Genomic DNA, 72,089 nt, shown 5'->3' with positions numbered 1-72,089 from the left:
GAAGACAGATGCTCGATTGAAAAAAAGTCATCATTCGGGATGGTCACATCATTAGAAACTTCTCTCAGTCAGGCCAACAACATTAGCCTACATCATAACATGAGTATCTGGCAGGCCTGAGTCATGGAAACGCCGTTGAAATAGAAAAAACCAACCACCGGCCCAGCTGACAGGCCCAGCTGACAGGCCCAGCTGACAGGCCCAGGCCGATAGTGGTCAAGTTCCTGAGGTTCAAAGGGCAACGTAACTGTTCTGGAAAGAGACAAGAACTTCAGAGAAACGTACATCTTCCTCAACAAGGACTGTGCTGAAGCTGTGCGCCTGAAGAAGAAAAAATAACTTATCCCAGCAATGAAAGTTACCAGCACGTGTGGGGACGTTACTTACATCCGCTATGACAGGCTCATTGTCCAAAAAGCCTGGAAGGGATGAGAGAGCCAAGCCTATGGGTTCGTAGCCTCAACCCCACAGCACGCACGCGCACGCGCACACACACACACACACACACACACACACACACACACACACACACACACACACACACACACACACACACACACACACACACACACACACACACACACACTGATTAATGGACTGCTGTATGTTATTTTTTTGTGTTCTTTTCCATATTAAGTCTCTCTGATAAGCTACCCAAGAAAGGGATGAAAATATCCCATTTTAATATATTTAGTCTTAGAAATAAGGTTCATGAAATCCATAACTTGCTAACATCAGATAACTTGCTAACATCAGATAACATTCATATATTAGAGACTCACATAGATAACTAATTTGATGATACATCAGTAGCAATACAAGGATATAACATCTACAGAAGAGACAGAAATGCTCATGGGGGAGGTGTTGCTGTATATATTCAGAGCCACGTCCCTGTAATGTTTAGAGGAGATCTTATGTCAAGTGTTATTGAAGTGTTGTGGTTGCAGGTTCACTTGGCACATCTAAAGCCTTTTCTTTAGGGGTGTTGCTATGGGCCACCAAGTGCTAACAGTCAGTATCTAAATAATATGTGTGAAATGCTTGATAGTGTATGTGATGTAAACAGAGAGGTCTACTTTCTTGACAACCTGAATATTGACTGGTTTTCATCAAGCTGTCCACTCAAGAGGAAGCTTCTTACTGTAACCAGTGCCTGTAATCTGGTTCAGGTTATTAATCAACCTACCAGGGTGTTTACAAACACTACAGGAACAAGATCATCCACATGTATCGATCACATGTTTACTAATACTGTAGACCTTTGTTCTAAACCTGTATCTGAACCCATTGGATGCAGTGATCACAATATAGTGGCTTTATACAGGAAAGACAAAGTTCCAACAGCTGGGCCTAAAATAGTGTATAAGAGATCATACAAAAGACTCTGCTGTGACTCTTATGTGGATGATGTTAAAAATATTTTTTTGGTCTGATGTGACTAATGAGGAGCATCCAGACGCTGGTCTGATGTGATTAATGAGGAGCATCCAGATGCTGCACTTGATGACTTTATGAAATTGCTTCTTCCAATTATTGATAAACATGTACCTGTTAAGAAACTGACTGTTAGAACTGTTAAGGCTACATGGATTGATGAGGAATTGAAGAACTGTATGGTTGAAAGAGATGAGGCAAAAGGAGTGGCTAATAAGTCTGGCTGCACATCTGACTGTCTGACTTACTGCAAATTGAGAAATTATGTGACTAAACTCAACAACAAGAAGAAGAAACTGTATTATGAAGCCAAGATCAATGATATAAAGAATGATGGAAAAAAACTTTGGAGTAATTTAAATGAAATTATTGGCAGAAAAAACAATTATTCATAAGCAAACCATTTGATGTTGCAAATTATTTTAATGAATACTTCAGGCCTGGAGGGAAGCCAAAGTCATTCCTTTACCCAAGAGTCATAAAGCGGTCTTTTACTGGTTCTAACAGCAGACCTATCAGCTCACTGCCAGCTATTAGCAAACTGTTAGACAAAATTGTGTTTGACCAAATACAATTAAATTTTTCTGTAAACAAATTGACAACAGACTTTCAGCATGCTTATAGAGAAGGGCACTGAAAATGTACTGCACTGGCACAAACGACTGATGATTGGCTGAAAGAAATTGATAATAAGATGATTGTGGGAGCTGTACCTGTTAGATTTCAGACGACTGATGATTGGTTGAAAGAAATTGATAATAAGATGATTGTGGGAGCTGTACTGTTAATTCCAGTGCTGCTTTTCATATAATTGACCTATAAATAACCTGTTGTTGAGACAACGTACTGTATGTTTTATGGATGTTCAACCTCTGCCATATCGCGGATTCAGAGCTATCATGGATTCAGAGCTGGTTCTCAATTAGAGGCAGATGTTCATCGTTGTCTCTGATTGGGAACCATATTTAGGCAGCCATGTTCTTTGGGTATTTTGTGGGTGGTTGTCTTCTGTCTTTGTGTCACTGCACCAGATAGGACTGTTTCGGTTTTCACATTTATTGTTTTGTATTTTGTAGTGTTCTCGTTTATCGTCTATATTAAAGATGTTGAACACTAACCACGCTGCATTTTGCTCCTCCTCTCCTTCAACGGAAGAAAACCGTTACAGCAACACCACAAAGCAAGGGGCACCACCAAGCAAGCGGCACCATGAAGACCAAGGAGCTCTCCAAACAGGTCAGGGACAAAATTGTGGAGAAGTACAGATCAGGGTTGGGTTATACAAAAATATCTGAAACTTTGAACATCCCACAGAGCTCCATTAAATCCATTATTAAAAATGGAAAGAACATGGCACCACAACAAACCTGCCAAGAGAAGGCCGCCCACCAAAACTCACAGACCAGGCAAGGAGGGCATTAATCAGATGCAACAAAAAGACCAAAGTTAACCCTGAAGGAGCTGTAAAGCTCCACAGCGGAGATTGGAGTATCTGTCCATAGGACTACTTTAAGCCGTACACTCCACAGAGCTGGGCTTTACGGAAGAGTGGCCAGAAAAAAAGCCATCGCTTAAAAAAGAAAATCGCAAACATGTTTGGTGTTCGCCAAAAGGCATGTGGGAGACTCCCCAAACATATGGAAGAAGGTACTCTGGTTAGATGAGACTAAAATTGAGCTTTTTGGTCATCAAGGAAAACGCTATGTCTGGCACAAACCCAACACCTCTCATTACCCCGAGAACATTTTTTTTGTCTTATTTCTTGTTTGTTTCACAAGGAAAATCATTTGGATCTTCAAAGTGGTAGGCATGTTGTGTAAATCAAATGATACAAATCTCCCCCTAAAAAACTATTTTAATTGAAGGTTGTAGGGCAACAAAATAGGAAAAATGCCAAGAGGGGTGAATACTTTCGCCCTCTCATAGAGAGACACCGTACTCCACAAAGCAAGTCCTGCAGGCTCTAGTTTTATCTTATCTTGATTACTGTCCAGCAGTGTGGTCGAGGGCTATAAGGAAAGACAGTTCAGCTGCAGCTGGTCCAGAACAGAGCAGCACATCTTGCTCTTCAGTTTAATCAAAGGGCTGATATTAATACTATGCTGCCAGTCTCTCTTGTCTAAGAGTTGAGGAGAGACTGACTGCATCACATTTTCTTTTCATAAGAAACATTGTGTTGAAAATCCCTAAATGTTTACATAGTCAACTTATACACAGCTCTGACACACACACACTTATCCCGCCAGACATGCCACCAGGGGTTTTTTCACAGTCCCCAAATCCAGAACAAATTCAAGAAAGCGTACAGTATTATATAGAGCCATTATTGCATGGGACTCCCTTCCATCTCATGTTGATCAAATGAACAGCCAAACCTGGATTCAAAAAACTAATAAAGCAACACCTCACCCCTATTTGACCCAGATATGTTGTGTGTATGTTTTAATATGTAGGCTATGTAGTTCTGTCCTTGAGCTGTTCCTGTCTATTAAATGTTCTGTATGATGTCATGTTTTGTATTCTGTGTTCTGTGTTCTGTGCTCTGTGTTCTGTATTCTGTATTCTGTATTCTGTATTCTGTGCTCTGTGTTCTGTGCTCTGTGTTCTGTGTTCTGTGTTCTGTGCTCTGTGTGGACCCCAGGAAGAGTAGCTGCTGCTTTCGCAACAACTAATGGGGATGCTAATAAAATACCAATAACCAAGTTTTACATGTTATTAGTCGTATGTGTGGGATACGCAGGGTGGTAAACGCCGTCCAACGAAATGCTGACTTGCAGGTTCCTTCTGGACAATGCAACAACAATAAGAAATAATAAAATATAACAATACTAACATAAAGTAAATGGCTCAGTAGAAGATAATAAAACATTTTATCATAAGTATAATACAGGAATAATAATAACAATAATAACTGGCATATGGGTGGACTGGACAGTGCTCTCTCCCTCTCTCTCTCACAGGAAAAAACAGAGAGTACAGGATGTTATATTGTCATCCACCAACAATCCTACTCTGTCTGGTTTCTAAAGATCACGTTGGATTTGAAAGGTCTAGGCTAGGGAGTAGTCAGGCAAACTTTTTAATCAAACAATATTTATTTCCAAGAACTGGAAGGCCGGGAGAGCGAAGGCGAGCTGAGCAACATAATGTATATTATATTAACCAATAAACTTTATACTACAGTCATATTATCAGCAGCTAATGTCCATGTAGGTAGACCTATCATGTGAGGTTTACGTAGTATAATTTACATGCATTGTATTACACACACACACACATGATGTGTAAACACTGTCGGTGGAAACATCTTTGTCCTCACATGACCCAGGTTTAACACAGCCTGAGGAAATAAGGAGTGGCTCCTAGATCGAGATAGAACAACATTATGTATGAGTTGCAAACGCCAATCCCCGCACGCACGCACGCACGCACACACACACACACACACACACACATACACACACAAACATACACACGAATCGACTACTTACCTACTGATCCACCTTTGTAATACACACACACACACACACACACACACACACACACACACACACGCAGACACACACACGCAGACACACATACACACACATCGACTACTTACCTACTGATCCACCTTTGTAATACACACACACACACACACACACACACTGTTCCACCTTTGAAATCTGTCTTTGTATCTTCATGCACAGTGATTCAATACATTTTGTTAAAATTATTATTTAACTAGGCACGTCAGTTAAGAACAAATTCTTATTTAACATGACTGCCTACATCGGACGAACCCGGACAACGTGATACAGCCTGGATTCGAACCAGGGTCGGTAGAGACACCTCTAGGACTGAGATGCAGAGCCTTAGACCGCTGCGCGACTCAGGAGCCCCTACTACAACAAGCTACTTCGGTTTTAGTTATCATCATATAACATCATCATCACCACTCGGGAGCCCCTACTACAACAAGCTAATCATCACCACTCGGGAGCCCCTACTACAACAAGCTAATCATCACCACTCGGGAGCCCCTACTACAACAAGCTACTCATCACCACTCGGGAGCCCCTACTACAACAAGCTACTCATCACCACTCGGGAGCCACTACTACAACAAGCTAATCATCACCACTCAGGAACCACTACTACAACAAGCTACTCATCACCACTCGGGAGCCCCTACTACAACAAGCTACTCATCACCACTCGGGAGCCACTACTACAACAAGCTAATCATCACCACTCGGGAGCCCCTACTACAACAAGCTAATCATCACCACTCGGGAGCCCCTACTACAACAAGCTACTCATCACCACTCGGGAGCCACTACTACAACAAGCTAATCATCACCACTCAGGAACCACTACTACAACAAGCTAATCATCACACTACTGTGTGAGAACCAAAGGAACAAGTTGCAAGAAAACACTGTTGTCCTTATTACAGTGAAATAACTTCTGTACGATAACAATATAGTATAGTTTACATATTACACTGTACTTACATGGTAATAACTATGGTATTACAAAGGTATTACAACATGGTGCCTCTCAGGAACCTGTAGGGCCCAGACACCATCAACACAACATGGTGCCACTCAGGAACCTGTAGGGCCCAGACACCATCAACACAACATGGTGCCACTCAGGAACATGTAGGGCCCAGACACCATCAACACAACATGGTGCCACTCAGGAACCTGTAGGGCCCAGACACCATCAACACAACACGGTGCCACTCAGGAACCTGTAGGGCCCAGACACCATCAACACAACATGGTGCACTCAGGAACCTGTAGGGCCCAGACACCATCAACACAACACGGTGCCACTCAGGAACCTGTAGGGCCCAGACACCATCAACACAACATGGTGCCACTCAGGAACCTGTAGGGCCCAGACACCATCAACACAACATGGTGCCACTCAGGAACCTGTAGGGCCCAGACACCATCAACACAACATGGTGCCACACAGGAACCTGTAGGACCCAGACACCATCAACACGGTGGCACTCAGGAACCTGTAGGGCCCAGACACCATCAACATGGTGCCACTCAGGAACCTGTAGGACCCAGACACCATCAACATGGTGCCACTCAGGAACCTGTAGGGCCTAGACACCATCAACATGGTGCCACTCAGAACCTGTAGGGCCCAGACACCATCAACATGGTGCCACTCAGGAACCTGTAGGGCCCAGACACCATCAACATGGTGCCACTCAGGAACCTGTAGGGCCCAGACACCATCAACATGGTGCCACTCAGGAACCTGTAGGGCCCAGACACCATCAACACGGTGCCACTCAGGAACCTGTAGGGCCCAGGCACCATCAACAAGGTGCTACTCAGGAACCTGTTGAACCCAGACACCATCAACATGGTGCTACTCAGGAACCTGTAGGGCCCAGACATCATCAACATGGTGCTACTCAGGAACCTGTTGAACCCAGACACCATCAACATGGTGCCACTCAGGAACCTGTAGGGCCCAGACACCATCAACACAACATGGTGGCACTCAGGAACCTGTAGGACCCAGACACCATCAACACGGTGCTACTCAGGAACCTGTAGGGCCTAGACACCATCAACATGGTGCCACTCAGGAACCTGTAGGGCCCAGACACCATCAACACAACATGGTGGCACTCAGGAACCTGTAGGACCCAGACACCATCAACAAGGTGCTACTCAGGAACCTGTTGGGCCCAGACACCATCAACATGGTGCCACTCAGGAACCTGTAGGGCCCAGACACCATCAACATGGTGCTACTCAGGAACCTGTTGAGCCCAGACACCATCAACATGGTGCTACTCAGGAACCTGTAGGGCCCAGACACCATCAACATGGTGCCACTCAGGAACCTGTAGCGCCCAGACACCATCAACATGATGTCACTCAGGAACCTGTAGGGCCCAGACACCATCAACATGGTGCTACTCAGGAACCTGTTGAGCCCAGACACCATCAACATGGTGCCACTCAGGAACCTGTAGGGCCCAGACACCATCAACACAACATGGTGCCACACAGGAACCTGTAGGGCCCAGACACCATCAACATGATGCTACTCAGGAACCTGTAGGGCCCAGACACCATCAACATGGTGCCACTCAGGAACCTGTAGGGCCCAGACACCATCAACACAACATGGTGCCACTCAGGAAACTGTAGGGCCCAGACACCATCAACACAACATGGTGCCACTCAAGAACCTGTAGGGCCCAGACACCATCAACACAACATGGTGCTACTCAGGAACCTGTAGGGCCCAGACACCATCAACATGGTGCCACTCAGGAACCTGTAGGGCCCAGACACCATCAACATGGTGCCACTCAGGAACCTGTAGGGCCCAGACACCATCAACATGGTGCCACTCAGGAACCTGTAGGGCCCAGACACCATCAACACGGTGCCACTCAGGAACCTGTGATCAAGTGGTGGCTTTGTCTTCGTGCACCAGAATGCCCTTTTCATTCCATTGACCATGAGCACTACACAGCACCACCTTTTCCCTATGTAGTGGCACTACTTTTCAACAGAGCTCTATGGGTCCTGTTTAAAAAAAGGTGTGTAAAGAATAAGGTGTCGTTTGGGATTACAGTCCATGTGTATTACAGAAGTATTCATATGTGGGCTTTTCCCATTACTTCCAATTGTTAGTTTTGAATGTACCAGCGTACAGGGCTAAATATACTACAGGCTGGCCATTGGTGTCACTGAACACAATACAGTCACCAGTCTATAGAAATACCAATGAGAAGCAGTTTCCCTTGCACTGTTATGAGATGGGAGTTTAAGATTATAGGTGATATATATGTCACTTAGCAGAGGCCTTTATCCAAAACAACTTAAAAATGACTCACTACTGTAAGTGACTCTGGATCAGAGAGTCTGCTAAATGACTCCCTACTGTAGTGGATCAGAGAGTCTGCTGAATGAGTCCCTACTGTAGTGGATCAGAGAGTCTGCTAAACGACTCACTACTGGAAGTCTCTCTGGATCAGAGAGTCTGCTAAATGACTCACTACTGTAGTGGCTCTGGATCAGAGAGTCTGCTAAATGACTCACTACTGTAGTGGATCAGAGAGTCTGCTAAACGACTCACTACTGGAAGTCTCTCTCGATCAGAGAGTCTGCTAAATGACTCACTACTGTAAGTGTCTCTGGATCAGAGAGTCTGCTAAATGACTCACTACTGTAGTGGATCAGAGAGTCTGCTAAATGACTCACTACTGTAAGTGTCTCTGGGTAAGAGAGTCTGCTAAATGACTCACTACTGTAAGTGTCTCTGGGTAAGAGATTCTGCTAAATGACTCACTACTGTAAGTGTCTCCAGATAAGAGAGTCTGCTAAATGACTCACTACTGTAAGTGTCTCTGGATCAGAGAGTCTGCTGAATGACTCACTACTGTAGTGGATCAGAGAGTCTGCTAAACGACTCACTACTGGAAGTCTCTCTGGATCAGAGAGTCTGCTAAATGACTCACTACTGTAAGTGTCTCTGGATCAGAGAGTCTGCTGAATGACTCACTACTGTAGTGGATCAGAGAGTCTGCTAAACGACTCACTACTGGAAGTCTCTCTCGATCAGAGAGTCTGCTAAATGACTCACTACTGTAAGTGTCTCTGGATCAGAGAGTCTGCTAAATGACTCACTACTGTAGTGGATCAGAGAGTCTGCTAAATGACTCACTACTGTAAGTGTCTCTGGGTAAGAGAGTCTGCTAAATGACTCACTACTGTAGTGGATCAGAGAGTCTGCTAAACGACTCACTACTGGAAGTCTCTCTGGATCAGAGAGTCTGCTAAATGACTCACTACTGTAAGTGTCTCTGGATCAGAGAGTCTGCTAAATGACTCACTACTGTAGTGGATCAGAGAGTCTGCTAAATGACTCACTACTGTAAGTGTCTCTGGGTAAGAGAGTCTGCTAAATTACTCACTACTGTAGTGGATCAGAGAGTCTGCTAAATGACTCACTACTGTAAGTCTCTCTGGATAAGAGAGTCTGCTAAATGACTCACTACTGTAGTGGCTCTGGATCAGAGAGTCTGCTAAATGACTCACTACTGTAAGTGTCTCTGGATAAGAGAGTCTGCTAAATGACTCACTACTGTAGTGTCTCTGGATCAGAGTCTGCTAAATGACTCACTACTGTAGTGGCTCTGTATCAGAGAGTCTGCTAAATGACTCACTGCTCTAAGTGGCTCTGGATCAGAGAGTCTGCTAAATGACTCACTACTGTCGTGGCTCTGGATCAGAGAGTCTGCTAAATGACTCACTACTGTCGTGGCTCTGGATCAGAGAGTCTGCTAAATGACTCACTACTGTAAGTGTCTCTGGATCAGAGTCTGCTAAATGACTCACTACTGTAAGTGTCTCTGGATCAGAGAGTCTGCTAAATGACTCACTACTGTCGTGGCTCTGGATCAGAGAGTCTGCTAAATGACTCACTACTGTAAGTGTCTCTGGGTAAGAGAGTCTGCTAAATTACTCACTACTGTAGTGGATCAGAGAGTCTGCTAAATGACTCACTACTGTAAGTCTCTCTGGATAAGAGAGTCTGCTAAATGACTCACTACTGTAGTGGCTCTGGATCAGAGAGTCTGCTAAATGACTCACTACTGTAAGTGTCTCTGGATAAGAGAGTCTGCTAAATGACTCACTACTGTAGTGTCTCTGGATCAGAGTCTGCTAAATGACTCACTACTGTAGTGGCTCTGTATCAGAGAGTCTGCTAAATGACTCACTGCTCTAAGTGGCTCTGGATCAGAGAGTCTGCTAAATGACTCACTACTGTCGTGGCTCTGGATCAGAGAGTCTGCTAAACGACTCACTACTGGAAGTCTCTCTCGATCAGAGAGTCTGCTAAATGACTCACTACTGTAAGTGTCTCTGGATCAGAGAGTCTGCTAAATGACTCACTACTGTAGTGGATCAGAGAGTCTGCTAAATGACTCACTACTGTAAGTGTCTCTGGGTAAGAGAGTCTGCTAAATGACTCACTACTGTAAGTGTCTCCGGATAAGAGAGTCTGCTAAATGACTCACTACTGTAAGTGTCTCTGGATCAGAGAGTCTGCTGAATGACTCACTACTGTAGTGGATCAGAGACTCTGCTAAACGACTCACTACTGGAAGTCTCTCTCGATCAGAGAGTCTGCTAAATGACTCACTACTGTAAGTGTCTCTGGATCAGAGAGTTTGCTAAATGACTCACTACTGTAGTGGATCAGAGAGTCTGCTAAATGACTCACTACTGTAAGTGTCTCTGGGTAAGAGAGTCTGCTAAATGACTCACTACTGTAGTGGATTAGAGAGTCTGCTAAATGACTCACTACTGTAAGTATCTCTGGATAAGAGAGTCTGCTAAATGACTCACTACTGTAAGTGTCTCTGGGTAAGAGAGTCTGCTAAATGACTCGCTACTGTAAGTCTCTCTGGATAAGAGAGTCTGCTAAATGACTCACTACTGTAAGTCTCTCTGGATAAGAGAGTCTGCTAAATGACTCACTACTGTAGTGGCTCTGGATCAGAGAGTCTGCTAAATGACTCACTACTGTAAGTGTCTCTGGATAAGAGAGTCTGCTAAATGACTCACTACTGTAGTGTCTCTGGATCAGAGTCTGCTAAATGACTCACTACTGTAGTGGCTCTGTATCAGAGAGTCTGCTAAATGACTCACTGCTCTAAGTGGCTCTGGATCAGAGAGTCTGCTAAATGACTCACTACTGTCGTGGCTCTGGATCAGAGAGTCTGCTAAATGACTCACTACTGTCGTGGCTCTGGATCAGAGAGTCTGCTAAATGACTCACTACTGTAAGTGTCTCTGGATAAGAGAGTCTGCTAAATGACTCACTACTGTAGTGTCTCTGGATCAGAGTCTGCTAAATGACTCACTACTGTAGTGGCTCTGTATCAGAGAGTCTGCTAAATGACTCACTGCTCTAAGTGGCTCTGGATCAGAGAGTCTGCTAAATGACTCACTACTGTCGTGGCTCTGGATCAGAGAGTCTGCTAAATGACTCAAATGTCAATGTAAAATGTACAGTAAGGGAGAAATGGTCATAGGTATTTAGTATGTGTACGTGTGATCCCTGCGGGAGTTGAACCCGTGACCTTGGCGTTGCTAACGCCATGCTTTAGGCCTAGATGAACACACTGATAATGAATGGCGGCAGGACAAGGATGGAATGTATAAGCTTGATTAGCATTCAGACAATGTACCTAGAATGCATCACAGAGACAGAGAGCGGTAATGTAGGGTGGGGTGGGGGAGGGAGGGGGGGGCTTGCATCTTGTTACGACAATCCAATAGAATGGACATGGATGGGTCTTCTGAAAGCATAAAACCAAGAGGATGTAGGCCTACTGTATACAAGGAAAAAGCAGAACTAGCTACTACCCACAATTGTTTTGTTTTTTTAACCTTTATTTAACTAGGCAAGTCAGTTTAAGAACAAATGATTACAAGTAGCTAGTCTACTAAAACTACTCAACTAGTCATTAGGCCTACTAGTGATTACATTCATTTGCCCAGCTCTCATGGCAGAGCACTGCTCAATGCTTCTCAATAACAATGGCACAGTACGCAAATAGACTCTACGCTAGTCCTGGAAAGAAAAGAATGTTTGATTACTGTACCTACAGTGTAGGAACAGTCCCATAGTAGGTGAACAAATACCAAGTTTATAATAGAACATGGTGAGGTGTGGCATATCCTTTCACTCAAACAAATGGAAAAAAAAAAAACTGAATCGTAAAATTAGTTGATTGACGAGGCTGGATCGAGCAACTAATCTAAATGGGATACTGTCTGTAGATAAAAAGTTAATAAGAATAACTGTTATGATAAAACAAAAAAATGGTCTGTTTGGAAAAGCCAACACAAAACACCACGCACCTGTTGATAAGCAAGGCTACACGAGGAGAAGCCCTTGGAGACGTCATTGAAATTCAATTTGAAAACATAATAGTCGACACACTCACTACGCACACAGGCAAAAATACCTTACACACACATGAAACTGGATGGAAGGGCTTTGCGTGTAGCCAGAGGAAAGCATTTAACTCCACAAAAAAAGGCTGTTATATTGATTGATATCCATAATGAAGTTAAGAGACCTCATGGGCACCCTTAAAGGGGGGAATTCGCATCGTATCCCAGCTTGTCGAGTTTATTCTGTTTTGTCGACATTGGAACGTTTAGCGACACATTAGCCGTTTCCATCAGGCATGTTGTCAAACGTTTTATCACACATGTACATTTTACTAGCATAAAACGTTTGGATTGAAACCCGGGTGGTACCCACCTTTCCATTCACTGTTTTTATGCGAGTAAAGCCATACCGAATATAAAAACAAAACACGACAGCTGTAATGGAAACAAATCGTTTCAGTACAATTGTATAAATTCCGACATAATTTGTTAGTTCGACATAGTGGGAGATTTTTGTATCGGTAAAATTAATTATGCGCGAAATGGCGGTGGAAATGTCTTTACGCGTAAATATTGATATAATAACAATAACAACAAACTAAGTACATGTGGAGTCACGCGGTGATATGGTATGTGGTCGTCCCACTACAACTTGGCAAACCATGAAGTTTATTAGGATACAGATGAAATAAATGATGATGAATTTGAAGTGGTTGTGAAAGTATAGGGTGTTGAGTCTGACGCTGCTTTCCGATAAATATTGAGGGACTTATTCTGGTGACGTGATTATCAACACTTGACTGCAGTTTGACAAATTCTAATATTCTCGCTCTTATCCATAATAATCATCTCATCACGTGGACTTGCGCATAATACATTTTACCGACACAAACAGATCCCACCATGACGAACGAACAAATGATCTGTTTATAAAATTGTACAGTAACGTCTTGTTTCCATCAGGGCTGTCATGATTTGTCTTTATAGGGTATGGATTTACTCGCATAAAAACTCTGGATGAAAACGTGGCGTTATGAATGATTTTGTAGGCTACACTGCAAAATTGACCGCAAGAATCCCAAACAGATACAGAAAACATCATATTTTCAAACCTTGATTACATATGCCTCTCTGTTGATTGATTTATCGATTTTATGTTTGTCCGTTGACAGAAAATACATCGGCCTACACACAGTATAAATATGTATTTATGCGTCGAAATACTGAATTAAAATATATTTGATCTGATATTCCTGATGAATTTTACATACTTTTAATTTGGGGGCGTCAGAAAGCTTGAGGGGGGGGGGGGGGGGGGGGGGGCAAATAAAGGGTTGCCTATTGGGGAACCATGCCCTAGGACCGTGGTTCCCAACCTTTTCCAGTTACTGTACCACCAACTGAATTTTGCTTTGCCCGACGTACCCCAGAAGTACCCCCTTATGTACATTTTAACATTAGGCCTATGGTCTCACGAGTCTTCTCAAGCTCCCCCGTTCATATGCCAAGTACCCCTGGTTGGGAACCACTGCACTAGGAGATGTCCAAATGTCCACTTTAACTTTCTTGTAGTAAATTACAACAACAAAAAACGAAACTCACCAAGCTGTTCGTCATCCTTCTCGTCCATACCCTGTTTTGTTTATTTCAAACTATCTAAACACACTTAGGCAGGCTATACTGCATAAGAAGCACGACGGACTTTCTCTAAACCTGACCCTATTCCAGCCCCTTTTAATGTACTGTTTAAATTAATCCTCGGTCACATGACATGTATCAAGGAATGCTGAGTGCAAACCACGCCCGGGGAAAAAATAGATTTTGTTTTTACAAAACTGGCATATAATTACTTTGCTCCAACATTCGATGGGGTTCATAAAAAAAAACATTTGCTATCTTCCATAGAGTACATTTTCTGAGTTGAAGAGTTTTGGTTTCTCTATTCTATCCTCTTCGCAGTGTGCTCTCACGCACTCCGGACGAGCATGTTCAGTGTAGTGGTGGGCGTTCCGGTACTGTACTCCAGATCAGACCGAGGAGAGGCTATACCAGATACAGGGAGTTCCTGTACTGTACTCTAGATCAGACCGAGGAGAGGCTATATCAGACACAGGGCGTTCCAGTACTGTACTCTAGATAAGACCGAGGATATATATCATCCACAACCACACAAACACATTGAGCCTCTGGGCCGTTATCCGAACAGTGATTCAGTTTCATGCAAAGTCAACAGGTAATAAATACTTAATGGAATTTTTAACCATAGTTTACACTAGATTATAAACTGGGTGGTTTGAGCCCTGAATGCTGATTGGCTGAAAGCCGTGGTATATCAGAGTATGACAAAACATTTATTTGTACTGTTGTACATCACTGGGTCGCTTTGTGTGATGTATTGTTGTCTCTACCTTCTTGCCCTTTGTGCTGTTGTCTGTGCCCAATAATGTTTGTACCATGTTTTGTGTTGCTACAATGTTGTTTTTATGTTGTATTGCTACAATGTTGTGTTGCTACATACAATGTTGTGTTGCTACAATGTTGTGTTGCTACCATGTTGTTTTTATGAATTTAATCGGAATGGCCGATTAATTAGGGCCGATTTCAAGTTTTCATAACAATCGGAAATCGGTATTTTTGGGCGCTGATTTGCTGATTTTTTAAATATATTTTTTTATATCTTAATTTAACTAGGCAAGTCATTTAAGAAAACACTCTTATTTTCAATGACGGCCTAGGAACGGTGGGTTAACTGTCTTGTTCAGGGGCAGAACGACAGATTTTCACCTTGTCAGATCGGGGGATCCAATCTTGCAACCTTACAGTTAACTAGTCCAACGCAATAACGACCTGCCTCTCTCTCGTTGCACTCCACAGACTGCCTGTTACGCGAATGCAGTAAACCGAGGTAAATTGCTAGCTAGCATTAGATATTATCTAGCGTGTCCTGCGTTGCATATAATCTGACTGAGCATACAAGCATACAAGTATCTAAGTATCTGACTGAGCGGTGGTAGGCAGAAGCAGGCACGTAAACATTAATTCAAACAGCACTTTGGCAGCGTTCGTGCGTTTTGCCAGCAGCTCTTCCTGTGCGTCAAACATTACGCTGTTTATGACCTCAAACCTGTCAACTCCCGAGATTAGGCTGGTGTAACCGGCTAGCTAGTTAGTGTGCGCTAATAGCGTTTCAAACGTCACTCGCTCTGAGCCTTCTAGTAGTTGTTCCCCTTGCTCTGCATGGGTAACGCTGCTTCGATGGTGGCTGTTGTCGTTGTGTTGCTGGTTCGAGCCCAGGGAGGGCGAGGAGAGGGACGGAAGCTACACTGTTACACTGGCAATACTGAAGTGCCTATAAGAACATCCAATAGTCAAAGGTTAATGAAATACAAATGGTATAGAGGGAAATAGTCCTATACTTCCTATAATAACTACAACCTAAAACTTCTTACCTGGGAATATTGAAGACTCATGTTAAAAGGAACCACCAGCTTTCATATGTTCTCATGTTCTGAGCAAGGAACTGAAACGTTAGCTTTCTTAGATGGCACATATTGCACTTTTAGTTTCTTCTCCAACACTTTGTTTTTGCATTATTTAAACCAAATTGAACATGTTTCATTATTTACTTGATGCTAAATTGATTTTATTGATGTATTATATTAAGTTAAAATAAGTGTTCATTCAGTATTGTTGTAATTGTTATTATTACACTTCTTTTTTTTTAATCGGCAGATTAATCGGTATCGGCTTTTTTGGTCTTCCAATAATCGGTATCGGCGTTGAAAAATCATAATCAGTCGACCTCTAGTTGCTACCATGCTGTGTTGTCATGTGTTGCTGCCTTGCTATGTTGTTGTCTTTAGGTCTCTCTTGTCGTGATGTGTGTTTTGTCCTATATTTATTTATGTATTAATAAAAAATAAAAAATCCCAGCCCCCCATCCCCGCAGGAGGTATTTTGCCTTCTGGTAGGCCGTCATTGTAAATAAGAATTTGTTCTTAACTGATTTGCCTAGTTAAATAAATGTAAAGTAAAAATAAAAAAATAAAAGAAGGTTGATAACCAGTTTATAACAGCAATAAGGCACCTCGGGGGGTTGTGGTATATGGTCAATATACCACGGCTAAGGGCTGTATCCAGGCACTCAGCGTTGCGTCAAACATAAGAACAGCCCTTAGCCGTAGTATATTGACCATATACCACACCTCCTCAGGCCTTATTGCTTAATTACAATAGTAGAATACTAAAACACTATACTAGAATAGAATAAAAAGGAATCACAATGTGAAAAGGTGTCTTGCGGTCAGGCAGGGAGTCTGATTAATCAGGCTGTAATACACAATGAATTGATACATACAGCCTGAAACTAATGCTATAAATAATAATAATTGTGTAAATGTTCCCTACAAGCCAGAATATTGAATAAAATTACATTTAAACTTACAGTTGTCTGTGTGGTTTGTCCTTCAACTGCTCGAAATGAGACAAAATCTCCACAGGGAAATGTTGTTTAGGCCTACCCGACTTTTTAGAGAGCGGATAGGTATATGGTCCGGTATACCGAGGTAAAATGTGTTTTATATCGTATATTTGGTTCTCTCGTCAATAGTTTTTGAACCAAGAATGTCATGTCAAATAAAACATGTATATATTCTGAATTAGCGGAGGATGGAGATCAATCAACACCCTTTTTTTGTGTGCATAAAAAAATATATATATTTTTTTTTTTAATATACAAACTTGAAAGAAAAGAAGTGTAGATAGTTCTCCATCCTCCCCTGATTCATAATGTAGAATGTTCTAGTAGGCAGGCAGTCAGAAGGCAAAGAATAGGCCTTAGGTGCAAAAACAGGGATTTTACTCAGAAAAAAACAATTGTAGTGAGAGGCTAGAGGCGAATAATGATGGTGGCAAAAACTATTTATATATATATATATATATATATATATATATATATATATATATATATATACACAGTGGGGCAAAAAAGTATTTAGTCAGCCACCAATTGTGCAAGTTCTCCCACTGAAAAAGATGAGAGAGGCCTGTAATTTTCATCATAGGTACACTTCAACTATGACAGACAAAATGAGAAAAAAAATCCAGAAAATCACATTGTAGGATTTTTAATGAATTTATTTGCAAATTATGGTGGAAAATAAGTATTTGGTCACCTACAAACAAGCAAGATTTCTGGCTCTCACAGACCTGTAACTTCTTCTTTAAGAGGCTCCTCTGTCCTCCACTCGTTACCTGTATTCATGGCACCTGTTTGAACTTGTTATCAGTATAAAAGACACCTGTCCACAACCTCTAAGAGTCACACTCCAAACTCCACTATGGCCAAGACCACAGAGCTGTCAAAGGACACCAGAAACAAAATTGTAGACCTGCACCAGGCTGGGAAGACTGAATCTGCAATAGGTAAGCAGCTTGGTTTGAAGAAATCAACTGTGGGAGCAATTAATAGGAAATGGAAGACATACAAGACCACTGAGGAGCCTCTTAAAGAAGTTACAGGTCTGTGAGAGTCATGTTAGTATATCAGTTTCCCTGTTAAAGCTTTTGTGCAGAATCAACTGCCCTGTTTCAGGTGCAACGTTGATGGTCATGTTGCAGTCGTGTGTAAGAGGGAGATTCCAAGATGTGGGGAGTGTGCAGGAGGGCATGGGACAGAGGATTGTGTAGTTTTGGTGGATACAGTTGTGTCTGTCAACTGTAGGGGTGTCCATGTTGCTGGGGATCGGAAGTGTCTGTTGCGAGAGAGGTGGGTTGAGGTAGTCAGAGAAGTGCAGAGGTTGGTATGCTGAGGCAGTGAAGAAAGTGGAGGAGGGTCCTGAGAGGATCGCTGTGAGTAATACATCTGTGCCAGCACAGAGATATAGACAAACAAGTGATGTTTGCTTCAGTAAGGTTGGCTTCTTAGCGTTCATAGCAATGGTTATCAACTGTACCACAGAAATGGAATGTAAATCACAGACAATATGGTGGCAGCTGCAGAGAAGTATTTGGGTGTATGAGATTTGACTTCAGAAGAGTTCTAGGGTGTGTTTAGTGGCGGTGTCCCGTCCTCCCAGACCGCTGGCATAGTGCAGGAGCAGATAGGGTCAAAGTAGTGGAATGGGGTAGTGGGTTTTTAAATGAGTGTAGGGCTAGTTGGGAAGGGTAATTAAAAATATTGTTTTATATTTAAAAAATTCTCCAATTCCCCATTTTGTATCACAAAGTGTTACTTTGTGCTATAGTTCAGTTGGGGGCGGTAATGCAACATATTGAATGCCGACCGCCGGTAAAACCTCCGCCATGTCAACTACAACGGGGACTGAGGTGATCGGTGAGAGGAAAGATGGAGGAAGTGGACGCTGATGCGGATTGGGAATCTAATGGCAGGAGAATCGAGGAGAATTGGAATATTGTCCAAAAGAATAGAAAACACAGCGAAGTAGTGTACAGTACTGAGAATGTCCCTTCGTATCTTCTAGGAGTACGGTTTGTTAATGAGGAGCAGTTGGTCGGATGACCATTCTTGAGTGATTCCATTTGAGACATCCCAAACTGGTGGAGAAAGTGCTGGGTTAAGAGAAGGCTGTAAGGATCACGAGAGACGGCCTCGTTTCGGTTGTTGTTGTTGTTGTTGTATTGCTGCGGATCAGAAAAGAACGTGTGTTGCATCTCACCTGAGTTAAGAAGTTTGACGTGTCGTGTCGTGTCGTGTCTCTTCGGAAACAAGGGGGTGATATCTGGCGTCTCATGGGAAGTCGATGTTGAAGAGTGAAGAGTCTAGAGTCTAGCTGTTCTTCTGAGTCTCATCCCTACTCAAGTGCAGTTGGGGTATATAAACTGCATAGTCATAGCATTTATCCCAAAACCAATGCAGTGTGATCACTGTATAGCTTTTGGACGTGGTTAAAGTGGATAGGCCTTCACTGCAGGCTACAGGGGTTCCATTTCACCAGCAGGACCCTGATATTTTAAAGGTTATTAAGGTGGACATTGTGGCCTTTATAGCTGTGGTAATTAATCGCACTGCCAAGGTGGAGAGGAGGTCCAGGATAAGTTAGTTTTCCCCTATCACGAATTGATTTTTGTTTTGCCTTGTTTTTTTCAACCCGTCCAGTTGGTGGCGGCAATACACCTTTTAGGGTTGTAGTCCGCCATAAAACCCATAGAAGAAGTTTAGTCACAGATAGAACAATGTGACAGATATTTCACTGGATGTATAAATGTGAAGCATCCGCTTGGCGTTTCCACCCACTACCAAATATGGTAGCCATGTGGCCAGCAGTGGAAGATGATGGCAGATGGATTTCGTCCGACAATCTGCACATTTTCTAATCGATGAAACATTTGATCTCAACACAGTTTTTTATTTCCAAAACCTAGAAATCTGTTATGAACAGAGTGGGCTACGTTTTGAAGAATTTACCCTTTGCCAAAGTTGTAAAAAATCGCGTTGTTTACGAGAAGTGGGAAGGCGAATAGAGTTATTACATATGCACACTTCACAGAGTAGAGGCGGAACGCCTCTAGAGGAGTAGAGTAGAGTAGAGGGAACCTAACGAAAATATGCAAATAATACTAGAACGAGCCAATAGAATCTCGCTAGCTCGTGTTTGACTCTGCCCACTAGGACTCATTTATTTCCATTGGAAACGACAGGTTGTGATCTATCTTGGTTTAGTTATTTAAATATTTGTTTGAAAGACACGGAAGAGGAAGGAAGAACAATCTCCACCCTCTTTCCTTCATCTGCCTCCAGGTAGGCATACGAGACCGAACCGTAAGTGAACGTGACAATCTGACAGCATCGTTATAATTATATCACTTTAATCCATTAAAATCAACGATATTTATTATATATTCAATCGAACTTTATATATTTTATCGTTATTGTAGATGTGTGGTTGTTATAAAGACGGGCACATTGGACACTGCAATGTCCGACCAAATGATGTTTAAAAGTAGCCGCTAACGTTATTTAACTCTACAAGCAGCGACGGGTCGTTGTTGTTGTTGTTGTTGCAGATCCATAGTTGTCCAAATGATATATGCTAGTGTATTCGGTCTATGGGTTTGACCACACGTAACTAAAAGTTGGGGAAACTAGGCGGTTTCGTTTTCTGAGACCATATGGCTGTCAACTAAAGGGACGTGTCTGTCCCATCATGTCTGTGATCACAGCAGTCTGCGGCGCTTTTGTCCTTTCGCCTCAAATATCTCTACTGAAGCGTGAAACACTGCACATCAACATGAACAAGTTGTTACAAATGATGCGGGTATATTAACGAGTCAACTTGGGGGGAATTGGCTAGCAAGATACCTTTTTATTGTGTGGCTGGAAGAGTTTGCGTTCAAGAGAACAATTGGCAGTCATTTCATACGCTAAACCTACACACACAGTGACCAGTGTTTTTGAGGAATACTATACATGATGATTTTGGGCTCCTGAGTGGCGCAGCGGTCTAAAGCGCCGCATCTCTGCTAGAGGCGTCACTACAGACCCCTGGTTCGATTCCTTACATTTGTTACTTTTATCTCTTCCCTTTGAGGTATTTTTCTTAACTGCATTGTTGGTTAAGGGCTTGTAAGTCAGCATTTCACTGTGAGGTCTACACCTGTTGTATTCGGTGCATTTAACAAATAACATTTGATTTGATTGGGAGTCCCACAGGGCGACGCACAATTGGCCCATTATCGTTAGGGTTTGTCCGGGGTAGGCCGTCATTGTAAATAAGAATTTGTTCTTAATTGACTTGCCTAGTTAAATAAAGGTAATCCATAATTTTTTTGACTAATTAGTCAACTGAACGCAAACTCATCCAGCCAACCAATAAAGGTAGCCTGCTAGCCTAGCTGAATGCATTGAGATGGCTACATTACGCTATTTTGCTTTGCTAACCTAATTGACTTCAGCTTTTATCCTAACCACAGGAAAGACACACACAAAACAGGTTGGGGGGGGGGGGGCTGTTACACTGGTGCCGTTACACTGGGGCCCAACCTGTTACACGGGGGCCTAACCTGTTACACTGGGGCCTAACCTGTTACACTGGGGCCGTTACACTGGGGCCTAACCCGTTACACTGGGGCCTAACCCGTTACACTGGGGCCTAACCTGTTACACTGGGGCCTAACCTGTTACACTGGGGCCGTTACACTGGGGCCTAACCTGTTACACTGGGTCCGTTACACTGGGGCCTAACCCGTTACACTGGGGCCTAACCCGTTACACTGGGGCCTAACCCGTTACACTGGGGCCTAACCCGTTACACTGGGGCCTAACCCGTTACACTGGGGCCTAACCTGTTACACTGGGGCCGTTACACTGGGGCCTAACCCGTTACACTGGGGCCGTTACACTGGGGCCGTTACACTGGGGCCTAACCCGTTACACTGGGGCCTAACCTGTTACACTGGGGCCGTTACACTGGGGCCCAACCCGTTACACTGGGGCCGTTACACTGGGGCCTAACCTATTACACTGGGGCCCAACCCGTTACACTGGGGCCTAACCTGTTACACTGGGGCCCAACCCGTTACACTGGGGCCTAACCCGTTACACTGGGGCCCAACCCGTTACACTGGGGCCCAACCCGTTACACTGGGGCCTAACCTAACGTGTCAGGCATATGTACTGGTCTTGACAAGAAGAAAAGCAGTGTTTTTCTTTTCTGCACTGTTCAACCAATCCTGTCAATGTCCAAACGCTGAAGTCGTGTCACAGGCTCGTTACATTTCCCCTGAAAACCGGAACATCTGGTCGTTGCAGACTCGACAGCAGCTAGGGCTCCCGAGGAGCAGTTGATGTGTTGGGGGGGGGGGGTTAGGTCTTATGCTCAAGGGCACAACAACAGGCAATGACATCTAGACTTTGATTCCAGCAACCCTCCGGTTGCCACCTCACATCCAGCCAGATTTTTCCTTTCAGACCTGGGATTCAAACAGGCAACCCTCCGTTTACCGACCTGCCTCTAAACGCTAGGTTACCTGATGCCTCAATGAGTAGTAGCTGGTCTCAAACGAGACACTTGGCTAACAACCCCTGTGGTTAGCTAATAAAATATCGTTTTAAATATGATGGTGAAAAGACTTGCTTCCTCCCGGGTACAGCTAACGGACTGTTTCTGTTCCTCCAGGCAACATGGCAGCGTTGAGGCCTCTGAAAAGGCCCAAGATCGTCAAGAAGAGGGTGAAGAAGTTCATCAGACATCAGTCGGACCGCTATGTCAAAGTCAAGGTACAATGGATGTTGGCCGCTGTATAATTAATTGTAACAAACAATATTTGAATCTTTGCTACGTTAATGGGCTGAACCAGGGTTGTGTTCATTAGGGTAGGCGTTTTACAACCTCGACTCGACTCCCCAGGGTTGTATTCATTAGGATAGGTGTTTTACAACCTCTCGACTCCCCAGGGTTGTATTCATTAGGATAGGTGTTTTACAACCTCTCCTCGACTCCCCAGGGTTGTGTTCATTAGGATAGGTGTTTTACAACCTCTCCTCGACTCCCCAGGGTTGTGTTCATTAGGATAGGTGTTTTACAACCTCTCCTCGACTCCCCAGGGTTGTATTCATTAGGATAGGTGTTTTACAACCTCTCCTCGACTCCCCAGGGTTGTGTTCATTAGGATAGGTGTTTTACAACCTCTCCTCGACTCCCCAGCCGTTCCATGTTATTTAAACTGTTCCGCAGCCACCACACCTCATTTCAACTTGTCAGATAATCATCAAGCTCTTGATTAGGTAAATCGGTGAGCTAGTTTAGGGCTACAACAAAATCGTGTTTAAAACCTCTGTGGGGGTCCTCCCTGATGGAGAGGTTTGAAAACCACTGCATTAGGGCACATGGAAAATAAGTGGTTCTTATTGGACAAATTCCGGTAGTTCCTTCCTGTGTCAGTTTTTCTTCTGTTTTGGTGTCTAATGAACATGACCCAGATGTTGTTGAGGTCTGGAACATACGTTTTTTTTTTAATGAAGAGCGATCTCTGAAAGTGACACTTGTTAGTGCTGCTGTTTCCTTAACCCAATGTGCCCCCCCACACACACACACGACGCCTGTTTGGGTTTCTAGTCCCTTTTAAACGTGTGATTGGTCTGAATAACGGAGGCGGAAGTAGAGTCCGACTGGTTTGAGCTACAAACTATTTAAAGCGTTTGAAACGCTGAGACATGTTCAGCTTTATTTCACTCGAAAGCTACACAAGTCGTTAGGAAGGTAAAAGGTTGTTTTTTAAACATTTATTTGACCTCTTAATTTAACGAGGCAGGTCGGTTATTAAATAACAAATCCTTCTTTTCAATGACTTGTCTAGGAACAGTGTTGTTGAACTGTTGTTCAACTGCCTTGTTCAGGGGCAGAACGACAGATTTTGTACCTTGTCAGCTCGGGGGATTCGATCTAGCAACCTTTCAGTTACTGACCCAACGCTCTAACCACTAGGCTACGCTGCCGCCCTACATAGAAGATCATAGGAAATCCCAGAACATAGTGTCTATAATACTGTAATAAGCTCAAATAGTTGCTGTTGTCATTGACTAGTTTATTAATTTCCCACTAAGCAAACCATTTCCGTACTTACTGTATTCATATAAAATTAAATTTTGATCAGGTTTTTGATTACGTCAAAACGCAAGAATATAACTGATTTGTCAAATAGTTTTGTGTCCTACTTGTTGTCCTGAGCAGAAAAAGGTCAAATCACTTCATTGTGTGGCTAAATATAAGGTCTGGAGATGCATCGGGACTGATGAGGCTAAAGATACACCCCTGGGGGGGGTTAATTTCAGCCAATAGTTTTGAAAGTGGTGCTCGCAATCCAAAAGTTGCCCTTTTTAAAAAAAAAAACAAATCTTGTTTTACATCATCCATTTCGTATGATATGTCCTACAATTTTTAGTATTTTACGAATCCAATTTGTGTTTTAAGATCCTGGAGTGCGTCTTTAATAAGGAAGGGGGTCAGTGAACTGTCCTACGCCCTTTCCTGACCAGTTCAGTCACCGCGCTAGCTGGCTACTGTATTTGCAGGATAATCACCTTACTACTCGCCTCACTTGTGTTTTTATCTTTTTTTGTAGCAAAACTGGCGAAAACCCCGTGGTATCGACAACAGGGTGCGGCGGCGCTTCAAGGGCCAGATGCTGATGCCCAACATCGGCTACGGCAGCAACAAGAAGACTAAACACATGCTGCCCTCCGGCTTCAGGAAGTTCCTGGTCCACAACATCCGAGAGCTGGAGGTCCTCATGATGAGCAACAAGTATGTTCCTATTTATTTCTTCCTTCCTCTGAAAGTGTACACTCGGGCTGTCCCCCGTCACGGCTCTAAAAGCATTGGGTTGGTGTAAGCATTGACTGGATGAGCTTTTCAGCATTGTTAAATCCATGACAAGAAGGGTTCAGAAATGGAATCCCACCTGTGATCGCTCAGCGGGGCTGCGTTCAGCTCAGCGGGGCTGCGTTCAGCTCAGCGGGGCTGCGTTCAGCTCAGCGGGGCTGCGTTCAGCTCAGCGGGGCTGCGTTCAGCTCAGCGGGGCTGCGTTCAGCTCAGCGGGGCTGCGTTCAGCTCAGCGGGGCTGCGTTCAGCGGGGCACCACGTTTGTGGAACATTCACCGTAGTAAATATGTTATATACAACTCATATAATAGACATGTATAATAAGGAGTCCTGTTGGCTTTATTCATGACAGTTCATGAACAACGTTTGGGTTGCCTACTGAACGTAGCCCAGGGGTAGAAAGTAGACGGATGGTTCAGCATGTGGTGCAATGTTATGGTTTGGTTTGTCTTGTGAATCTTTTTTTCTTAGAATCCTATTCATTATTTTGAGGTGTTCATTCAAGTGCAATATTTCATTTTGGCTTATGTTTGTGTCCTAGCCTGATCTCACAATAGCTCACATTCTGAAATTAAATAGCCTGGTCAAGCAGACAGACCGCTACCCTCCTATGTGGATTAACCCTTGTGCATGTGTGTGTCCAGTAGATGTCCTGCGTATAATGACCTATAAATCTAGTTGGGTCTAATTCCATTTGAATTAAATAAGCATTGAGGAATTAGAATTTCGTGGTTTACTTCCTGAATTGAAATTGAATTGACCCTGATGACATCCAGTTGTTTCCAGATAAATGAAATCTCCCCTTTTGCCCTCTTGTGTCTTGTTACTATAACCATCTCTCCCCTCCCCTCCACAGGACCCATGCTGCAGAGATAGCCCACAACGTGTCGTCTAAGAACAGGAAGTTGATCGTGGAGAGGGCAGCTCAGCTGGCCATCAAGATCACCAACCCCAACGCCAGGCTACGCAGCGAGGAACACGAGTGATCTGGGACCACGGCTCTGTTGTTTGTTCAATAAATGATCTATACACCTGTCAATAGTATTTACTGTATTTGCCTGTTTATGATATGGTTGGGGTCATAATGCATTATAATGGCCTTAGGGTGATATTAGGTTGGGGGGGTCGTAATGCATTATGGCTTTAGTGTGATATATTAGGGTGGGGGGTCATAATGCATTATAATGGCTTTAGGGCTTAGTGTGATATTAGGGTGGGGGGTCATAATGCATTATAATGGCTTTAGTGTGATATATTAGGGGGGGGAGTCATAATGCATTATAATGGCTTTAGTGTGATATATTAGGGGGGGGGAGTCATAATGCATTATGGCTTTAGTGTGATATATTAGGGTGGGGGGTCTTAATGCATTATAATGGCTTTAGTGTGATAGGGTGGGGGGGGGGTCATAATGCATTATAATGGCTTTAGGGTGGGGGGGTCAATGCATTATAATGGCCTTAGGGTGGGGGGGTCGTAATGCATTATGGCTTTAGTGTGATATATAAGGGTGGGGGGTCATAATGCATTATAATGGCTTTAGGGCTTAGTGTGATATTAGGGTGAGGGATCATAATGCATTATAATGGCTTTAGTGTGATATATTAGGGGGTGGGGGGTCATAATGCATTATAATGCTTTAGTGTGATATATTAAGGGGGGGGGGGGGTCATAATGCATTATAATGGCTTTAGTGTGACATATTAGGGGGGGGGGTCATAATGCATTATAATGGCTTTAGTGTGATATATTAGGGGGTGGGGGGTCATAATGCATTATAATGGCTTTAGGGTGGGGGGGTCAATGCATTATAATGGCTTTAGGGTGGGGGGGTCATAATGCACTATAATGGCTTTAGTGTGATATATTAGGGGGTCTTAATGCATTATGATGGCTCAAAGGCTGTGATCATCAGCTAGATTCAGCTGCAGGCCAATTACAAAAAAAAAATACAAAGTATGTTGATCAGATGGTTGGGGGGCCGGGAACGTAATCCCAAAAATAATTAGCAGACTGCACATTGACCGCAAGAAGTCCTAACAGATATATTTAAAACTTTGCCTACGTTTATATATAATCTTGTGTTTCTCTCTGCGTGGGAATACTTGGCACCGGTTTACAAAATTAAAATCACTTGGAGCTGATTTCCTGGTGGCTTGATGTAAAAAGGGCTTTATAAATTAGATTTTGAGTTTTTAATGTCCAACAATAAATGCAAAATAAAGCCACTCGGGGGACGCTAGTTGGGGGTACCCTGCGTCAGTATTACAACCTTAGTCTGAAACGGATTCAAAAATAAATCCATGACTAAGTGAAAACAGGTTTAAGACATTTTTGCGAATGTATTGAAAATAAATATACAGACCATTTGCTTTGTAGAAATTGAGCTCCGGTGCATCCTGTTTTTCCATTGATCCTCCTTGAGATGTTTCTACAACTTGATTGTAGGTCTGTCTACCTGTGGTAATTTATTGGACATGATTAGGAAAGGCACACATCTGCCTATATAAAAGGTCCCACAGTTGACAGTGCAAAAACCAAGCCATGAGGCTGACGGAGTTGTCCGTTAGAGACGGGATTGTGTCATGAGGCAGATCTGGAGAATGGCACCAAACGTGTCTGCAGCATTGAAAGTCCCCCAAAGAACAGTGGGGACTTCAATAAATAAACTGTGGAACCACCAAGACTTCCTAGTGCCGGCCGCTCGTCCAAACTGAGCAATTGGGGAGAAGGGCCTTGGTCAGGGAGATGACTAAGAACCAGATGGTCACTGACAGCTTCCCTACAGTGGAGCATGGTCTGACAGCGTCCCTACAGTGGAGCATGGTCTGACAGCTTCCCTACAGTGGAGCATGGTCTGACAGCGTCCCTACAGTGGAGCATGGTCTGACAGCGTCCCTACAGTGGAGCATGGTCTGACAGCGTCCCTACAGTGGAGCATGGTGGTGGCAGGGACTGGGGAAAGCTTGAACGGAGCAAAATATAGAGATCCTTGATGAAAACCTACTCCAGAGCGCTCAGGGCCTCTGACTGGGGCAAAGGTTCACCTTCCAACAGGACAACGCAGGAGTGGCTTCGGTACAAGTGTCTGAATGTCCTTGAGTGGCCCAGTCAGAGCCCGGACTTGAACCTGATCGAACATCTCTAGAGAGATCTGAAAATGGCTATGAAGTGACGCTCCCCATCCAACCTGACAGAGCTTGAGAGGATCTGCAGGGAAGAATGGGAGAAACTCCCCAAATACAAGTGTGTCAAGCTTGTAGCGTCATACCTAAGAAGACTCAAGGCTGTAATTGCTGCCGAAGGTGCTTCAACAAAGTACTGAGTAAAGGGTCTGAATACTTATGTAAATGTGATATTTAAGATTATTTTGAATCAATGAATTTAAAAAACATTTTGCCTTGTCATTATGTGGTATTGTGATGTCATTATGGGGTATTGTGATGTCATTATGTGGTATTGTGATGTCATTATGGGGTATTGTGATGTCATTATGTGGTATTGTGATGTCATTATGGGGTATTGTAATGCCATTATGGGGTGTTGTGTGTAGATTGATGAGGAAAAAACTATTTAATCCATTTTAGAATGAGGCTGTAAGGTAACAAAATGTGGAAAAAGTCAAGGGGTCTGAATACTTTCCCGAATGCCCTGTATATTAGTAGGGGGCTGTAATGCAAGTCTTACATTTTACACACTAGACGATGCACAGTTAAATGAACAAAACGTTTGTTTATTTGCAATGTATTCACGGAGAATACTGTATCAATATCACAGCCCTACCAAAATGGCACTGAATACCACTGGCCTTAAAGTCCTTGATCAGAAGGCACGTTTTCATCTCAACGTTGATTATGGCAGATGAATAATTGCCTTTGATTTGGCCCTACGACATCCCGACTAGCCAATATGGCACGTTTTCAACTCAACTTTCAAGGCAGAATATAAATAATTTCAGTGGCAGAGAATACGGCCTATGACAGTCATACAATTTTGCATCTAGCCAAAAATGCTGGGCATTGGTTTCGGTTTCTGTTCTATTCTAAATAATAACTTCAAATTATTCTGGGAGGGTGTCCCCTCCTATCGTTTGGTTCTAACTGGTGTCCATGCTTTCCACTGTGCTGGAGCGTGTGTCTCCCTGAATGCTCTCTAAGATGGAGGCCATCTCTGCGTTGGTGCGTATCTGGTTGGCAAAGTCGGCCATGGCAGGGCTCTTCTCCACCTCGCTGATAGAGAGCAAGGCTGCCACGGCCCTCATCGCTGAACGACGCAGCTCCTCCTGCTTCTCAAACTCCTGCTTCACTGACCCCGCCTTCACCTGGGACGACGATAGAAGAAGAACATATTATGTAAGCACTGTCATCTTTTATTGGCGACGTTAACGTAAATACAGTGAGCTCAAAGTATTGGGTCATTTTGGAGTCACTTTAAAAAAAAATGTAAAAAAGAATATAATGTTTTTAAACACTTCTACATTCATGTGGATGCTACCATGGTTACGGATAACCCTGAATTAATCGTGAATAATGATGAGTGAGAAAGTTACAGACAAATATTGTACCCCCGAAACATGCCAACCTCTTACCATTACAATAACTGGAGAGGTTGCCAGACCTTACAGGTAATTTTATGTGTGGGGTACAGAGATGAGGTAGTCATTCAAATATCATGTTAAACACTATTGCACACAGAGCTATGTGTTCACAGCACTAACCTAACAGGTTAAATTAACTAATGGGTTGTAGCTGTAGTGCCTTCAGAATGTATTCACACCTCTTGAATTTGTCCTCATTTTGTTGTTATAGCCTACATTTAAAATGAATTAAACTGTGATTTTGTGTCACTGGCCTACACACAAAGTGGAATGACGTTTTTTGATTTTTTTTAACAAATTAACCAAAAATAGAAATCTGAAATGTCTTGAGTCAGTAAGTATTCAACCACTTTGTTATGGCAAGTATAAATAAGTTCAGGAGTAAAAATGTGCTTAACAAGTCAAATAATAAGTTGCATGGACTCTGTGTGCAATAATAGTGTTTACCATATATTTGTTGATGACTACCTCATGTCTTTACCCCACACATACAATTATCTATTTGGTCCCTCAGTCGAGCAGTGAATTTCAAATGTTCCAAAACATGCATCCTGTTCGCAACAAGGCACTGAAGTAAAACTGCAAAATAATGTGGCAAAGAAATTAACTTTATATCCTGAATACAAAGCGTTATGTTTGGGGGCAAATCCAACAAAACACATCACGCTTCATATTTTCAACCATGGTGATGGCTGCATCATGTTATGGGTATGCTTGTCATCGGCAAGGACTAGGGAGTTTTTTTTCGGACAAAAATAAACAGAATAGACCTAAGCACAATCCTAGAGGAAAACCTGGTTCAGTCTGCTTTCCAACAGACACTGGGAGACAAATTCACCTTTCAGCAGGACAATAACCTAAAACACAAGGCCAAATATACACTGGAGTTGCTTATCAAGACAACATTGAATATTCCTGAGTGGCCTAGTTACAGTTTTGACTTAAATCAGCTAGAAAATCTCTGGCAAGACCTGAAAATGGCTGCTTAGCAATGATCAACAATCAATTGGACAGAGCTTGGAAGAATTATCCAGGCGTGCAAAGCTCTTATTAGAGACTTATCCAGAAAGACTCACAGCTGTAATCACTTCCAAAGGTGATTCTGACATGTATTGACTCAGGGGTGTGAACACTTGTTTTGTTTTTTATGTTGGCAAATGTACTGAAAATTAAATACAGAAATATGTAATATACACATGTTTTCACTTTGTCATCATGAGGTATTGTGTGTAGATGTGTGAGAGAGAGAAAAAAATATTTAATCCATTTTGAATTTCAGGCTGTAACACAACAAAATGAGGAATAAGACAATATATATATGATATATATATGTATATTTGTTGATAGGGATATGAATACTTGTTGATAGGGATATGAATACTTGTTGAAGGCACTGTAAGTGAATTTGTCCCAATACTTTTGGTCCCCTAAAATAGGGAGACTATGTACAAAAAGTGTTGTAATATCTAAACGGTTCACCTGATATGGATGAAAATATCCTCGAATTAAAGCTGACAGTCTGACCTTTAACCTCGTAGTCATCTGTATCATTTAAAATCCAAAATGGTGGAGTACAGAGCCAAAACAACCAGAAATGTGTCACTGTCCCAATACTTATGGAGCTCACTGTATATAACATTCTTGTAGGATGAACATCGAACTGTAATTCTGCTATAAATGTCCTTCATACTTTTGGTGAACGTTAGTTCACACAATTTCCTACTTGGCATATTGTCTAAGTACATTATACAACCCAAATAGAAGGTTCTTAGACTGTGGACTGGCACAAGCCCTACCTTCACCTGGAACGAAGATGATGAAATAATGCACATTGTTTTGATTGGTGTTCTTTCACAGTTATATTTCCTAACCAGCATAGCTTAGCATAATAATGGTAAGATGTTTACGGATGGTTAGTCAATTCAAACCAGACGAAAAGTGCAAATATGTGTCCTGTGCACAAGTCAAGGTGGACCTGTTCTAGTTTGTTGACATCCACATAAGAAAAGTGACGCTTTTAATAATAATTATAAAAATAAAATAAAAAATGACCCCCAATTTCGTGGCATCCAATTGGTAGTTACAGTCTTGTCTCATCGCTGCAACTCCCGTACGGACTTGGGAGAGGTTGAAGGTCGAGAACCGTGCGTCCTCCGAAACATGACCCAACCAAGCCGCACTGCTTCTTGACACAATGCCCACTTAACCCAGAAGCCAGCCGCAACAAAGTGTTGGAGGAAACACCGTACACCTGGCAACCGTGTCAGCGTGCACTGCGCTCAGCCCGCCACAGGAGTCGCTAGTGCGCGATGGGGCAAGGACCTCCCTGCCGGCCAAACCCTCCCCTAACCCGGACGACGCTGGACCAATTGTGCACCCCCCCATGGGTCTCCTGGTGCACGGCCGCCTGCGACAGAGCCTGGAGTCCAACCCAGAATCTCTAGTGACACAGCTAGTACTGCCTTAGACCACTGCGCCACTCGGATAGGCCCTCGCTTTTAATTATTTCAGGCTTGTGTGGACTGCCATGTCATAAGTCTCCTTACCTTCGTGGTGCAGGTAACCCTGAGAGGTTCGATCAGTCTGTCCAATCTCTGGACCACAGCATTGGGACACAGACAGCAGAGTCTGGCCAGCATGATGAATGTCAACATCTGGGGGGGGGGGGGGGGCAGGCAGGAAGACATTTTAGAGAAATAAGATGGGAGAGACATTCGATCTGTTTTCAATGCCGGACGTGCATACAAATGGAGGAATTCAGTTTGAGCACTAGCCACAGAATTTGGAGCGTGCAACATGGTTCAATGTGCCTTTTAAATCAGCACATTCTACTTGTTCATGTTTTCAAATTGCCACCGTCTTGGGAGTTAGAATTGGGGTCATATATACAGTGCTAATGCCGATACAAAACAAGAGTAGTGGAGAACGCTGTAAAATACGGAGAACTTAGCAAAACAAGAGTAATGGAGGACGCTGTAAAATACGGAGAACTTAGCAAAACAAGAGTAATGGAGAACGCTGTAAAATACGGAGAACTTAGCAAAACAAGAGTAATGGAGAACGCTGTAAAATACGGAGAACTTAGCAAAACAAGAGTAATGGAGGACGCTGTAAAATACGGAGAACTTAGCAAAACAAGAGTAATGGAGGACGCTGTAAAATACGGAAAACTTGGCAAATGAGGCGGTTGTGATAAGTACATCTTTATGGCATTGGTTGACAAATCTCTCATTGCATCAAAGTTGGTCTCTCGTAAAACAAAAAATGAGTTCTGGGTGAATTAAGATTTAGATTTAAAGATGAAAAAATCCCCAACTTTTCTGACCGATAGCGTAGCATGGAAAACCATTAAGTTGGCTGTGTACTTTAAGCATCATTTGCCCCAACACACTAGTACCATGTTTTAGGGATTTCAAAAGGCCGGGAAGAAGTTAGTTTGCGGTCCTATAAAGTTTACGTGCAGTCTTACTCTGATGTCGTAGTGGTCTTTAAGGCCTTCTTCTACGCGGTCGAGGAACTCGAAGATGTCCAAGCAGTCCAGACAGCTGTCCAGTAAAGTATACATGCACTCAAACGCTGCCTTTCTCACGTCCAGACCATCGTCCACTGTGTGCTTGAACGGACCCATCTCCACCTGACAGACAGAGTGTTACCATCCTCTCATTTTGCAACATACACATATTCAACACGTAGTCAATATATTGTTGCCTTACAACCTGGAATTAAAATGTATTTTTGGGGGGGATCTGTATCATTTGATTTACACAACATGGCTACTACTTTGAAGATACAAATATATTTTCTTGTGAAACAAACAAGAAATAAGACAAAGATACTGAAAACTTGAGCGTGCAAAACTATTCACCCCCCTTTTTAAATGAATATCTTATTAACACTTTGTTCTAGCTAGCTATTTGTGTAGGTAGATATCAAGTAAACCCAATGATAATAGGGTTATTATCCCCCCCCCCGGTCCATGAGTTTTGGTCGGCGGCCCTCACTTGGCAGGTTTGTTGTGGTGCCATATTCTTTCAATTTTTTAATAATGGTGCTCTGTGGGATGTTCAAAGTTTCTGATATTTTTTTACAACCCAACCCTGATCTGTACTTCTCCACAACTTTGTCCCTGACCTGTTTGGAGAGCTCCTTGGTCTTCATGGTGCCGCTTGCTTGGTGGTGCCCCTTGCTAAGTGGTGTTGCAGACTCTGGGTGTCACGCCCTGACCTTAGTATTCTTTGTTTTCTTTATTATTTTGGTTAGGTCAGGGTGAGACATGGGTGATTATATGTTTTTGTCCCGTCTAGGGTTTTTGTATGTTTATGGGGTTGTTACCAGTCTAGGGGTTTTTGTATGTCTATGGTTGCCTAGTTTAGAGGCAGCTGTTTATTGTTGTCTCTGATTGGGAACCATATTTAGGCAGCCATATTCCTTGAGTATTTTGTGGGTGATTATCTTTGTCTATGTCTAGTTGCCTGTACTAGTTTATAGCGTCATGTTCGGTTTATTGTTTTGTAAGTTTGTTTAGTGTTTCTTCGTCTTCATTAAAGAAGTGTGTATTCATCTCACGCTGCACCTTGGTCTCCTCCATACCACGAACGTGACAGAATCACCCACCACCAAAGGACCAAGCAGCGTGGTAACGGGCAGCAGCAGGGATCTCAGGACTCCTGGACATGGGAGGAGATTCTGGACGACAAGGGACCCTGGGCACAGGCTGGAGAATATCGCCGCCCCAAGGCTGAGCTGGAGGCAGCGAAAGCCGAGAAGCAGTGGTATGAGGAGGCAGCGCGGTTGGAAGCCCGGGAGGCAGCCCCAAAAATGTATTGGGGGGAGGCACACGGGGAGTGTGGCTAAGTCGGGTAGGAGATCTGAGCCAACTCCCAGTGCTTACCGTGGAGAGAGAGGGACCGGGCAGGCACCATGTTATGCCGTGAGGCGCACGGTTTCCCCGGTGCGCGTGCATAGCCCGGTGCGGTACATTGCAGCTCCTCGTATCGGCCGGGCTAGAGTGGGCATCGAACCAGGTACCATGAAGCCGGCTCAGTGTATCTGGTCTCCAGTGCGTCTCCTCGGGCCGGTGTACATGGCACCAGCCTTACGCATGGTATCCCCGGTTCGCCAGCACAGCCCAGTGCGGGCTATTCCACCTCACCGCACTGGCCTGGCTACGGGGAGCATTCAACCAGGTAAGATTGGGCACGCTCGGTGCTCAAGAGCTCCAGTGCGCCTTCACGGTCCAGTCTATCCGGTGCCACCTCCAACCACCAGCCCTCCGGTGGCAGCCCCCCGCACCAGGCTGTCTCTCCGTCTTCTTCCTACAGGTGCTCCCGCCTGTCCAGTGCTGCCAGAGCCTTCCTCCTCTCCAGAGCTGCCAGAGTCTCCCGTCTGTCCTGAGCCGCCAGAGTCTCCCGTCTGTCCTGAGCCGCCAGAGTCTCCCGTCTGTCCTGAGCCGCCAGAGTCTCCCGTCTGTCCTGAGCTGCCATAGTCTCCCGTCTGTCCTGAGCCGCCAGAGTCTCCCGTCTGTCCTGAGCCGCCAGAGTCTCCCGTCTGTCCTGAGCCGCCAGAGTCTCCCGTCTGTCCTGAGCCGCCAGAGTCTCCCGTCTGTTCTGAGCCGCCAGAGTCTCCCGTCTGTCCTGAGCCGCCAGAGTCTCCCGTCTGTCCTGAGCCGCCAGAGTCTCCCGTCTGTCCTGAGCCGCCAGTCTCCCGTCTGTCCTGAGCCGCCAGTCTGTCCAGGAGCTGCCAGAGCCATCAGTCAGCCAGGAGCTGCCAGGAGCTGCCAGAGCCATCAGTCAGCCAGGAGCTGCCAGAGCCATCAGTCAGCCAGGAGCTGCCAGAGCCATCAGTCAGCCAGGAGCTGCCAGAGCCGTCAGCCAGTCCGGACCTGCCAGAGCCTCCCGCCAGTCCGGATCTGCCAGAGATCTTATTTAGGGGCTTCATAGCAATATAAACGCACCACTTTTCCAGTTTTTTGTTGTTGTTGAGGAATTTATTGAAACAAGTAAATTTTTTCATTTCACTTGACCAATTTGGACTATTTTGTGTATGTCCATTACATGAAATCCAAATAAAAACCTATTCAATTACAGGTTGTAATGCAACTAAATAGGAAAAACGCCAAGGGGGATGAATACTTTTGCAATGACAGAACACTGACATTCCTGTCTTGCAGGAAATCACGCACAGAACGAGCAGTATGGCTGGTGGCATTGTCATGCTGGAGGGTCATATCAGGATGAGCCTGCAAGAAGGGTACCACATGAGGGAGAAGGATGTCTTCTCTGTAACGCACAGCACTGAGATTTCCTGCAATGACAACAAGCTCAGTTCGATGATGTTGTGACACACCGCCCCAGACCATGACGGACCCTCCACCTCCAAATCGATCCCTCTCCAGAGTACAGGCCTCGGTGTAACGCTCATTCCTTCGACGATAAACGCGAATCCGACCGTCACCCCTGGTGAGACAAAACCGCGACTCGTCAGTGAAGAGCACTTTTTGTCAGTCCTGTCTGGTCCAGCGATGGTGAGTTTGTGCCCAGAGGCGACGTTGTTGCTGGTGATGTCTGGTGAGAACCTGCCTTACAACAGACCTACAAGCCCTCAGTCCAGCCTCTCTCAGCCTATTGCGGACAGTCTGAGCACTGATGGAGGGATTGTGCGTTCCTGGTGTAACTCGGGCAGTTGTTGTTGCCATCCTGTACCTGTCCTGCAGGTGTGATGTTCAGATGTACCGATGCTGGTGTTAAACGTGCTGGTGTTAAACGTGGTCTGCCACTGTGAGGACGATCAGCTGTCCATCCTGTCTCCCTGTAGTGCTGTCTTGGGCATCTCACAGTACGGACATTGGAATTTATTACCCTGGCCACATCTGCAGTCCTCATGCCTCCTTGCAGCATTCCTAAGGCAAGTTCACGCAGATGAGCGGGGACTCTGGGCATCTTGGTTTGGTGTTTTTCAGAGTCAGTAGAATGGCCTCTTTAGTGTCCTTAGTTTTCATAACTGTGACCTTAATTGCCTACCGTCTGCAAGCTGTTGATGTCTTAACGACCGTTCCACAGGTGCATGTTCATTAATTGTTTATGGTTCATTGAACAAGCATTGGAAAAACTGGGAAACAGTGTTTAAACCCTTTACAATGAAGAGCTGTGAAGTTATTATTATTATTTTTTAATGAATTATCTTTGAAAGGTAGGGTCCTAAAAAAGGGAAGTTTCTATTTTTGCTGAGTTTAGTGACATGTTTTCACAAGGAAACCCATTAAACTGTTGACAACCCCTCTACGTGCTCAATAAAGGAATGAAGGAGAGAGGGGATGAGATGGAAACGCACGGTGGTCAGATATTCTGTAATGTGTCAGCCTATTAATTATGAAAATATAAAATATGACCTATTACGAGGCTATTCCAAATACAAAATTCACTATAACTGTAGCCCAACTCTGAATAAGTTTAGACCAATTACGTACCAAAGGTTTCTTAAATCTGTGTTGTTTGTATGTTTTTCTGCCAGGCGTAATAAGCAGTAGACTGATGGACATTGTTCTGCTTGTGCTTTTCTAATGTCTGTGTTCATGTAAGTGACTGATTGAACGAATCCTCACTGTCAGTATCTGCAATTTGACAGTACGCCCGGAAACTTGTTTAGAGAAAGGGATATCTCCGTTTTTAAGGTCTCAGCTTAGAGAGCAGAAGCCTTGTGAGGCATTGGTCTGTCACATGCATGACCCAGTATTGGTCTGTCACATGAATGACCCAGTATTGGTCTGTCACATGCATGACCCAGTATTGGTCTGTCACATGAATGAAGCAAACATTAATTATGAATAATCATGCAAATATAACTTGTCGGTGTATATAAGGGAACTAATGCATCTAAGTTTGACTGTGACCGCTCCTGCTTGCTGACAATAAACAGTGATTCATTTAAAATTGACTTCGAGTGTCCCTGTGTAAGAATTTCCAAAACACTATGTATTGCATAATGGCACAATCAATATTTAAATTCAGGGTTATTTTTTTCTGGCTTGGACTCATATATATATATAAGGCCTATACATACACTCTAATATGCATGATCTTACAAAGCAGCTGTCCATTTCGTTGTGTTTGGCTTTGAAACAACATCCACAACAACCACGTTTTCCCCACTCAGTTTCAACCTGTTATTGAACCTCTTTCTTCACATGTATCGATCACAGTGAGGTGAGTTGTAAAAGCACTGATACTGTTTTGATGATAAGTGTTTTGATGTGATTTTCCCATCTCATTTGCATTGATGTCAGAGAGGTTAGAGGGATAATAGATCCCTGAGTACCAGGCCATTAGCGACCCGATGATCGTTATCGAGTTGTCGAGTACTACTAAAGCTCATCCAGAGTGTATAAGAGGAGATTACAGTGACTCAACGGTAGTAGAATTCAGCTGCGGTCATGACACATGACATCAGGTGTGGCGGTAACACGGTCAAGGCAACAGCCTTAGTCCTTCTTGATTTGTGTCTTGTATGTAGAGGTTAGGTGATATTGAGGCTAGCTGCACACACACACACACACACACACACACACACACACACTACCTCTCTGATAAGGTCCTTCCTGATCTGTGTCTCGTTGTAGAGGCTAGGCAGTACTGAGGCTAGCAGACCGCGGATCAGAGAAGGTTTGTTGTGGGCCGCTGAGTTGAACATCACCAAGGCCACACGACGTACATTCGGGTCTTTGTCCTGCAGAGTCTTCAGGAAGTCACCTGGCATAGAGAACAGGGTGATGTTCATTAAGAACCAAATGGGAGAAATCAAACAGAAACCGGGAGGTAAACACAAACAAAAAAAATTCCCGTTGCAAATATATATATATATTTTCATTACCTGAATGAATACAACCCTGGACATTGCAAGCATGTTGTGGGTGCATTTTAAATGACACCCCATTTCCCCATAAAGTGCACTATTTTTAACCAGACGTGGCTTTAACCCCCAAAAAGTGCACTATTTTTAACCAGACGTGGCTTTAACCCAACGGTTGAATGAGGTTGAATGAGGCTGTCATTTAACCAGTGTAAACATTTTTTTAAATTTTAATTATATGTTGAGTCACTTTGACATCTTACCTATGCATCCTTTGAGTAGTGAATCTATAGGTACAGGCTGATCAACGATGGTGAACTTAACAGCAGTGACCACAGTACTGCGGGCCACAGGAGACCCTGAGGACAGCTGTTGTTTGAGCCTGGGCAAGAGCTGAGCCGGGTTGACCATGGTGAGTTTCCCCAGACACTCCGCCACCACACTCCTCGTCCCCTCTTCGGCACACTCGCGGTTCTTAAAGAGCAGAGCCCAGATATCCTCGACGTGGGCCAACAAGCTCTCCGTCGAGCAGGCGCTGATCACCTCTTTGAGGCTGTGTAACAGCAGGTACCTTCTCTTAGCCTGGCTACCTATCTCCGTCAGCATAAAGGGAAGGTACTCCTCCAGGTTGCCCACACAGATGTTCCCCAGAGCACAGGAAGCGGCTGACTTGACTTCCTCGTTGGGAGAGGAGAAGGCCTCCAGGATCACGGTCTTTAGTTCCTTCTGACCCCCCAGGTTCATGGTACGCCCCGCCTCCCCCAGACACAGGAAAGACAGGATTCTGACGGACTCGGAACACTTGGGGTTCTTGACTTCCTGGATGAAGCCGGTGACCATTCCGGATGCTTCTTTAGGGCACACAGAGGATAGAGCAGCTACACACCTGACCAAAACAAGAGACAATATAAAACAAAAAATAAAAACATAATTTTGTGTTTCTCATGCCTCTACAGGACACTATAGGTATATCACTTATATCTCTCCTCTATCTGTACACTTAATCAATCAATCAATCAATCAATCGAACAAACCACTACTCCTACCTGGCCACAGAGTAGTAAGACTGTCTGTGCATGGGTGTGGGGTCTGTAGCCTTCCCTGAGCCATGGAAAGGACCGGTGAGAGCTTTCAAGAGGTCGTTGTATCCCATGTTCCCAGCCTTAGTGACCACCAGGGCCTTGAAGAACTCCAAGATGGCCGACAGAGCCCCTCCTTGCAGCAACGGGGAATGAACCAGATGAAACACACCAGGTAAGACGGTGTTCCCGATCTTGGACAGGGAGGAGGGGCACACCTTAGCTATACAGGTGAGAAGCATCACCGCCACCTGGGATATGTGCATGTCGTTCTCCTCGATCAGGGCAGGTAGCTCGTTGAGCACAGCCTCGATCATGGGCGGCTTCAGGCTGTCGCTGTAGTTCATAACTATCATGTTGAGGGCAGTCAGTGTGCTCAGCTTGAGGGCGCGCTGGTTCTTCCTGAGGAAGGAGGCTAGGATGGGGATGCCCTCAGTGAGTAAAGGTCGGAGGTCGATCCTGAGGGGCGATGTGGCGATGAGAGTCAGGGTCTTCACCGCTGTCAGCCTGTTAGGAGAAGAATTGGACCAGTTTGAAACAGAGACAGCCCTCAATGATGCTCCACATGTTGTCCCAGAAGTCATTATTGAAGAGATACAAAGATGAACCTTCCAACTCTATGGATAACATACATTATTGTCATGGAGACACTTTTGTCTTACACCCCCCCACAATATACACATAAACCCACAGAGAGCTTTGATGAAAGAGTTAGCCACAGTTTAGTTTATGGGGTTGAGTGTCTTGCTCAATGGCACGAGATAGTATTGGGATACTGATGCCAGTAACTCTCCTGTTGCAGGCTCACTTCCCAGCCTACACCAGATTTTTTTTTACAGTTGGGAGCAGGGATTTGTACCTGCAAAACACTAGGCTACCTACCTGGTGATCTCGTTCTTCAGTCTCTCCAGGAAGATCTGCAGTGTCGGCTGGAGGTCCCCGCCCAGCTGGTCTCCTAGGTGACACACGATGTGACCCATACAGGAAATGGCCCTCTCCTTCACTTCCTGGTCAATGTCTGCAGCCTTCAGCCTCTTCAGAGTGGCAGAGAACACATCCTTCACGTAGGGCTTGACATCAAAGGCGGGTAGTTTATCTAGAGTAGAATAGATACTTTTATTTGGAACTGAATTTCTTATTCTACCTTTCATCCCAACCCCAGAAAAACAATGATCTGACACCAGTAGCCAGTTCAGTCCCCACTATTTCATCCCCGTGGACCAGGACTATGATTACTGATCCACCTCTGGGCTACAGTACCTACCTCCTAACGGGCATATGATCGTGACCATCTGCTGAGTGACCAGTAGGGCTTCGGAGGTGATCTTATAGAAGGGGTCCTCCACACACTGCACCACCGGGGGCAGAATAACCTTCATGTGAGGCTGGAAAACAGCAGGAGGATGGCTGCACAGGAGGACATTGAGGAAAGAGAGGGCATCGATCTTCATGTTGGACGAGGTAGACTTGTCTGTAAGGGAGTGAACTATACCTGAAAAGAGAGATGCCAGAGAAAAGGTGAATATGAATGTCAAGATGCCTTTTTTTTGGGACATTGTAACAATGACCAGTCCAGCATTATTTCCTTTTTAAGTTATAGTACTATATTTTTATTGACAGGAGTTTTCCTGACCACGTGGCTAGAACGCAAAATTGTCCTGGTCCTTTGACTAACTACAGAGAAGAAATTAACAATCGTTGTAGCCTATAACTACAGTAGGCCCTGAGTTATTCCTGGCCAGGTCACATGATCGATGCCCTCTCTTTCCTCAATGTCCTCCTGTGCAGCCATCCTCCTGCCTCAGGAGGACCCCTTCTATAAGATCACCTCCCGAGGCCCTACTCGTCACTCAGCAGATGGTCACGATCATTTTAAATGTTACGTAAGCTCTGTCATTGAGCTGTTCTTGTCTATTATTGTCCTGTATTCTGTCATGATTCTTGTTTATTGTGGAACCCAGGAAGAGTAGCTGCTGCTTTTGCAACAGCCAATGGGGATTCAAATGAAATCAGATTTGTAATGGAAAAACTACTGGATTGTTTATTGTGGAACCCAGGATGGAAAAACTACTGGCCCCAGAAATGAACAAAGGAATGTAGTAATTTAGATAAGAAGCTGTGGGTAAGTGAGGGTGTGAGTGAGGTTACCAGGGATGAGAGATGGTATGTGAGGGTGTGTGTGAGGTTACCAGGGATGAGAGATGGTATGTGAGGGTGTGAGTGAGGTTACCAGGGATGAGAGATGGTATGTGAGGGTGTGAGTGAGTTTACCAGGGATGAGAGATGATACGTGAATGTGTGAGTGAGGTTACCAGGGATGAGAGATGGTATGTGAACGTGTGAGTGAGGTTACCAGGGATGAGAGCTGGTATGTGAGGGTGTGTGTGAGGTTACCAGGGATGAGAGATGGTATGTGAGGGTGTGAGTGAGGTTACCAGGGATGAGAGATGGTATGTGAGGGTGTGAGTGAGATTACCAGGGATGAGAGATGGTATGTGAGGGTGTGAGTGAGATTACCAGGGATGAGAGATGGTATGTTAGGGTGTGAGTGAGGTTACCGGGGATGAGAGCTGGTATGTGAACGTGTGAGTGAGGTTATCAGGGATGAGAGATGGTATGTGAGGGTGTGAGTGACAGATTACCAGGGATGAGAGATGGTATGTGTTTTCCCAGGGCTCCTGGCAGTACGTTGGCCAGCTCTGTCAGCAAACTGAAACAGTCCTGTCTAGACTTCATACTCTTCTCCTTCAGCTGCTTGTGGAGAGCCTTCACTACTGTGGGGACCTGGGAAACAACAAATAAACGACTGAGAAACACCTCAAACGAATGAAAGCTCACATTAAAACGTACTGAAACATGTCTCCTAATTCACCTTGTCGTCTCTGTATTGTGATATACACTATTACTGTATGCTCTGCTGCGGTCTTGGATGAGGACCCACTTTAAAAGGCATTTTAGCCCCATGAGACTAACGCCGGTTGATTAATGGTTAGAAAACAACAACAACAAAAAAACAACAACAAAAAACAAAAACAGACCTGTTTCTTGAGCAGGGTGATGGCTGGGTCTTCTTGGACTCCAGGCTCTGTTGCTGTGGTGATGAGGCCCTGAGAAGGCCTGGTCTGTTTGAGTAAGGCAACAAAAGCTACAAAGATGTCCGTCTTGACGTTCTCCTCCCTCTCTTTAAACCGAGCCAGCAGGGTTGGCGCTACTGACCCGTAGAGCTCCACTAGCAGGTCTCTCCTTGTGCTGATCACAGCCTCCAGACACTTCACAGACGACCTCCGTACCTTCCAGCTCATGTCGTCATCGTCACTGTACTCGTCATCTGACTCTGCAAGGGAAAAGAACGTTGACTTTCTTCCAATGTCCATATACGCATATCATATTACAATTAATGTCCAATAGATTGCATTTAAATTCCCTTACCCTGACCCTAACCCCAAAACTGACCCTAACTCTAACCCCAAACCTGACCCTAACTCTAACCTCAAACCTGACCCTAACCCCAAAACTGACCCTAACTCTAACCTAAAACCTGACCCTAACCCCAAAACTGACCCTAACTCTAACCCCAAACCTGACCCTAACTCTAACCTCAAACCTGACCCTAACCCCAAAACTGACCCTAACTCTAACCACAAACCTGACCCTAACCTCAAACCTGACCCTAACTCTAACCACAAACCTGACCCTAACCCCAAACCTGACCCTAACTCTAACCTCAAACCTGACCCTAACCTCAAACCTGACCCTAACTCTAACCCTAACTAACCCCAAACCTGACCCCAAATCTGACCCTAACCCTAAGTCTAACCTTAAATCTAACCCAAAATCAGACCCTGATCCTAACTCTATTTAATAATTGCATATCAGCATAGTTGCTGTTGATAGGTTTGTTGATAGTTTGAGTACCTTGGTCCTCATCCTCTCCGTCCTCTGTATCCATGGACTCATCCCCGTCCTCATCCCCGCCCTCATCCACATCATAGTTGTAGTTGGGGTCATAGGTGATGTACCTCAGACACAGCTTGATCACCGTGGATATATGAGGGGACATCTCCTTGGGGCATCTTATATAGAAATAACAGATCAACTATTGAACTTATTTAGTAGTTATGGGTCTGTTTTTTCATCTGTGTCTAATCTTGTGTGAGCACTGGGCTCTGGTCAGCTAGTAATGGGTGGAATAAATCACAAGAGAAACCTCAAGAAGAGAGAGAGAGAGAGAGATTCACTAGAGAGTTTTTTTTACCTGCGGACGAAGGCTTCAAAGGCCTGGAAGCAGTACTCCCTGAGTTCATCGTCCTCCACACTGCAGAATGTCATCACCATGGGGATGATCTTCTCTAGGTGCTCACCTGGAACAAGAGCAACACCACAACCACTTACCAGACCAACCAATACAATGCTGCTCTCTGGTGACTAAAAGTTCAACAATGTCCATTTTGATTTGCAACCACTTTGGCAGATATCAAGTTGGTTTTAGAAAAAAAAATAATAACTTGGATGTCATTTCATTTCCAGAACTCTGATTTATTTTCTTAACTATAAATTCAACAATCAAGCTTAAAGAAACTGATCCCCAGCCAACCTCACCCTACCCTATACCCTGTTGAACAGCACCTCACCCTACTCTCTACCCTGTTGAACAGCACCTCACCCTACCCTCTCCTGCCTGTTGAACAGCACCTCGCCCTACCCTCTCCTGCCTGTTGAACAGCACCTCACCCTACCCTCTACCCTGTTGAACATCACATCACCCCATGCTAAGGCTAGCTAGCTGCCTCACCGACTCGATGCCCTCCCTGGCGGCTGACGGTGGCCAGACACTGGATGTAGGTGCGTGTGGTGGAGGTCTGCTGTCCTCGGCCCAGCTCAGCCAGCAGGTGCTCAGTGAGCTGGGTGAAGAGAGTCGTGCTGCAGCTGGGCACCAGGTGACCCAGGGCCATGATAGCCCTCTTCCTCACAGCCATACGGGGGCTGGTCAGCTGGGGGAGCAGGCTGGTCAGGATGGAGGCATGGAAGCTGATCAACGTACCACTCAACCTATAGGGGTGAACAGAGAGGGTACAGGATCAGATTTTTTTAAAACAACATTATGTAACATTCTTTCAAATATCTGAGCTGTGCTTGATTTCCCAAGTACAATGGTCCAAAAACTCTAAATGTAATTGAAAACACATCAATACTAGAATTGACCTGTATTTGACCCAGATCTGTATAAGATAAATACTGGTCGTCATGGAGTCTTCTGCTTTAAAAAAAAATAAAAATGTTTATTACACTCTAGAAAAGCAGAACTTACCTTCCCAACATGTCCGACAGGATGTCCAAGGCCTCCAGTTGAACGGAAACATCCTCCTGTTTCCCCATGGCTCCTATCAGCTGAGATGTGATCTTCTTACACACGTTGGCAGTCAGGCTCTGACCTGGTAACTCAAAGCAAAAGAGGAATTCTAGAACTGTACAATTTTCTGCATTCAGATTCTCTACCCTTTTACTGAAGTGTGCACTTGCACTACCAATCCCAAATGGACCACTAAGCCCTAAAACCCATGCCTGTAAGGTTTAGGGGTGCATTTGGGATTGGGCACCTGTCATGGATTTAACAATGGTGGACACTTCCTCCAGTCATTGCTTTGACCAATCCGATTCGCTACATGGTTAGCTGACATAATACAAAACACTCTCATTGGACAGTTTCCATTTCAGAGTTCCTCCAAGGAGGAGAACCATACTGTAGTGTAGCTTGTACAACAACAACAACAACAACAACAACAACATAAAGAGACTCGTACCTGCGGAGCATGGGGGCAGCTCAGCGATGACTGTCTTCAGACCCATACTGGAGATGTCTCTGAGTTGTTCCTTGTCTGACATCATGTTAGAGCAGAGAGTGTCCACCATGATCTCAACCTGGTACTCTTTCACCTTGCTCACCAAGGGACCCAGACTGCAGCAGAGAGACACAAATCATTACCCAACAAACTGATTGAAAAACAAAATAAAGTTGTTACATCTGCAAATGTTCCTTGAGAAAGACAACTATCAACATGTGACTTTAAACTTTAAAACAAATCTGAAATACCTTGTGACACACAGGAGATTTTATTTCACCTTTATTTAAATAGGCAAGTTAAAGTTAAAGAACAAATTCTTATTTACAATGACGGCCTATTTCGGCCCTAACCCTAACCCGGACGTCACTGGGCCAATTGTGAACCGTCCTATGGGACTTGGGTTGTGATACAGCCTGGAATCGAACCAGGGTCTGTAGTGACGCCTCTAGCACTGTGATGATGCAGTGCCTTAGACCGCTGTGCCACTCAGAAGCCCAAGTGGTGATGCCTTGTGCATTTTAACGCTTTACAAACACAATGGTTATTATAAAGAGAGACACGCCAAGCATTAGCCTACCACTTGACAGCCAGATTCTGCACCTCGCCATTCTTATCTTCCAGTAGCTTCAGGAGCATGGTGACCACCTTCTTCTCGCTGTCTTCATCCAACTTGATAGAATCCTTCTGAAGCTCCATCATCAGGTCATTGGTGGCCATGAAGCTGGAGGAAAAGATGAGTCCAACATGACCGTTATTCCACTAACACAAAGTTATCTACTGTATTTTAGACAGTATTACTTTATTATGGCCATGAACGTGGAGGAAATGAGTCCACTGTCTGTTTTGGTTCTCACAAAATGAACAATAAAGTATATATACGATTGAAGTCGGACGTTTACATGCACCTTTAGCAAAATACATTTAAACTCAGTTTTTCACAATTCCTGACATTTAATCCTAGTAAAAATTCCCTGTCTTAGGTCAGTTAGGATCACCACTTTATTTTAAGAATGTGAAATGTCAGCTTTTATTTATTTCATCACATTCCCAGTGGGTCAGAAGTTTACATATACTCAATTAGTATTTAGTAGCATTGCCTATAAATTGTTTAACTTGGGTCAAACGTTTTGGGTAGCCTTCTACAAGCTTCCCACAATATGGTTGGGTGAATTTTGGCCCATTCCTCCTGACAGAGCTGGTGTAACTGAGTCAGGTTTGTAGGCCTCCTTGCTGGCAAGCGCGTTTTCAGTTCTGCCCACAAATTTTCTATATGATTGAGGTCAGGGCATAGTGATGGCCACTCCAATACCTTGACCTTGTTGTCCTTAAGCCATTTTGCCACAACTTTGGAAGTATGATTGGGGTCCATGTCTATTTGGAAGACCCATTTGCAACCAAGCTTTAATTTCCTGACTGATGTCTTGAGATGTTGCTTCAATATATCCACATAATTTTCCTTTCCTCATGATGCCATCTATTTTGTGAAGTGCACCAGCCCCTTGCAGCAAAGCACCCCCACAACATGATGCTGCCACCCCCGTGCTTCACATTTGGGATGGTGTTCTTCGGCTCCAAACATAACGATGGTCATTATGGCCAAACAGTTCTATTTTTGTTTTATCAGACCAGAGGATATTTCTCCAAAAAGTACGATCTTTGTCCCCATGTGCAGTTGTAAACCGTAGTCTGGCTTTTTTATGGCGGTTTTGGAGTAGTGGCTTCTTCCTTGCTGAGTGGCCTTTCAGGTTATGTCGATATAGGACTCGTTTTACTGTGGATATAGATTATTTTGTATCTGTTTCCTCCAGCATCTTCACAAGGTTCTTTGCTGTTGTTCTGGGATTGATTTGCACTTTTCGCACCAAAGTACGTTAATCTCTAGGAGACAGAACGCGTCTCCTTCCTGAGCGGTATGATGGCTGCGTGTTCCCATGGTGTTTATACTTGCATACTATTGTTTGTACAGATAAACGTGGTACCTTCAGACATTTGGAAATTGCTCCCAAGGATGAACCAGACTTGTGGAGGTCTACAATTATTTTTCTGACATCTTGGCTGATTTCTTTTGATTTTCCTATGATGTCAAGCAAAGAGGCACTGATTTTGAAGGTAGGCCTTGGAATATATCCACAGGTACACCTCCAATTGACTCAAATGATGTCAATTAGCCTATCAGAAGCTTTTAAAGCCATGACATCATTTTCTGGAATTTTCCAAGCTGTTTAAAGGCACAGTCAACAAAGTGTATGTAAACTTCTGACCCACTGGAATTGTGATACAGTGAATTATAAGTGAAATAATCTGTCTCTAAACAGTTGTTGGAAAAATGACTTGTGTCATGCACCAAGTAGATGTCCTAACCGACTGCCAAAACTATAGTTTGTTAACAAGAAATTTGTGGAGTGGTTGAAAAACGAGTTTTAATGACTCCAACCTAAATGTATGTAAACTTCTGACATCAACTGTATATTCTATTCTACCTCTTATTTTCATGGCTCTCCCTATCACACCTGTCATTCAATTAACATAATGTACAGTGAGTGAGAAGTCATTTTGAGGTTCTAGAAGATAGCATTACGTCATAATTATTATTGTTGGACCCACTTTAGTGAGAGGAGTAAGAATTTATTTTATCATAACCTTGACGTTATTATTGTTATGCATTTAATTTGTAATAATAGCCTAATCTACACTACGCGTATTATTTGAATAGGTGAGATACGTTATAGGCCAGTTTTAAAGTCATTAGTAATAAAAGTCGTCAAAAATACTTAGTGGCAGACTGACACACACGAAAAAAATGACAGTCATTGTTGATAGCCCACATTATTACTGTCATCCCACACGCAAACATGCATCGCAAAACACTCGGCCTTCTTACCGAAAGTCTTTGTCGGTAGATGTCATTTTCTCCAACAGATTGGAGATATGGTAGGAGATATTCGACATCTTGACTACCAATTACAGTTAATTTATATATGATAAAAGTTGAATGAATAACTTTGAAAATAGTGTAGCAGAAGTTTCAGCCGGAGAACATGGCGAGAGACAGGGTGGCAATAGCGACGAGCTAACTTTGGACAAGAACAAACTGAGAAACATGACACTTTCAGGGTTCGTTATAAATAGGCACGACCGTGTTATGAGTGAGTCGAGAATGAATTCCTAGTTTATACTGACACCTGGTGGAACCAATCAGGAACCAACGCTCAGCGCATCAGAAACGTTTTTCTTCCTTAAATTGTACATTTTCTCGAAATCTAATGGCACAACCTATATTCGAGCCTTAAATCTTAAGTAGTTGAACATGTTATCACTCCAACCTCGTGAAAGTGACAAACTGACACGTTTTAATTTTCGTCAAAAACAACTTTATATCGAAAGACGCGCAGTTCGTAGCGAGACGACCGTTTGACCCGATGATTCTACGCATGAGTTTAGCCAACGTCGCCATGCAACCCAGTCTCTCGTTATTAGTACATAAAAACATTGTGCTCATTTGTAAATATAGTACATAATTAATGAGCGACTGGGTTGCGCCATGACATCGCCTACAAATGTGATCGTGGAAGCAGTTCAATTCATAGGGCTTTATTGGCATGGGAAGCATATGTTAACATTTGCCAAAGCAAGTAAAATAGATAATACACAAAAAGTGAAATAAACAATTTAAAAAAATCAACAGTAAACATTACAATCATTTAAAAAGTTTATAAATAATATAGACATTTCACATGTCATATTATGGCTATGTACAGTGTTATAACAATTTGCAAATAGTTGAAGTAGAAAAGTTTATGCCTATCTTCATATTGTACTGTCTTTGAGCTGGATCCTATCCACATGAAGACTTCCGGGTTTTTCAGATTTTTACCTTCAAAAATAAAAGACCACAGTAAACGCTATGTGTATGATAGGAATGAATCCATCTGGGCATCATGCTTAAGACATAACAGACCACGTCAGTACAGTTCAAAGGTCGCAGTCATATCAAATCAGTCAGGGTACAGTTAGTAGTAGACAAGGCATAGCTAGATAAAGTTTAATCAGCTGTCTGGGTGGCTGGTCTCAGATGATACCCGCAGGGGAAGAAGCCAGATGAGGAGGTCCTGAGTTGGCATGGTTACACGTGGTCTGCGGTTGTGAGGCCGGTTGGCCGTACTGCCAAATTCTCTAAAACGATGTTGGCTGTGGCTTATGGTAGAGAAATGAACATTTAATTCTCTGGCAACAGCTCTGGTGGACGTTCCTGCAGTCAGCATGCCAATTGCACTGCTCCTTCAAAACTCGAGACACCTGTGGTAGTGTGTTGTTGTGACAAAATGACACTTTTTAGAGTGGTGTTTTATTGTCCCCAGCACAAGGTGCACCTGTGTAATGATCACATTGTTTAATCAGCTTCTTGATATGACACATTTGTCAGGTGGGAGGATTATCTTGGCAAATGAGAAATGCTCATTGACAGGGATGTCAACAAAATTTGTGAACAACATTTTAGAGAAATAAGCTTTTTTTTGTGAGTATGGAACATTTCTGAGATCGTTTATTTCAGCTCATGAAACATGGGACCAACAGTGTAGCTAAGATAGTTGACTGAGTGTCATTGATTTGATTTTGAATGAGTTGTGTATCAGGTTTAATTCCATTGCCCTGTATGTCTTTAATAAGCTTTTCCTCACTAGACTGTTATGCAACAAAACTATCCTCTGAATTGATTGTATCTAGCTATGCCTCGTCTATACTAACTGCACCTTGACTGATTTGATTTGACTGCGACCTTTGAACTGTACTGACGTGGTCTGTTGTGTGTAAAAGCATGATGCCCAGACGGATTACTACGGCACCAGACTGGTCTTCTGACAGGTCTGTCAAGAATCTTCCATGTCAAAAATGGAGAACAGATCCTTGTGGCGGATTTGAGAGGGTAAGTGTGACCAAAATTATTTCAGATCTATTGTGGTTGTTCTTTTGATCACAGTTCTTATCTTTTATTAGTTATTTAACCTAGTTATATATAAAAATAGATTTCTACCAGCTTAGTGGGAAAACATGTGATTGTGATGCTGAAAAGGGAAGTATAAATGTTGCTGTTTTATACATTTTCTCTCTCGCCACAGTCACGAGGGTCCTGTGTGGCAGATGGCCTGGGCTCAGCCCCATGTACGGCAACGTCCTGACCTCGTGTTCCCGCGACAGGAAGGTGATCATCTGGAAGGAGGAGAACGGTACTTGGGACAAAATGTACGAGTACACTGTACACTGTACACGAGTACACTCTTCAGGTAAGAGCCTCTCCTGTAACCACTTAACCCTTAATTGCTCCAGGGGGACGGAACCTTGGCTGACCCCTGACCCCTGACCCTGTGCTTCAGGGGGTTAGGTTAAAAGGCAAGCGAGATAAGCATTTCTGTGGACTGTAAAGAAAATGGGCAATAACGTATTCTGGGAAATATACCAGTATGTATATGTATATACTGTACTCTATATCATCTACTTCATCTTTATGTAATACATGTATCACTAGCCACTTTAAACTATGCCACTTTGTTTACATACCCTACATTACTCATCTCATATGTATATACTGTACTCTATATCATCTACTGCATCTTTATGTAATACATGTATCACTAGCCACTTTAAACTATGCCACTTTGTTTACATACCCTACATTACTCATCTCATATGTATATACTGTACTCGATAGCATCTACTGCATCTTACCTATGCCGTTCTGTACCATCACTCATTCATATATCTTTATGTACATATTCTTCATCCCTTTACACTTGTGTGTATGAGGTAGTTGTTGAGGAATTGTTAGGTTAGATTACTCGTTGGTTATTACTGCATTGTCGGAACTAGAAGCACAAGCATTTCGCTACACTCGCATTAACATCTGCTAACCATGTGTATGTGACAAATAAATTTGATTTGAGTTGATGTTAAAGATCTGTGAATTTTGTTGTACGTTATTGGTTGTTATAAACCGGGTGGTTCGAGCCATGAATACTTCTTGGCTGAAAGCCGTGGTATAACAGACCGTATACCACAGGTATGACAAAAAAAAAAAAAAGACTATTTACTGGTATAATTATGTTGGTAACCAGTTTATAATAGCAATAAGGCACCTCTGGGGTTTGTGATATATGGCCAATATACCACGGCTAAGGGCTGTGTCCAGGGGATCAACAGTGGGACATTAAGAAGATCAGCAATGCACACACAGTGAGCACAACGCTAACGGTTTAAATGAATGTACTTTATCACTGTGTGGTCTGACGTAAAACCCTACAGCTCTCTATTCTCATAACAGTATGCTGTGTTCGTATGAATAAAACCTGAATGTTTCAGACTAAAAGTAGTTGACATTTGAATTGTTAGACATGTTGTAGTCGTATGAACAGGCTTTCTGTAACGGCGTTCTTCGTTTGTTGAGAGAGAGGACCGAAATGCAGCGTGGTGATTACTCATGTTCTTTAATCAATAATAGACGATACATGAAATAACTAAATGAATACGAAAACAACAAACGGAACGTGAAACCTAATACAGCCTATCTGGTGAACACTACACAAAGACAGGAACAATCACCCACAAACAAACAGTGCAACCCAGGCTACCTAAGTATGATTCTCAATCAGAGACAACTAATGACACCTGCCTCTGATTGAGAACCATACTAGGCCGAAAACATAGAACTGCCCCAAAACATAGAAAAACAAACATAGACTACCCACCCAACTCACGCCCTGACCATACTAAATAAATACAAAAACAACGGAAATAGAGGTCAGAACGTGACAGTACCCCCCCCCAAAGGTGCGGACTCCGGCCGCAAAACCTTGACCTATAGGGGAGGGTCTGGGTGGGCGTCTGTCCACGGTGGCGGCTCTGGCGCGGGACGCGGACCCCACTTCGCCATTGTCCTAGTCCGCCTTATTGTCCGCCTCCGTGGCTTACTCACCCTGCCCACCCCTCTCAATGACCCCACTGGACAGAGGGGCTGCTTGGGACAGAGGGGCAGCTGCTCGGGGCAGAGGGGCTCCGGCAGCGGCGCCGGGCAGGCGGGAGGCTCCGGCAGCGGCGCCGGACAGGCGGGAGGCTCCGGCAGCGGCGCCGGACAGGCGGGAGGCTCCGGCAGCGGCGCCGGACAGGCGGGAGGCTCCGGCAGCGGCGCCGGACAGGCGGGAGGCTCCGGCAGCGGCGCCGGACAGGCGGGAGGCTCCGGCAGCGGCGCCGGACAGGCGGGAGGCTCCGGCAGCGGCGCCGGACAGGCGGGAGGCTCCGGCAGCGGCGCCGGATAGGCGGGAGGCTCCGGCAGAGGCGCCGGACAGGCGGGAGGCTCCGGCAGAGGCGCCGGACAGGCGGGAGGCTCCGGCAGAGGCGCCGGACAGGCGGGAGGCTCCGGCAGAGGCGCCGGACAGGCGGGAGGCTCCGGCAGCGGCGCCGGACAGGCGGGAGGCTCCGGCAGCGGCGCCGGACAGGCGGGAGGCTCCGGCAGCGGCGCCGGACAGGCGGGAGGCTCCGGCAGAGGCGCCGGACAGGCGGGAGGCTCCGGCAGAGGCGCCGGACAGGCGGGAGGCTCCGGCAGCGGCGCCGGACAGGCGGGAGGCTCCGGCAGCGGCGCCGGACAGGCGGGAGGCTCCGGCAGCGGCGCCGGACAGGCGGGAGGCTCCGGCAGCGGCGCCGGACAGGCGGGAGGCTCCGGCAGAGGCGCCGGACAAGAGGAAGGCTCTGGACGGATGGGCCGGAGAGACAGCCTGGTACGGGGAGCTGCCACCGGAGGGCTGGGGTGTGGAGGTGGTGACGGATAGACCGGGCCGTGCAGGCGCACTGGAGCTCTTGAGCACCGAGCCTGCCCAACCTTACCCGGTTGAATGGTCCCGGTCGCCCTGCCAGTGCGGCGAGGTGGAATAGCCCGCACTGGGCTATGCAGGCGAACCGGGGACACCGTGCGCAAGGCTGGTGCCATGTAAGCCGGCCCAAGGAGACGCACTGGAGACCAGATGCGTAGAGCCGGCTTCATGGCACTTGGCTCGATGCCCACTCTAGCCCGGCCGATACGCGGAGCTGGAATGTACCGCACCGGGCTGTGCACCCGCACTGGGGACACCGTGCGCTCCACAGCATAACACGGTGCCTGCCCGGTCTCTCTAGCCCCCCGGTAACCACAGGGAGTTTGCGCAGGTCTCCTACCTGGCGTAGCCATACTCCCTGTTAGCCCCCCCCCAAGAAATGTTTGGGGCTGACTCCCGGGCTTCCATCCACGACGCCGCGCTGCCTCCTCATACCAGCGCCTCTCCGCTTTCGCCGCCTCCCGTTCTTCCTTGGGGCGGCGATATTCTCCTGGCTGAGCCCAAGGTCCTTTACCGTCTAATTCGTCCTCCCAACTAGTATACTCCATGCCATTGCTGTCCATAACGTCCTCCCTTCGCTGCTGCCTGTTAACACGCTGCTCGGTCCGGGTGTGGTGGGTGATTCTGTAACGGCGTTCTTCGTTTGTTGAGAGAGAGGACCGAAATGCAGCGTGGTGATTACTCATGTTCTTTAATCAATAATAGACGATACATGAAATAACTAAATGAATACGAAAACAACAAACGGAACGTGAAACCTAATACAGCCTATCTGGTGAACACTACACAAAGACAGGAACAATCACCCACAAACAAACAGTGCAACCCAGGCTACCTAAGTATGATTCTCAATCAGAGACAACTAATGACACCTGCCTCTGATTGAGAACCATACTAGGCCGAAAACATAGAACTGCCCCAAAACATAGAAAAACAAACATAGACTACCCACCCAACTCACGCCCTGACCATACTAAATAAATACAAAAACAACGGAAATAGAGGTCAGAACGTGACACTTTCTTTTTTATTTTTTTTTAACATTCTGTCAATGTGACTGTGTGTTGTAACAACCCAATGTCCTCCCTCTGTCCTGTCAGATTGGCTGTAAATGCAGGGAACTGGGCTCCAACGGTGGTGCCAGGTGGTCTGATAGACCAGCCATCGGGTCAGAATCCCAACTGCACCAAGAGGCTTGTCTCAGGAGGCTGTGACAACCTGGTCAAGCTCTGGAAGTAAGTCAAGGGGGTCTTCTCTGTTAATGTTTAAATGCACAGCACCGCTATAGTTCTATAAAACGACAGAAAATATTCACTTACAATAGCAACATGATGATATAGCGTGAGCCACTTCATGGAAAGTGTTACTAAATAGGTTCCTATGGTAACCAGACAGGCAAATAGGTTCCTATGGTAACCAGACAGGTAAATAGGTTCCTATGGTAATCAGACAGGTAAATAGGTTCCTATGGCTGCCAGACAGGTTTGTATGTCTTCTTTCTTAGAGAGGAGGATGGCCAATGGAAGGAAGACCAGAAGCTGGAGGCTCACAGTGATTGGGTCAGAGATGTAGGTTGGGCTCCCTCCGTAGGGACTACCCAGGTACGTCTCTACTACTATCAGAGAAAAACAGTGTTGTGTTTGATTCAGGCTCATCTCATACGACCAACAAACTGCCGAAGGTCAATTCCAATTTAGTTCATTCCGTCAATTCCAACAATTTGAAAAAAGTGTCAGTTTTATTTAGAATAGAGATGTTTTCGCCCTTAAATAAATGTCACTTCCTGAATTTAAATGGAGTTGAACACATAACCACATTTGATCATCTTGTAAGGTCTGTTGGGACCCTCGTGAACGGCAGTTTAAAATAAAACAGTTTTTTGTTGTGGTCTTGTCTGCTAGTGACATTTATCTCATAACAAAAAACTCTCTCTTGCTGTCTGACTGCAGGACGGCGGGGTCTTCATCTGGACGTGTGACAACCCTTCAGGTAACAAGTGGACGGATAAACTGCTCCACAAGTTCAACGATGTGGCGTGTCAGCGGGTCCATCACCGGAAACATCCTGGCTGTGTCCGGAGGGGACAACAAGGTCAACACACACACACACACGCACACACGCACGCACGCACGCACACACACACACACCCACACCAAGGTCAGTACACACACACACACAAGACACCAAGGTCAGTACACACACACACACAATACACCAAGGTCAGTACACACACACACACACACCAAGGTCAGCACACACACACACACACACACACACACACAGTCAGGGTTGAATTGTTTACTCTTTCACTAAATAAACCTTTTTAAATTTTCTGTCATAAATGTTGAAAGCGAAAAAATATGAAAGCAACTCTTTATTTCAAGCAATGATTTTATTGGTGAAATGGGTAACATTTTGATCTGCAGTATGTATAATTCACACCCACTTAGCAGAAGCTTTTATCCACAGCGACTCAGTGCTGTTACAAATGATCCCCTTGTTTGTCTTTAATTGTGACTGTCGTTGCCTGTCTCTAGGTGACTCTGTGGAAGGAGTCTGTGGACGGCCAGTGGGCTAGCATCAGCGATGTCAACAAAGTCCAGGGAGCCGTATCAACCATCACAGATGGAGCAGCGAGTGAACTACCACCTAGCCTAGTCCCAGATCTGGGCTAACTACCACCTAGCCTAGTCCCAGATCTGGGCTAACTACCGCCTAGTCCCAGATCTGGGCTAACTAGCACCTAGCTCAGTCCCAGATCCGGGCTAACTACCGCCTAGCCTAGTCCCAGATCTGGGCTAACTACTACCTAGCCTAGTCCCATATCTGGGCTAACTACCACCTAGCCTAGTCCTAGATCTGGGCTAACTACTACCTAGCCTAGTCCCATATCTGGGCTAACTACCACCTAGCCTAGTCCTAGATCTGGGCTAACTACTACCTAGCCTAGTCCCAGATCTGGGCTAACTACCACCTAGCCTAGTCCCAGATCTGGGCTAACTACCACCTAGCCTAGTCCCAGATCTGGGCTAACTACCACCTAGCCTAGTCCCAGATCTGGGCTAACTACTACCTAGCCTAGTCCCAGATCTGGGATAACTACCACCTAGCCTAGTCCCAGATCTGGGCTAACTACCACCTAGTCCCAGATCTGGGCTAACTACCACCTAGTCCCAGATCTGGGCTAACTACCACCTAGCCTAGTCCCAGATCTGGGCTAACTACCACCTAGCCTAGTCCCAGATCTGGGCTAACTACCACCTAGCTCAGTCCCAGATCTGGGCTAACTACCACCTAGTCCCAGATCTGGGCTAACTACCGCCTAGTCCCAAATCTGGGCTAACTACCACCTAGTCCCAGATCTGGGCTAACTAGCATCTAGCCTAGTTCCAGATCTGGGCTAACTACCACCTAGCCTAGTCCCAGATCTGGGCTAAATACCGCCAGTTGAACTCAGGAGCAGCCCTTCTCACTCTTTGTAACGGCCCATATTTTGTGACATTTTCTTACAGAACGTTTAAGATGTCATCGTCTCCGATTATCCAGCTAAATAGTTATTCTATAAATTGGTCCAATTTGTTTGTTGGCTCAGTAAAACACAGGGAATGAGTCCCAAATGGCACCCTATTCGCTATATAGTGCACTACTTTAGACCAGAACACTATTCCCTATATAGTGCACTACTTTAGACCAGAACCCTATTCCCTATATAGTGCACTACTTTAGACCCAGAACCCTTTCCCTATATAGTGCACTACTTTAGACCCAGAACCCTATTCCCTATATAGTGCACTACTTTAGACCAGAACCCTATTCCCTATATAGTGCACTACTATAGACCAGAGCCCTATTCCCTATATAGTGCACTACTTTAGACCAGAACCCTATTCCCTATATAGTGCACTACTTTAGACCAGAACCCTATTCCCTATATAGTGCACTACTTTAGACCAGAACCCTATTCCCTATATAGTGCACTACTTTAGACCAGAACCCTATTCCCTATATAGTGCACTACTTTAGACCAGAACCCTATTCCCTATATAGTGCACTACTTTAGACCAGAACCCTATTCCCTATATAGTGCACTACTTTAGACCCAGAACCCTATTCCCTATATAGTGCACTACTTTAGACCCAGAACCCTATTCCCTATATAGTGCACTACTTTAGACCAGAACCCTATTCCCTATATAGTGCACTACTTTAGACCAGAGCCCTATTCCCTATATAGTGCACTACTTTAGACCAGAACCCTATTCCCTATATAGTTAATAACGAAGTGTTATTTTTACTAGTTTGTTTAATGATACTCGTTTAATGCACAATTATGCAAATGGAGGGTGAAATTAGAATATTAAACATGGCAGGAAACAGCCTTAAACCTACTCAGACAAAGACTATACTTGCTTGTCAAATATGAAACTGTTGAGATTTTCCAATTGATTGTTGAAAAGCGAGAATGTTACATTTTTGATATTTTCAAAATGATTTAAAAAAAAAGATCTTCAAAGGGAAAATCTGTATTGCTCAGCGGAAGATGTTGGATAAGTGAACATAGTTCACTCAGGACGTTTACCATTGGGGAATAAAATTGCCAGTTCCTGTCAGCTTAACGGGTTGGCTCTCTAGTTTTGGTCTGCTTAGTTCATTTGACTTCAATTGAACCAGAAAAATAACAGCGAGTGGATTGTCTCGCTTCTGGCTCGGCTATTTATTCCATGCCAAAGGCCATATTTGTCTATAACAGATCCTAACAGGGATGGGAAACTCCAGTCCCCAGGGGCTTGATTGGTGACACAACTATTACCCCAGCTGATACACACCTGACTCCAGTAATCAACTAATCATGGTCTCCAGTTTAGAATACAATTTGTTTTGTCAGGTGTGTTCGCTAGCGCTGAGAACCTGTGATACCAATCAGGCCCCTAAGAACTGGAGTTGCCCATCCCTGAATCAGATGGGCAGACACTGTGGGAGTTTGATTATGCTGAACCTTGGTGCACCGAGTTATGGCACGTGTCGTGATTGGGGGGGGAAAAATGGTGAGGGAGGAGCGCCCTTGACAAACCGAACAGTAATCTGCTCCTCCTGGTGATTTTCAACAAGGCAGCATGGTGCATCGTCCAGGAGCATGTCATTTCCATAAAATACGTTTCAAGAAACACCTAGAGAGGTTCCAAAGAAACATCTAGAGAGGTGCCAAAGAAACACCTAGAGAGGTGCCAAAGAAACACCTAGAGAGGTGCCAAAGAAACACCTAGAGAGGTGCCAAAGAAACACCTAGAGAGGTTCCAAAGAAACACCTAGAGAGGTGCCAAGGAAACACCTAGAGAGGTGCCAAAGAAACACCTAGAGAGGTGCCAAGGAAACACCTAGAGAGGTGCCAAAGAAACACCTAGAAGCGGGCGCTTAAAGCAGAAACCAAAATATTCGGAATGGGGTGGAATGATCTGGAGAAGACAGGATCTGGCATGGGGTGGAAGGAGCTGGAGGTGACAGTCCAGAACAGAGTGTGATGGAAGGGGAGTCATCGATGAACTAGGCTCCCTGGAGAATGACGAGCCAAAGTAATTAGGTCAGACCTCTACCACCATCATCACCTCTACCACCACCATCACCTCTACCACCACCATCACCTCTACCACCACCATCACCTCTACCACCACCATCACCTCTACCACCACCATCAACTCTACCACCACCATCACCTCTACCACCACCATCACCATCATCACCTCTACCACCACCATCACTTTCAACATCATCATCACCTCTACCACCACCATCACTCTCAACATCATCATCACCTCTACCACCACCATTACTCTCAACATCATCATCACCTCTACCACCACCATCACTACAACCACCATCATCACCTTTACCACCATCATCATCACTACGACCACCATCATCACCTCTACCACCATCATCATCACTACCATCATCATCACCTCTACCACCATCGTCATCACTACCATCATCATCACCTCTACCACCATCGTCATCACTACCATCTTCATCACCTTTACCATCATCATCACCTCTACCACCTCGACATCCATTTGGCAAATCTGACCATAACTCTATCCTCCTGATTCCTGTTTACAACCAAAAATTAAAGCAGGAAGTACCAGTGACTCGGTCTATAAAAAAGTGGTCAGATGAAGCAGATGCTAAACTACAGGACTGTTTTGCAGCACAGACTGGAATATGTTCCGGGATTCTTCCGATGGCATTGAGGAGTACACCACCTCAGCAACTGGCTTTATCAATAAGTGCATTGAGGACGTCGTCTCCACAGTGACTGTATGTACATACCCCAACCAGAAGCCATAGATAACAGGCAACCTGACGGGTTGCATCACCGCCTGGTATGGCAACAGCTCGGCCTCCGACCGCAAGGCAGTACAGAGGGTAGTGCGTATGGCCCAGTGCAGCCATAAGACCCCTGAACATCTAATCAAATGGCTACCCAGACTACTAGCATGTACATGTACATATTACCTCAATTACCTTGACACCTGTGCCCCTGCACATTGACTCTGTACCAGTACCCCCTGTATATAGCCACCACATTGACTCTGTACCAGTACCCCCTGTATATAGCCTCCACATTGACTCTGTACCAGTACCACCTGTATATAGCCTCCACATTGACTCTGTACCGGAACCCCCTGTATATAGCTTCCACATTGACTCTGTACCAGTACCCCCTGTATATAGCCACCACATTGACTCTGTACCGGTACCCTCTGTATATACCCTCCACATTGACTCTGTACCGGTACCCCCTGTATATAGCCACCACATTGACTCTGTACCAGTACCCCCTGTATATAGCTTCCACATTGACTCTGTACCAGTACCCCCTGTATATAGCCACCACATTGACTCTGTACCAGTACCCCCTGTATATAGCTTCCACATTGACTCTGTACCAGTACCCCCTGTATATAGCCACCACATTGACTCTGTACCGGTACCCTCTGTATATACCCTCCACATTGACTCTGTACCGGTACCCCCTGTATATAGCCTCCACATTGACTCTGTACCGTAATACCCTGTATATCGCCTCCACATTGACTCTGTACCGTAATACCCTGTATATATGTCCTCCACATTGACTCTGTACCGTAATACCCTGCATATAGCCTCCACATTGACTCTGTACTGGTACCCCCCTGTATATTGCATGCACATTGACTCTGTACCGTAATACCCTGTATATAGCCTCCACATTGACTCTGTACCGGTACCCCCTGTATATAGCCTCCACATTGACTCTGTACCGTAATACCCTGTATATAGCCTCCACATGGACTCTGTACCGTAATACCCTGTATATAGCCTCCACATGGACTCTGTACCGTAATACCCTGTATATAGCCTCCACATGGACTCTGTACCGTAATACCCTGTATATAGCCTCACTATTGTTATTTACTGCTCTTCTTTAATAATTTGTTATTCTTATCTCTTACCTTTTTTTAGGTATTTTCTTAAAACTACATTGTTGGTTAAGGGCTTGTCAGTAAGCATTTCACTGTAAACACCTGTTGTGTTCGGCGCACGTGACTAATAAACTTTGATTTGATCATCATCACTACCATCCTCATCATCCCTATCACCATCATCACTACCATCATCATCACCTGAACCATCATCATCATCACTACCATCATCATCACCACTACCATCATCATCATCACTACCATCATCATCATCACTACCATCACCATCATCACTACCATCATCATCATCACTACCATCATCACTACCACCATCATCCCCATCACTATCACCATCATCATCATCTCTACCATCATCCTTATCTTCATCATTGTCATCACCACTACCATCATCATTCTTCTCTGAGGAGGAATGGAACTGCAACTGAGGTGACATGTTTAGCAGTGCCATCTCAGTGTGTGTGTGTAAGAGAGAGAGAGAGAGGAGGTAGCATATTGAATACTCAACTAAATAGATGCATCTTAATGAACCCTTTTCCTACATTTTATAATGCCATAAGCATTGTCATGTGAGAGAAAATCACGAGCTTATAAGTGTTGGGATCAGACAGACGTGCTGTTGAGGAGTCTGCGTCCTCCGCTACTGAAGCCAGTGAGATGTCAAACCGAGTAGCCTATCAGCGGAGACTCTCCGCTCCCGAGCGTTCCTGTTCTGAGACGTGCAAGCTGCGGCGCAAGTCTCTCTGCTTCCCAAGCGGTGTGTGATGCTCTCTGTCTCTCTGCTTCCCAAGCGGTGTGTGATGCTCTCTGTCTCTGCTTCCCAAGCGGTGTGTGATGCTCTCTGTCTCTCTGCTTCCCAAGCGGTGTGTGATGCTCTCTGTCTCTCTGCTTCCCAAGCGGTGTGTGATGCTCTCTGTCTCTCTGCTTCCCAAGCGGTGTGTGATGCTCTCTGTCTCTCTGCTTCCCAAGCGGTGTGTGATGCTCTCTGTCTCTCTGCTTCCCAAGCGGTGTGTGATGCTCTCTGTCTCTCTGCCTCCCAAGCGGTGTGTGATGCTCTCTGTCTCTCTGCTTCCCAAGCGGTGTGTGATGCTCTCTGTCTCTCTGCTTCCCAAGCGGTGTGTGATGCTCTCTGTCTCTCTGCTTCCCAAGCGGTGTGTGATGCTCTCTGTCTCTCTGCTTCCCAAGCGGTGTGTGATGCTCTCTGTCTCTCTGCTTCCCAAGCGGTGTCTATATGTGCTGCTCAGTTATGGCCATGAATAACAAACTTCACAACGACAACACACAAAAAATATGATGCAAAACGTGTCATACAGGCTGTTTTTCTGCCTGCTTGAATGAGATGAACCCAGTTGCAGCCCCGCAATGACCCCCTGCAATGACTTCTGAAGTGACCCCTGAAGTGACCCCTGAAGTGACCCCGGGAATCAATAGAACATTGCTCAGAGATTCACAAATACAACATACAGTAGCATTCAACTACAGTAGCATTCAACTACAGTAGCATTCAACTACAGTAGCATTCATCTACAGTAACATTCATCTACAGTAACATTCATCTACAGTAGCATTCAACTACGGTAGCATTCAACTACAGTAGCATTCATCTACAGTAACATTCATCTACAGTAGCATTCAACTACGGTAGCATTCAACTACAGAAGCATTCAACTACAGTAGCATTCAACTACAGTAGCATTCAACTACAGTAGCATTCAACTACGGTAGCATTCAACTACAGTAGCATTCATCTACAGTAACATTCATCTACAGTAACATTCATCTACAGTAGCATTCAACTACGGTAGCATTCAACTACAGTAGCATTCATCTACAGTAACATTCATCTACAGTAGCATTCAACTACGGTAGCATTCAACTACAGAAGCATTCAACTACAGTAGCATTCAACTACAGTAGCATTCAACTACAGTAGCATTCAACTACGGTATCATTCAACTACAGTAGCATTCATCTACAGTAACATTCATCTACAGTAGCATTCAACTACGGTAGCATTCAACTACAGCAGCATTCAACTACAGTAGCATTCAACTACAGTAGCATTCATCTACAGTAGCATTCAACTACAGCAGCATTCAACTACGGTAGCATTCAACTACAGTAGCATTAAACTACGGTAGCATTCAACTACGGTAGCATTTAACTACGGTAGCATTCAACTACAGTAGCATTCAACTACAGTAGCATTCAACTACGGTAGCATTCAACTACAGCAGCATTCAACTACGGTAGCATTCAACTACAGTAGCATTCAACTACAGTAGCATTCAACTACGGTAGCATTCAACTACAGTAACATTCATCTACAGTAGCATTCAACTCCCATAGCATTCAACTACAGTAGCATTCAACTCCCATAGCATTCAACTACAGTAGCATTCAACTACAGTAGCATTCAACTACAGTAGCATTCAAAATGGGTGAATCTTTCCCTTAACCAAAAACAAGGTTTTACCAAGCCAAAGGTTGCGTGTTTGAATCACATCTCGTACAACTTCAGATATTTAGTAACTTTAGTACCTTTTTTTAGCTAATTTGCAATTACTTAACATGTTCGCTAACCCTAACCTTAACCCTAACCCTAACCCTAACCCTAACCTTAACCCAGGCTATCCTAAATTCGGTCCTCGGGATGCCAAGGGATAGTCATTTTGGTTTTTGCCTTAAAATAATCAATTAATCATCATGCTTTGATCATTTGAATCAGCCGTGTGGTGTCAGGGCAAAAAACAAAATGTGCACCCCTTGGGGTTCCTAGGAGCAGGTTCTGGAAATGCTGCCTTTTAATTATTTTTTTAACCTTTATTTAACTAGGCAAGTCACGGTTCTGACTTAGAATATATGGACAACTACAAATACCTAGGTGTCTGGTTAGACTGTAAATCTAGAATCTTCTTCCTATTTTGCAACAAAGCATTCTTCACTCATGCTGCCAAACATACCCTCGTAAAACTGACTATCCTACCGATCCTTGACTTCGGCGATGTTATTTACAAAATAGCCTCCAATACTCTACTCAGCAAATTGGATGCAGTCTATCACAGTCCCATCTGTTTTGTCACCAAAGCCCCATATACTACCCAGCACTGTGGCCTGTATGCTCTCATTGGCTGGCCCTCCTTTCATATTTGTTGCCAAACCCACTGGCTCCAGGTCATCTATAAGTCTTTGCTAGGTAAAGCCCCGCCTCATCTCAGCTCACTGGTCACCATTGCAGCACCCACCCATAGCACGCGCTCCAGCAGGTATATTTCACTGGTCACCCCCAAAGCCAATTCCTCTCTCTGCTGCCAATGACTGGAACGAATTGCAAAACTCACTGAAGCTGGAGACTCACATCTCCCTCACTAACTTTAAACATCAGCTGTCAGAGCAGCTCACAGATCATTACACCTGTACATAGCCCATCTGTAAATAGCCCATCCAACTACCTCATCCCCATCATCCTCATCATTGTTATTTGTTGTTGTTGCTCCTTTGCACCCCAATATCTCGACTTGCACATTCATCTTCTGCACACCTATCACTCCATTGTTTAATTGCTGAATTGTAATTACTTTGCCACTACGGCCTATTTATTGCCTTACCTCCATAATCTTACGTCATTTGCACACACTGTATATAGATTGTTTCCATTGTGTTATTGACTGTACGTTTGTTTATTCCACGTGTAACACTTAGATTGCACACAGGTGGACTTTATTTAACTAATTATGTGACTTCTGAAGGTAATTGGTTGCACCAGATCTTATTTAGGGGCTTCACAGCAAAGGGGGGAAATACATGTGCACGCACCACTTTTCCATTTGTAATTGCTTTTTTGAACAAGTCATTTTTTAAATTTCACATCACCAATTTGGACTATTTTGTGTATGTCCCATTGCATGATATCCAAATTACAGGTTGTAATGAAACAAGGTAGGAAAAACGCCAAAGGGGTGAGTACTTTTGCGAGGCACTGTAGCATATCATCAAATGGAGTGAGATGGATTTTACGTTTACTATGTTACGTCTACCCCTGAGCGCAGGTTGCCAAAAAATGACCAATGTCCAACTGCTTAGGGTATGTTTTTTTTTGCCAACACTTCCCGGGACTCGCACTCTCTCTGAAGTGCCGAAAAGAGACACTTACTGCGGAGCTCGCTGACACATAATCTGAAGAGAAGTAGCAGTTTACGACCGTTCTCCTCCGTCATCATCGTTTGCCTTACTACAACATCATTATCTCTGTTCAGAGACCGCTTTCATCTTTACCAACATGCCCGTCTGGAGAATACATCGGACTTTATGTCTGCAGAGAATGAACGAACAAGGTAAGACCGAGGGTTTTTATTATGACAACAAGCAAAAGGCGATGTTGCTTGTGATGCTGAGGTTTGTCATTTCTTTCTGATCTGAGATATTTAGGCACAATATTTGAAGCGGTGTTGAATGAAATGAGGGGTAGTTTTGATGTCTCAGGTTGGAATAAAGCGCTACTGGGGCTCAGAGCTGCGCGCCGCTCTTAGCAGCACGTGTCTTTATGATTTTAGTTGCCGCTTTCCTCTTGCGACAGCTGTGTTGTTACGAGATGTTTTCATTATGACTGGCTCTGTAGCCTAGCCTTGGGTTCACAGATTGTGTGGTTCCGTAGTCAACTGGGTCGTGTGTGTCTGTCTATTCGACTTGGCAGAATTCCAACTCACTCAGTTGTCTATTAGGCTAATTTACAATAAATTGTCATTATGCACATGTATGGAGTCCATGGATTTTAGTCCGAAACACTGTTGCTTCATGGGCTACAGTAGATGTGCCACACAAGTGCTCTCTCTACCTTCTAAAGCATGTGACGTGACAATGAGTACACATTTGAATTTACTGGAGAAATAACTTTTGGTATCCACTGTGTTTGGGTTTATGTGCCAGCCAGGCATACAGTAGGTCACCTGAACTCTCCTGCTAGTTTGCATTTGGTGTCAGATGTGGGATTTTAAAGGGAGAGGCTCTTATCTTGGGCCTCTGCAAACATATTATCATGGGAGGAATGCCGGGAACCCAACTGGTTCAGTTGAGGAAAGACTGGTAACAGGTAATCAATCAGTCCCAGTATCTTGTCTGTAAACCAAGATACCATATGAACAGATAAGAAACCATGCCAATTTTTTTAAATATATTTTTTTAAACAAGGAAATTAGTTGTAGAACTGCTACATGTTCTCCCAGCCTCATGGAAAAAATGTATAGAATAGCAGGAAATTAGCTTTAAAAATGCAAAAATTCTATCGGCCTCACTGCAAAATGTATAGAATAGCATGAGGTTTGCTATAAAACTTCACGTGTGTGTGTGTGTACACTTTCTAATCTGAGCCAAGAGGTGGGACGGTCTGAAGGTGTTATCTTCAGACCGGGAGTGGGTGAGGGGCCTGGTAAACCAGGATGGTAGCCTGGCTACAAGACAGAGTAAAGGGAGGTTAACTAATGTGCAGGTTATCCCTCCAGACACTTCTCCATCCCAATGATGTTGAAAACATACTGTTCCGATTCTAGAAGCTCATGTGCTCAATATTATAAGATGTACTTCATTAGTTCCCCCTCTCTGATATATATATATATATCACACACACACACACACACACACACAAACACAAACACAAACACAAACAAACACAAACAAACTAAACTGGGTGGCAGGTAGTGGTTAGAGCTTTGGCCCAGGTAGCCCAGTGGTTAGAGCGTCGGGCCAGGTAGCCTAGTGGTTAGAGCGTCGGGCCAGGTAGCCTAGTGGTTAGAGCGTCGGGCCAGGTAGCCTAGTGGTTAGAGCGTCGGGCCAGGTAGCCTAGTGGTTAGAGCGTCGGGCCAGGTAGCCTAGTGGTTAGAGCGTCGGGCCAGGTAGCCTAGTGGTTAGAGCGTTGGGCCAGTAACTGAAAAGTTGCTTGATTGAATCTCAGAGCTGGCAAGTTAAATATCTGTCGTTCTTCCCTTGAACGAGGCCGGTTAACCCACTGTTCCCTGTCTCCCGACGATGTCGATTTTAAGGCAGCCCCTCCGCACCTCCCTGATTCAGAGGGGTTGGGGGTTAAATGCAGAAGACACATTTCAGTTGAAGGCATTTAGTTGTACAACTGACTAGGTATCCCCCTTTCAAGTAACCCAGGTTGTCTGTATACCAAGGCTGCTTCCTATCCTCAGTGTACTACTTTAGACAAAGGGCTCACATAGGGACGCAACCCAAGAGTTTTAAAGTGAAAATAAACCTATGCACTTTTGTTATTGCCCGGGTTTCACACTCTGTTTATCAAGCTCTCTAAAAAAAAAAATATACTACTAAATATGTCATTTTTAGAAAATAATATTGATGAACATGTGTGAATGATTCGGATAATCGTGTCCGTAGATTCATGAGTGTGTGCTAGAGTAATTATGGGGGTAAATTCATCCCTGCAGGGAACACAGCACTTTTAACGTCCACACGCTCACACCTATTAGGGGTTTTTAGGTGTAAATTACTGGCTGTGTACTCACGGCTGTGTACTCACGGCTGTGTACTCACGGCTGTGTACTCACGGCTGTGTAGGCTGTGTACTCACGGCTGTGTACTCACGGCTGTGTAGGCTGTGTACTCACGGCTGTGTACTCACGGCTGTGTAGGCTGTGTACTCACGGCTGTGTACTCACGGCTGTGTAGTCTGTGTACTCACGGCTGTGTACTCACGGCTGTGTAGTCTGTGTACTCACGGCTGTGTACTCACGGCTGTGTAGGCTGTGTACTCACGGCTGTGTAGGCTGTGTACTCACGGCTGTGTACTCACGGCTGTGTAGGCTGTGTACTCACGGCTGTGTACTCACGGCTGTGTAGTCTGTGTGATGGAGCTTTCCAAACAGTTTATTGTACAGATGGTGTGTGTGTGCATTTGTGTGTGTGTGTGTGCGTGTTTCCCTGGTTACCCTGAGGGCATTACAGCCCCCCAACATGGGTCTGTACTATAACACCACAGCTTGGGACTGTCATGTCTGACTGATCACTGTTGGCCTATGCATGATCGCTCAGTAGAGGCAGAGATTTTAGTTTACACTTCGTCGTATTTCTCCTTTCCTTCCGCTGTGCTTATAAATGAGTCAATGGCAAACTATTCTAATGGATGTGAAAGTGCACGTGTGTATGTGATGTGTAGCTGTGCTTAATGACACGTTTCCATTCTTTCTTGTGTGCTGATGATGATGATGTACAACATGTACAGCGCCTTTGGAAAGAATTCAGACCCCTTGACTTTTTTCCACATTAAAAATGGATAAACCCCCAAAAATATATCCTCAGCAATCTACACACAATACCCCACAATGACGTCGCGATACCCCACAATGACGTCGCGATACCCCCCAATGACGTCGCGATACTTTGGAACAGGTTTTCATCAAGGATCTCTCTGTACTTTGCTCCGTTCATATTTCCCTCGATCCTGACAAGTCTCCCAGTCCCTGCTACTGAGAAACATCCCTAAGGCATGAGTCCCTGAATGTCATTGAACCCGGACTTGAACCCGATCGAACATCTCTGGAGAGACCTGAAAATAGCTGTGCAGCGACGCTCCCCCATCCAACCTGACAGAGCTTGAGAGGATCTGCAGAGAAGAATGGGAGAAACTCCCCAAATACAGGTGTGCCAAGCTTGTAGCGTCATACCCAAGAAGACTCGAGGCTGTAATCGCTGTCAAAGATGTTTCAACAAAGTACAGAGTAAAGGGTCTGAATACTTATGTAAATGTGATTTTTAAAACATTTTTTTTAATACATTTGCAAACATTTTTTAGAACCTGTTTTTTTGCTCTGTTTTTATTGGGTAATGTGTAGATTTGATACATTTTAGAATGAAGGCTGTAACCTAACAAAGTGGAACAAGTCGAGGGGTCTGAATACTTTCCAAAGGCACCGTGTATATTCTATAGGTTAAAATGCTCTGGTATTCTTTCTATGCAAGGTTCTCAAGTTAAGTGCACATGGTGTGTGTAGTGGGTCTTTGTGATATATATATATATATATACAGTACCAGTCAAAAGTTTGGACACATCGACTCTTTAGGGTTAGTCCATGTGGAGCACTCTCTTTAGGGTTAGTCCACGTGGAGCACTCTCTTTAGGGTTAGTCCACGTGGAGCACTCTCTTTAGGGTTAGTCCACGTGGAGCACTCTCTTTAGGGTTAGTCCACGCGGAGCACCCTCTTTAGGGTGATAATGTGGTTGGAGGACTCAGAGCATAATGTCTCTAATTTTCCTTCTCTGTGTCTCTCTCTGTGTCTCTCTCTGTGTCTCTCTCTGTGTCTCTCTGCGTCTCTGCGTCTCTCTCTCTCTCTCTCTCTCTGCCTCTCTCTGCCTCTCTCTGCGTCTCTCTCTGCGTCTCTCTCTGCGTCTCTCTCTGCGTCTCTCTCTGCGTCTCTCTCTGCGTCTCTCTCTGCGTCTCTCTCTGCGTCTCTGTGTCTCTCTGCGTCTCTCTCTGTGTCTCTCTGCGTCTCTCTCTGTGTCTCTCTGCGTCTCTCTCTCTCTCTCTCTCTCTGCCTCTCTCTCTGTCTCTCTCTCTCTCTCTCTCTCTCTGCAGGCCATTGTGCCTGCTGTATTTATCCTAAACCATTAAAACACTTTTTTGGTCCTAATCCCTATGTAGGTACACACTGTGGCAGGCAGGCTTAATGTGTGCTGGGAATAATCCAGCACTCTGATTCACAGGATAACTAATTACATTTTCCGCGCAATACGCACGTACCTTTTATGTACAGCAGTAAGTCATCGGTAGATGGGTATCTGTCTATGACTCGCACTTCCCTGCTTTGAGATGCAAAGATGAGACTGGCTGGACTGATGGAAGAGATTAAAGTCTGACATGAAAATACGGGACTCATATTTATTCAGTTTAGGTCTCTGTCAGGAAAATGTAGTGTGTGTGTGAGAGAGAGAGAGATATGCAGAGAGAGAATCTTCCGCTCTGTGGGTCTAGTGAGGACTACAGACAGGCAAGGGAGACATGATCCTGGTGACCCTACGAACCTGCTGGATGTCCTAGAGCCAGGGTGACCCTATGACCCTGCTGGATGTCCTAGAGCCAGGGTGACCCTACGACCCTGCTGGATGTCCTAGAGTCAGGGTGACCCTACGACCCTGCTGGATGTCCTAGAGCCAGGGTGACCCTACGACCCTGCTGGATGTCCTAGAGCCAGGGTGACCCTACGACCCTGCTGGATGTCCTAGAGCCAGGGTGACCCTACGACCCTGCTGGATGTCCTAGAGCCAGGGTGACCCTACGACCCTGCTGGATGTCCTAGAGCCAGGGTGACCCTACAACCGTGCAGGGTGTCCTAGAGCCAGGGTGACCCTACGACCCTGCAGGGTGTCCTAGAGCCAGGGTCTTTAATCCCAGAACTACAGTCTACTGGGATTCCTACACCTCCACTCCCATGTGCACCAGGCAGACCTCCTGTTACTGACCCTATGTTACTACAAGGCCTTGGGTAGACCATATGGTCCTGGATTACCTACCCAGAACTCTCCTCTTAGAGCTCTGATCTCATGAGTACTGGGGAGACTGTTCCTCGCCCTGTCTGTTCCTAACGTTACTAGATCCACACCACTATTGCTCTTCAGAGGGTAGAACAGAACCCGGTGTACAATATGCTAGGAATGGAATTCTACCTGATTTTTAGATCTGTATACATTTCTCTACAACCAGTGGCCCATAAGAAGAAGCTTTGAGGGCTGTTGTTTGAGACAGAACTACAGTCATTTCCTCCTAGTGGTTGACTCTTCATAGCTGCTGTTAAAAGATGCCATCTTTCAATGTGGCTAGTTGTCCTCCTGAAGAAACAGAAAAACCAGCAGTCATCTATCTTGTCAGTCAGTGTGGTGCTGTTTCCTGCGAGCTGAGTTGAGTGGTAGGTTAAAAGTTAAGACAAGTGTCCATAGCCACTCATCAGGTGTGTGTGTGCGTTAAGACAAGGGTTCATACACACGTGTGTGTGTGTGTGTGTGTGTACGTGTGCGTGCAGCCACTCTTCAGCAGAGCCAATCGCAGTCCCTGTTAGGCATGGACAGTAAAGATCTGTCAATTACATTACGGGTAGAAGTTTTTCTCCTCTCGGGACACACACACACACACACACACAGTGGAGGGCCGATTTTGGTGGTGTAAGAAATGAGGACGCAGCTAGGGGAATGATACGCTGACAATGCACCGTAAGGTGTGGCGGGGTCGTGTCTGTGTGTTTCGTAGTCTAGTAAAGGAACCTTGGAGACAGGAAGCCTGCTGCAGTAGTCTAGTAAAGGAACCTTGGAGGCACACTTCTCATAGGACCAGGATAGAGATCTGAACACACTTCTCATAGGACCAGGATAGAGTTCTGAACACACTTCTCATAGGACCAGGATATAGTTCTGAACACTTCTCATAGGACCAGGATAGAGTTCTGAACACACTTCTCATAGGACCAGGGTAGAGTTCTGAACACACTTCTCATAGGACCAGGGTAGAGTTCTGAACACACTTCTCATAGGACCAGAATAGAGTTCTGAACACACTTCTCATAGGACCAGGATATAGTTCTGAACACTTCTCATAGGACCAGGGTAGAGTTCTGAACACACTTCTCATAGGACCAGGGTAGAGTTCTGAACACACTTCTCATAGGACCAGGATAGAGTTCTGAACACACTTCTCATAGGACCAGGATAGAGTTCTGAACACACTTCTCATAGGACCAGGATAGAGTTCTGAACACACTTCTCATAGGACCAGGATATAGTTCTGAACACTTCTCATAGGACCAGGGTAGAGTTCTGAACACACTTCTCATAGGACCAGGGTAGAGTTCTGAACACAACACACTTCTCATAGGACCAGGGTAGAGTTCTGAACACACTTCTCATAGGACCAGGGTAGAGTTCTGAACACACTTCTCATTGGACCAGGATAGAGTTCTGAACACACTTCTCATAGGACCAGGATAGAGATCTGAACACACTTCTCATAGGACCAGGATAGAGTTCTGAACACACCATCCATTATTTGAAAGGAGCGATACAAGGAAACTCTGTGGTAGTGCCACTTTGAAAGGTTATAGAGATATTTGTACCAGACAGACAGACAAACAGACACACGAGTGTGCCTATTGTCACAAAGACTGCCTCAGAGTCAATCTCCCCTCGTCTGATTGCTACTCAGGTTTAAAACGGAAACCAATACATACGGAACATGGGAGAATTCTTCACAGCACATCCTCTCTAATCAATTCAAGCTATTATCTTGCAGGAAGAAGCATTTCGCTGTGCCTGGCAGTTACTAAGTTTTTATTGGACTTCTTTTTAAAACGACCAATAGCATTAATCCATTTACATGGAGATGTATACGGTTTTCTCCTGTTGTACGGTTTTCTCCTGTTGTACGGTTTTCTCCTGTTGTTGTACGGTTTTCTCCTCCTGTTGTTGTACGGTTTTCTCCTCCTGTTGTTGTACGGTTTTCTCCTCCTGTTGTTGTACGGTTTTCTCCTCCTGTTGTACGGTTTTCTCCTCCTGTTGTTGTACGGTTTTCTCCTCCTGTTGTTGTACGGTTTTCTCCTCCTGTTGTTGTACGGTTTTCTCCTCCTGTTGTTGTACGGTTTTCTCCTCCTGTTGTTGTACGGTTTTCTCCTC

General features: G+C 44.7%; 3 protein-coding genes and 1 pseudogene across 3 annotated transcripts in view; 2 read left to right on the top strand and 2 right to left on the bottom strand.

The window, feature by feature from the left end:
* The window catches only part of ssuh2.1 (ssu-2 homolog, tandem duplicate 1), a 39,354-nt gene extending 24,896 nt beyond the window's left edge, over positions 1-14,458 (bottom strand). Inside the window, exon 1 of the mRNA XM_036950934.2 lies at positions 13,983-14,458. Within this exon, the coding sequence (XP_036806829.1) occupies positions 13,983-14,010 (28 nt within the window). The 5' untranslated portion in view covers positions 14,011-14,458. The remainder of the gene's footprint in view (positions 1-13,982) is intronic.
* An 8,061-nt stretch (positions 14,459-22,519) lies between these two features.
* On the top strand, positions 22,520-25,760 carry LOC118940510 (large ribosomal subunit protein eL32). Its single transcript, XM_036950929.2, has 3 exons — positions 22,520-22,617; positions 24,462-24,643; positions 25,578-25,760. Exons 1-3 carry the CDS (start codon positions 22,522-22,524, stop codon positions 25,705-25,707), a joined length of 408 nt encoding a protein of 135 aa, XP_036806824.1. The 5' UTR covers positions 22,520-22,521; the 3' UTR covers positions 25,708-25,760.
* A 2,673-nt stretch (positions 25,761-28,433) lies between these two features.
* cand2 (cullin associated and neddylation dissociated 2 (putative)) lies at positions 28,434-48,243 on the bottom strand. The gene is made up of 17 exons (XM_036950927.2): positions 47,966-48,243; positions 45,662-45,805; positions 45,043-45,197; positions 44,550-44,673; positions 44,034-44,290; positions 43,497-43,602; positions 43,157-43,314; positions 42,280-42,575; positions 41,884-42,025; positions 40,506-40,733; positions 40,124-40,337; positions 39,209-39,748; positions 38,426-39,048; positions 37,893-38,062; positions 32,788-32,952; positions 31,865-31,972; positions 28,434-29,042 (listed from the first exon to the last, which is right to left on the bottom strand). The coding sequence occupies exons 1-17, from the start codon at positions 48,031-48,033 to the stop codon at positions 28,818-28,820; spliced, it is 3,723 nt and encodes a 1,240-aa protein (XP_036806822.2). The 5' UTR covers positions 48,034-48,243; the 3' UTR covers positions 28,434-28,817.
* A 260-nt stretch (positions 48,244-48,503) lies between these two features.
* On the top strand, positions 48,504-55,618 carry LOC110493292 (protein SEC13 homolog; annotated as a pseudogene).
* The last annotated feature ends 16,471 nt before the right edge of the window (positions 55,619-72,089 follow it).

Source organism: Oncorhynchus mykiss, chromosome 17 (assembly GCF_057628025.1).
Source record: "Oncorhynchus mykiss isolate SJ-2025 chromosome 17, ASM5762802v1, whole genome shotgun sequence".
Classification (NCBI taxonomy): domain Eukaryota; kingdom Metazoa; phylum Chordata; class Actinopteri; order Salmoniformes; family Salmonidae; genus Oncorhynchus; species Oncorhynchus mykiss.
This window is presented reverse-complemented; position numbering and strand designations above follow the sequence as displayed.

What these genes read in the sequence shown, in the direction of transcription:
- cand2 (XM_036950927.2), bottom strand. Translation starts at nt 48,033, where the DNA reads ATGTCGAATATCTCCTACCATATCTCCAATCTGTTGGAGAAAATGACA. An exon ending in CGGAGAGGATGAGGACCAAG is followed by an intron (nt 42,576 to 43,156) that starts GTACTCAAACTA and finishes TTTCCCTTGCAG; the next exon opens with AGTCAGATGACGAGTACAGT. An exon ending in GATCATATGCCCGTTAGGAG is followed by an intron (nt 40,338 to 40,505) that starts GTAGGTACTGTA and finishes ATTCTACTCTAG; the next exon opens with ATAAACTACCCGCCTTTGAT.
- LOC118940510 (XM_036950929.2), top strand. Translation starts at nt 22,522, where the DNA reads ATGGCAGCGTTGAGGCCTCTGAAAAGGCCCAAGATCGTCAAGAAGAGG. An exon ending in ACCGCTATGTCAAAGTCAAG is followed by an intron (nt 22,618 to 24,461) that starts GTACAATGGATG and finishes CTTTTTTTGTAG; the next exon opens with CAAAACTGGCGAAAACCCCG. An exon ending in GTCCTCATGATGAGCAACAA is followed by an intron (nt 24,644 to 25,577) that starts GTATGTTCCTAT and finishes TCCCCTCCACAG; the next exon opens with GACCCATGCTGCAGAGATAG.